The sequence below is a fragment of the Ochotona princeps genome, chromosome 13 (genome assembly GCF_030435755.1).
Source record: "Ochotona princeps isolate mOchPri1 chromosome 13, mOchPri1.hap1, whole genome shotgun sequence".
In the NCBI taxonomy this organism is placed as follows: Eukaryota; Metazoa; Chordata; class Mammalia; order Lagomorpha; family Ochotonidae; genus Ochotona; species Ochotona princeps.
Genome location: NC_080844.1, coordinates 12,394,785 through 12,466,873, shown reverse-complemented (window position 1 = coordinate 12,466,873; position 72,089 = coordinate 12,394,785). Strand labels below are relative to the sequence as shown.

The following is a 72,089-nucleotide window of genomic DNA, read 5'->3' as shown; positions in this document are numbered from 1 at the left end:
AGTGATGTGTAGGAATGCAGTACTTGGATACTCAAGCAAGAAATTGGAAAAATACTTTTACATTCAGAAAAAAAAAGCATAACTGGGAAAGTGGATAATATGACCATGAAGCTTTTTACAGCAACTCACATCTTTGTATCCTCTAGTCTGCAACATATTTCCCAAGTTATTTTAGAACAAATGATTGTCTAGCTAAACCATGTGTTGACAACTAATCTTGAAGGAAAGCTGTGTAGACTATCTCAAGCAGGAAACTGAAATTGATTTCTGGTGTAGGTACGTATATGAGAACTAGGGATGAGGCCAGAGGCCTAGCAGGAATACATCAAAAGATAGAAGGAGTGCAAGCAGAATGCAGTGTGCTAAGCTGGGGGAGTCGGGAAGTCTAAGGAAGAAGAATGGAAACTAAGTTAGAACTTTGCACAGATCAAAGAGAGGATAGAAAACAAATCATAGCATTCGGTCTAAAGGGGCTTTTTTGGGCCAAGTGAAGAGTCAGTGATTTTAGAGAAAAAGAGTGAACGCAGCATCGCAAGGGAGTTGGAGAAACAAATGAATTCTGAGGATTCAGAGACTGCCAGCAAGAAGCTTCCTCAATTAAGTCTCGGAGTGAAAGAAAAAGATGGAAAGGTTGGTAGCTCCAAACCTTATGTGGATTTCAGGGAAAACATGAATGAAATCAGAGTAGATTTCAAGCTCCCAGGAGAAAGAAAAGAGATTAGCTCTTTTAAGACTTCTTTCCGTTCTTGAGTTTATTTAGAATTATAGATTTGCTGCCGTATTGTGCTGCATGCCCCATTATATTTCCAGCATCAGTTATTAAATCACTTTCAAGCACACAATGGTCTGTGCAGGGACTGTCTTTATTCTAACTCATTACTGACCCTGTAATCTCCTTGAAGTGTAAAACTGATTCACTCTATTTCCATGCAACGGATTGTCCTGGAAGAAGAGATATTGAGTTGTTAAAGAAAGAGAAAGACCTGGAAAAGTGACGAGCAAATACATTTTTTGTTTGTTTATTGTTTGTTTTCCACCCAGCAATATCCTGTTAGCTGTGACCCATGCTTGTTATTCCAGTAGATCATTGAAATCCTACCTTATGAACCTTAATGGGTCTAGTGGAATTGGTAAGCATTGTTAATGCCTTATTTACGGTGATTTAGAAAGCAAGAAGTACAATGAGAAAATTCCAGACACTTGACAAATGACATTTTATTTACTTGTATGTGTACATGTATGTATCTAACCAAAGCATTTTCAAAAGTGTAGAAAGAACATTTCAAAACTGTTTTTACCTTACTCATTGCAACTCCTATACTCCAAAGAAAATACTAGACCACTGCTGAACTACTTGGCTGATGTTCACAATTTTCCCCCTAGTATTTAAGTCCCTTGATTAAATGGGCCAAAAATTTTTTTAGAAGTAGGCAAATGTCAATTTCTGCTTTTTGTTGTTGTTCTTTTTGTTGGAAAGTCAGATATACAGAGAGGAGGAGAGACAGAGAAGAAGCTGTTCCATCCACTGTTTCACTGCCTAAGCAGTAGCAACAGCTAAAGCTGAGCTGATCTGAAGTCAAAGCCAGGAGCTTCTTCCGGGTCTCCAATGCAGGTGCAGGGTCCCAAGGCTTTGGGCCGTCCTCCACTGCTTTCCCAGGCCACAAGCAGGGAGCTGGATGGGAAGCAGGGCTGCTGGGATACAAACTGGTGCCTGTATGGGATGCTGGTGCAGGCAAAGCCAGGACTCTAGCCACTAGGCTACCACTCTGAACCCTCAATTTCTGTTTTAAGACTGAGGTTCCCATATAAGATTGAATAAATTAGGAAGCAATATTTAAGACAAAGCAGGCTGGCATTGTTGCAGCTGCTGACCCTCTGTTTGGGACGCCCACATTCCATACTGAGCCAGTCCCAAATGTTGCAAGCCTTTAAAGAGAGAACCGGTCTATTGAAGATCACACTCTCTCTCTCTCTCTCTCTCTCTCTCTCTCTCTCTCTCTCTCTTTCTCTCTCTCTCTCTGTTGCTTTCAGTCTTTCAAGTACATTAGATAACCAACTTTTAAAAAAATTTACAAATCTTCTTGAATGACATACACAAGATGCCCACATCTCATATTGGAATGTCTTGGCTCAGGTCTCGGCTCCTCAGCCTCTGATCCAGCTTCCTGCTGATGCTCCTCCTCTAGGCAGCAGACAGTGGTTTAAGTGCTTGGTCCCTGCCACACACCTGGGAGATTCAGATTTAGCTTCAGGCTCCTAGCCTCAGCCCAGGAAAGCCCTGGCTGTCGCGAGCATTTAGAAAGGGAGCCGATGAATGGAATTTTCTCTTTTTCTCTGTCTCCTTCTAGTTTTCTGCTTTTCAAATAAGAAATGAAACCAAATACATTAAAATGTTAAATATATTTAAATTAAAAGATATGTTTAAATGTGCCGATAACAATAATCCTAACAAAATAACTTGCAATGTAAAAATAATTTATATAGGGTGCGACAAGATAGGCTAGTGACTAAATCCTCGTCTTGCATGCACTGCAATCCCATGTAGGTGCCAGTTCGTATCCCGTCTGCTCCACTTCCCATCCAGCTCCCTGTTTGTGGCCTGGGAAAGCAGTGGAGGATGTCACAGGTCCTTGGGACCCTGTACCTGCATGGGAGAATTTGGAAGAAGCTCTTGGCTTATGGCTTCAGATCGGCTCAACTCCAGCTATTGTGTGGCCACTTGGGGAGTAAGCCAGTGGACAGAAAATCTTTCTCTTTGTCTCTCTTTCTCTTTATAAATCTGCCTTCCCAACATAAATAACTAAGTCTTAAAGAAAGCTGACTTGAAACTGTTCTGCTCATATTCCATACTTGTGTGACAAACCTCTGCTCAACACTAATAATTTTACAGTGAGCTGCTGTTCTGACATTTACATACAAACCTATAGAAGGGGGATTATTTTGACCTTTTGAACATGGGAAGCAGAGACTCAGAAGGAGTCACATGACATTCCCATCGAATGGTCACAGTGATGATGTATTTGCCAAAAGGAAGTTTGGCTGCTGTGTCAAAGAGCCTTAGGACAGTTTATTCAGGGGCAGAGAAGTTGTCAGTGAAACAACCTCAATCATGAACGCAAATCCTGCTCTTCAAATGCCCCCTATCCGGGAAAGGACACACAATGACATCTCCATGACTAACGAGCAGGAGCAGCCACTGCTACTTCTATCCCTGTCCTGATCCTTATCTCAGATTACTGAGATAAGGCAAATCAGGAACAAGACAGTGTGCATGGAGGAGAGGGTGTGTAGGTGTGAGGTGTGTTTCTGTGTTTGTGTGAGTTTCAACATGATGCCTGACACATAGAAAGCAGTCTATAAATAGTATTATTATGGCTGCTACCACTATTATTACAACACCACTCAACAGAGAAAGCATCAGCATGTTTTATTCAAAGATCGTCATCAGGCTAGAGAAGATTCCTTTGATACCCGGGGACCATGCTGAGCAGAGGAATGGCCTTTGGTTTCATTTAGCACTGAGTTTCCTTTGCTAGGTAGAATGAACCAGGAGTGACAAGATAAAGAAGCAACCCCAATACTTTAAAAGGCTGAATGAAGCTGTTGGTGGGCAAATGAGTTGACTGTGAGTTCCAGAATGCAGTAGGAATAATAACAATGAGTACTAGTACAGAATTGTCTTGTGAGACAGACATGAAGATTGTTCCCTGTGTGCATTGACTCATTGGGCTCTTGCAGAAACGCCCAAAACTTGGCTTGGTCAATGAGGTGGTGAAGAAACCAAGCACAGAGCTAGCAAGCTGTTGAGTTTGGTTATAAACTCAGGTAGTTCTGATTACTGTAAAAGCTGTTCTCCTTCCCCAAAATGCTACTGAAGTTAAGACTGAGTGTGGCTGTGGTGTATGAGGAAGAATATTTAATGGATCCTCTTGCACATTTTGCTTGTGCAGCAAGTTGAGTTTAGAGAAAAACAATGGAAGTGGTTAGTAAGTATTGCTTTGACACACAGCAGTGAGGATAATGAGGCTACTTTAACACTTAAGAACATTTGCAGGCATAGTGCAGTAGCCAAGTTGCTAAAGTCCTCACCTTGCATGCACCAGGATCCCAAATGCACCAGTTCATATCCCAGCTGCTCCAATTCTCATCCAGCTCCCTGCTCGTGGCCTAGGAAAACAGTCAAGGATGGCTCAAAACCTTGGGACCCTGCACCCACTTGGAAGACTCAGAAGAAGCTCCTGGCTTCAGATCAGCTCAGCTCCATTCCAGCCACTTGGGGAGTGAACCAGTAAATGGAAGATCTTTCTCTCTGTTTCTCCTTCTCTCTGTAGATCTCCTTTCCAACAAAAATGAACAAATCTTTTTTTTTTTCCAAAAGACCATTTGCAATGAAAATTAGGCAGTCTCAGAGTATGAGTAAGTGATCTCCAAACATCTAAGTATTTATCAGAAAAGAGATTAAGAACACAACTGGGGGAAAAAAAACTTATTTGAAAGAGAGAGCGGGAGAAAAAGTGTGTCCCTGGCTGGGTCTGTCGCAGGGTTGCTGGGAGCTCTATCCAGGTCTCCTAGGTAGGTGTTAGGAACCCACTCACCTGAACTGTCACTGATGCATCAGCAGGAATCTCAAGTCAGGGGCAGAGCCAGGCGTCAAACCCATGCACTCCAACAGGATGCAGGCCTTCAGATCAGCGTCTTCGCTGCAAGACCAGATGCCCACCCCAAATGCACATTCTTAAGGAAGACTTTCAGGATTGTTGGGTAGTGGTTATGTGAATAGGAGCTCTTATCAGAAGTGACAGGTTCTGCAGAGGAGACTAAAGGGATAATGCAGCTATTTACATCAAGTCCTATGTTGTGAGTGTTATTTGATGATCAATTTTCTTACCTGGTAAATGGTAACACCCGCTTAGATATGCAATGAGGATCTAACTTGATGATGCTTATTTCTATTTATAAATTTAGTTTTTCAATTTTAAAATTTAACAGTTTTTAATTTTATTTTTCCATTTCCAGCCTCCTCCTCTCACCACCCTCCACTGTCTTCCCATTTATCATTACAATTGTGTATCCTTCAGCAACACTCACAACCTTTTACCACATTCACTTCAGATATAGACATTATATCCATACACATATATCCCATTTTTCTTGAAAACAGGGACACTAATATTACAAAATGAAAGACTCATGATAATGAGTGTTATGTGGAGAAAGCTTGATATCTTGTCACGTGCACAGTATAATTTGCAAAAGAATATTTATAATTGTATGTGAATTATATGACATCCACACAATTTTTATGCATTCTGTATATTAACTTCCATAATTAAATGTCATATTTGTCTTTCTGGGTCTGGTTTATTTCACTTAGTGTAATGATAACTGGATGACTTCCAGTTCTCTTCCAAACTAAGTTTCTAAGGTTTTTGAGAAAAGGCAAGGCTGGTGACTTCTGACAGTCTGTGCGAAGGACTGGGAAGCATAAACAGGATGTATGCAACTGCAGATTTCCCTCACTCCACAAGTCAGTGAAAAGCCCGTCATGTCAGAGGGGACCTATTGCTGCCCCATTTCTGCCTTCCTCAAGGGCCAGGATGTGACTTCCTACCAGAGTGCGCAATCTCACGTGCCCGAGAGCAGAGGAAGCAACCCAGGTGCACTCAATAATGCACACACGCATTTCTGTTTGCAATGAATGGAACAAGACCATCTGAGAAGGTAACACTGGAAATTGTTTCCTAAGAGTCTCTATAGCCAAGCTTGATTCCAGAAACTCTTCTGATAGCTTTTGGGAAACAAAGCAAATAAATGGAGGGTTCTTTCAATATATATATTTTTTTCTGGTAAATCATGTTTCTTCAAAATAATACTTTCTAGATCATCTTGTTCTGTTTGTTTTGTTGGGTCATGCTTCAGAGAGCTACCGAGCAGAATGTAGGTTTTCAGCTCCTGGATGCAGCCATTCCCGGCATGAAAGCTTTGATGCCTGTGAATGTAATCCAAGGTTCCGACCTGATGCCAAGCTCTAGCAATAGTAGAAGGGATTGTTCTTCTGTTTCTGCGGACCGCTCAGGGCTTCTGGTTGTCTTTCCGATGACGTTGGTTTCTGCGCGGTAGTGTTTGGACTTCTTCCATTCCCTGCGGAAGCTCCGGTTGGGGGTGGGTGACCTCAGAGTACTCGGCCTCCGAGGGCATCCAGTTCCCTGTGGCCTCCTTGGCAGTTGGGATATAGTCCTTGTTGCTCGTATTAATAGTTTGTGGTGAAGGTCTGGGAGTCTTCATGGTTGGGATCCAAGCTTCCTCCTTACCACCTGCTCCACTCTGGAGTGCCCCCGTGCTCCACGCACATGACCTCCTGTTAAGAGGTTGTCAGGATCGCACCCGATTCCCCCCTCATGCATTGGTATAGTAGTTTTATTGTTGTTTAGTGCCGCTTTGAGTCTGTTGTCTATGAATTACCAGAGGAGAGCTTTCTCTGGTCCGAGCCTGGCTCCACCTCTGGACCCCCGCCCTCCCTCGCAATGACCATCGGGATTGCTTCGAAAACCCCTCACAGCAAACAAACAATCATACAAACTAAAAGAAACCTAAAATAAATAGACAAACAACAGAAAGTAGAGTTTGAAATCTGACAGGAAAGAGCTGGCGTGGATTGGCTCATGCCTCTCTGGGTGGGACACAAAGATTAGTTACTCCTCACCATGGTGTTGAGGATTTTCCTGCACACCCCCCCCAAAAAAAATGTGTTCTGCACCTTAAATGTCGACAAATATCTTGTTAGAGTTACAAGCCAGTCTAGATTATCCTAAAATCTGCCAAGATCAGCAAAATTATGCTTCAACACAACAAATGACTAAATACTAAAATGAAATAGACACGAGACAGCTGAATGGTACCTTATAGCCATTTTAAGGTATATAGCAGCCGGTCCTGAATATAAACTAAAATTGAAATGTCAATGAGCTAATCATAGGTTGTGGTTAGGACTTGCTTTTTTTTTTTTTTTCTTTAACATACTGGTTACTCAAAACTATGTCAATTCCATAATATTGCAAATTGCTGTTGATGTTATATTGGGACTCTTAATTGACTGGGATGATATTCTACCAGCTCTAACTTCGGACCAGAAATGGTCTCCCCAGGAAACTGTTCAACCCATCTGGACAATAAGTAGCTGGACTCTATGCTTGGTATATGTTTGCAAGGAAAGAATCTTGATTGAATTTGAACTGTAATACTGCATCAAGGTGGAGGAATCCACCAGGGGGGAGGGGAGGGGTTGGGGTGGGGGGATTCCCAGAGCCTATGAAACTGTCACATAATGCAAAATAACTAATAAAAAAATAGTAGAAGGGATGAGGCAGATTAAAACCAGAGATTATCTAAGTATGTGGAGTTCTTGAGAGGATGAGAACTGGTAAGATCTTAGAAGGCGCCCTACTCCATCATAACATTTTTGTAAAAGGTTTTATTTATTTGTATCAGAAAGTCAGATTTACAGAGAGAAAGAGAAACAAAGATCTTCCATCCATTTGTTGGCTCACTCCCCTAGTGACTACAATGGCTGAAGCTGAGCAAATCTGCAGCCAGGAGCCAGGAGCCAGAAGTCTACTGTGGACTTCCAAACATGTTTGGAGTTAAATTCATGTTGCTGAAAAATATTTTTAAATTCATGCATGGAATTTTATTCATCACCTAAATTTCTTATGAACTTTCTGAAGACAAATTCATCAAATGTATTGATTGGAAGGGCTCTTCTATGTTAATCCCACAATTCAAGTGGATCCAGAGTCTGAGCCCAAGTTTATTTGTTTCTAAGGACAGAATTTCTCAAGATTAAGGTCAAGGTGTTGCTCAGATTGAAGCTTTCCTTTGTTAAGGGAAAACATCCTTTTCCAGACTCAAATATGGGTGAATTTCAGATTTTTGTGATTGAAGAATTTGTGCATGCTTGATTATATAAAGCTGACTTCGGAGGGTGAAACTGTGATCCTTGGAAACTCTTTACTCCATGGAAGGGTTTGTTTGATTAGATCAGGAACATCTCAAATAAGTTCTTTCAATCAGCTTAAAGTCAACAAATCTGGAACCTCAAGTGTATGTGCAAAATCTTTTCATCTCTGCCATAGCATGTATAACCATGGATGTGCCAGCCCATACCACTGCCATGTCATATGACTTGGAAATAATGCACAAAAGGAGATGGTGATACAATGGTGTGACTTGTCAGTGGTCACCCTTGGGTATGTCTAGCATTTTGAGACTTTTCGCACTCAGAAGAGCACCACAATATTTCCTCCCATGAAACAGTCCCATGCCTAGGGTAAATGATGATACAGGGAATAGAATATAGGCATGAATAATGACAATCAAATTTGAGAGGTTGTAGAAAACCAGTTAACTATGAGTCACTTCGTAAGAAACATCACCAAGAGGCCATCTCTGATTTAGGGTGTGTAAATAGGTTTCTTCATCCTGACCAGAGGTTGACAGATTACTCAGAGTCATAATCATGACCAGCTCGAAAATAACCCCCTCTAACATGCACGGGACTGGACAGACACACCTGCTCATGTATTCATTTACACCTAGGGGCCCCAAGAAGGAGGGAAAATTGTGATTACATTCTCAGCATTGGCTAGGAGGGACATCTAGTGGCAGCCAGAAACTGGAGGGCTGTCATCTGAAAAACATTCATCTTCCACAAGTTCATGTACAGAGATTTCAAGTGGGGGGTTTTAATGTGTTCCCCAAGACACCAGCCATCCACCAATTTCATGTTTGGAGCAAAGGTCCTATACCTGATAGGATCATCAAAGAAATCTAAGATTGGCATGCATTTCTATAAGAAAAGTATGATCCCATCCCGAAAATAATTGAAAATCATAGGAGTCACATCAAGTTTTGGACTGTATATGTGTGGGAGAGAAGTGAGGGTAGGGGGTAGAGAGCACAAAAATTGACAAGGATGACATTATTACATGGTAGAAACACATACAGATGGGCAGAGGAAGACCGGAGAGGAATCTCAGGGCTCTGGTCCCCTCACGCTTGCCTCACCTACTTGAGACAATGTTCTTTTGGCTTTCTTTACCTTCCAATGTGCGTGGCTTCCTGAAAAAAAAATGTGTTTCAGGAATTGAAGATAATGACAAATGAGAAGGGGTGATTAGACTTGAGAAATAGAAAAACAATGAAAGGCAAAGGAGATGGGGTTACTCTGCATGATGCAACTCTGAGATGGGTGAGGGTGGAGGTGGCGAGAGAGCAACATGTGATGCCAAGGAGCAGCAGGGGCTGCCAGGATGGGTGACAATGGGTGGCACTCTTGCACACAGCATTCTGTCAGGGGAAGCTGTGGAGGAAAGATGAGCTCGGAGTGGTTCTGAGGAATTTTTTAAAACATTAAGATTTTTGACAGGTGCAAGTTAACTATTAAAACTATTCTTAAAAAGATTTATTTGGTTTTATTGGAGAGTCAGATAAACAGAGAGGAGAGTCAGAGAGGAAGATCTTTCATCTGCTGATTCACTCCCCAAGCGCCCGCAATGGTTGGCTGGAGCTGAGTCACTCTGAAACCAGGAGCCAGGAGCCTCTTCCAGATCACCCACATGGGTGAAGGGTCCCAAGGCTTTGAGCAGTCCTTGACTGCTTTCCTAGGTCATAACAGGGAGCTGGATAGAAAGTGGTGCCTTCGGGATTAGAATGGGCACCCATATGATTTCCTGGTGTGTGCAAAGCAAGGACTTTAGCCATTAGGTTATCATACCAGGCCCTAGAACTATTTTGTTTAAATTTATTTATTTTTATTAGAAAGGCAGATTTACAAAGAAGAGATTCAGAGAGAAAGATATTTCATCCACTGGTTCTCTCCCTAAATGACTGCAATGGTTAGAATTGAGCTAATGCAGAGCCACCAGTACCAAGAGCCAGGAGCTTCTTCCAGGTTTCTCACATGGGTCCCAAGGACTTAGACCACCTTTCACTGCTTTCCCAGACCATAAACAGGGAGCCAGATTAGAAGTGGAGCACCTGGGCCCGGCGCGATAGCATAGCGGTTAAATCCTCACCTTGAATGCACCGGGATCCCATATGGGTGCCAATTCTAATCCCAGCAGCCCTGCTTCCCAACCAGCTCCCTGCCTCAGGCCTGGGAAAGCGGTTGAGAACAACCCAAAGCTTTGGGACCCTACACCCTCATGGGAGACATGGAAGAGGTTCCTGGCTGCTAGCTTTGGAATGGCTCAGCTCCAGCCATGTTGGCCACTGGGAGAGTGAACCATTGGACGCAAGATCTACCTCTCTGTCTCTCCTCCTCTCTGTATATCTGCCGTTCCAATAAAAATAAAAAGAAGTGGAGCATCCAGGACATGAACTGATGCCCATATGGAATGCTGGTAATTGAGGGTAGGGGATTAGCTGGCTGAGCCACCGTGTCTGCCCTTGGAATTTTTTTAATTGTTGTTTTAACTGGTTTTATCCCAGCAAGTTTTCATGCCCGCCACATGGTGGATATCCAAGTATTACTTCTGAACGAATACTTTCAATTGCCATCATAAACGCAAGGATTGGGTCAATTGATAGACAGCCAATAGAAGCCATCTGTAGAATGGGGTGATAGCTAATGCCGCAATGATGTTTAATAGGACCAACTGTCTGGCAAGACTATAATGCCAGACATGAGAATCTCACAACACGGCGTCAGCACACTTTTCAGAACTGGTCCAACGGTGGTATACTTTGTTTAGCTCACTGACATTGTTCATGCTATATCACAAAGATGAATAGGAGATACATGAAGCTTCCAAAGTCAAGGTGTTTGAGTATAATTGGTAGTTACTATATGAGCAGGAGTGGGCAATTTCATTTAATTTAATTTGAGCCCAGCACAATGGCTCAGAGGCTTAGTTCTTGTCTTGCATGCACCAGGATCCCATGTGGGTGCCCATTCAATCAGAGCTGTTCAATTTCCCATTCATTTTGCTTCTTGTGGCCTGGGAAAGCAGTAGAGGACAGTTCAAAGCCTTGGAACCCTGCACCAACATGGGAGTCCCAGAGGAAGCTCCTGACTTCTGGCTTCATATTGCCTCAACTCTGGTCATTGTGGGCATCTGGGGAATAAACTAGCGAATGGAAACTCTTTGTCTCTCATTCTCTCTGCAAATCTGCTTTTTCAATAAAAATAAATCTTTAAAAAAATTTTTTTACAAATTTAATTAAACATTTGTGTGCCTGCTCCAGTAGGTTCTGCCCCTTCAAAATTTAAAAATCCTCAGTAATACTTTCTCTAGTTCTTTATGTTTGAATTTGTTTGCTTATTTGAAATAAATTCCTCTTCCCTCCTTTTCAATTCTCCACATCTCCAAGGCCATTCCAAATCTTTTTCTCATCTATAAAATGAGAATTTTTGAGTGCCACAAGATTCTAAAGTTCTTTCTCGCTGTTTCCTAAAACTTGCCCTGACACTCGCACACTCAGCGTAAAGTGTGGCTAAAATGAAGCATTTGCTGTGCAAATACAGTGAGTCCCACCGGGCTCCATGCACTCCATCTGTTCCACATTCGTAGCAGCTGTGTTTCTCAAGCTTTTGTTACCTGGTGATATGTTTGTGTGCAGTTTCGTTTATTTTCTTTCTGGACTACAAGCTGTTTGGAGGAATTATCCTATGTGCGTCTTCCTGAGCATTTACTTGTAAAGATTGATTTTGTCTACTGGAAAAGGAGAGCAATAGAGACATAAGGAGAGGCTGAATAAAAGGTGAGCCATCTGCTGGTTCATTCTCCAAATGGCCTTGAAAACTGGGACAGGTTCAGGCTTAAACTGGAAACCCTGGACTCCATCAAGTTCTCACAGTTAGATGTTAGGGACCCAGGTGCTTGAGCTGTCTGCTGTTGCTTTCCCAGGCACGTGAACAGGGAGCTGGATGAGGAGCAGAGCAGCCAGGACTGGAGCTGTGGAAACCTGGTTAATCTGCCATGCTACAATGCAAGTCCCCTTCCTGAGAATCTTAAACAAGTATTTAAATATGAAGAAACTTTAATTACTAAATCAGGACTATGGAGAAGTCAATGTGGCAGCAGTTTACCAGTGGTTTATGTTACTGAAAGTATTTGGGATGATAAAACTGAATATTTTGGAAGTTGTCCATTATCTATAAAGTTTTCAAATTTGATGAAATGGAATCTCAGTCATGCTCAATGAGTGATGCATGTTTGCATGTCTCTGCTATATACAGATACATTGCAATTGACCACAATATATATGCGGTCTTGTCATTGTTTTCATGTCACAAAATTGTGTTATACAAAACAATAATGCTTCCTGCATCTGATCTGAAGGGAAATACCTGCCTGCATGATTCTTTTATTCAAAAGAAAAGAGGGTCTTTGAACTTAACCAGACGAAATCACATGAATGTTATACTTTCTCACCCCTTTATTCTCTAAGCTAATGAGCTCTCTTTGTTTACATGTTGTCTGATAGTGTTTAGGATACTCATATTAGAATCTGCTTGCATATTTGATATGTAAAGTCAATGTTGTATTGTTTATTCCTTACTTCTAAAAAATAAAACTGGGAAGTATGCAAGATAAAAAATAGCTGTTAAAACAAGGGTAAAGGACCAAGAATCAAATAATGTAATTTTTTAAATTATTGTTTCATTTTATTTTTATTGGGAAATCAGAGAGGAGGAGAGACAGAGGGGAAGATCTTCCATCTGATGATACACTCCCCAACTGACCACAATGGCAGAGCCAATCCGAAACCAGGAGACTCTTCCAGGTCTCCCACGTGGGTGCAGGGTCCCAAGCTTTGGGCCGTCCTCAAGTGCCTTCCCAGGCCACAAGCAGGGAGCTGGATGAGAAGCAGGACTGCCAGGGTTAGAACCCGCATCCATATGGGATCCTGGAACATGCAAGGTGAAGACTTTAGCCACTAGGCTATCATGCCGGGCTCCTAATATTATAATTTCATGCCCAGCCTGGATACAAACCCTCCAGCAGGTGACGTTGCTTCCAGAGGTGAGAATTGAAATAAACAGGAGGCATGAAAAAAAAAATGTCAAGAGTGGCGCAAAATCAAACAACAGCAACCAAAGGAGAGAGAACGTCCAAGTGTGAATCTATACAAAAGTAACGAAACACAGAGGATCCTGATTGGGTGAACTTAGATCGCAGCAGAAACAAGAGGTGGAAGAGGGAAGAGCACTGAAACCGTTGTCTCCAATGAAACCGGAGGATTCCAACTTACCCGTTCTCAACGCTGACTTGTGGGGCGTCCCGGGATCATCTGGCTTCATGGCCCAAGTCAGCATGCATAATAGAAAGTTATGAATTTCAGGAAATGAAGGCAATGTGAAGCTTGTCTGAAACTGAAGACAGGATTTGTCTATAATTATTAGAAGTCAGGGAGAAGAAGAACGCAGAGTGAATTCCAAATTTTAAACCCAGTATCGTAACACAGCGCCTTGTGCCACCTGTAATGCCGGCATCCCATTTGAGCTCCTATTCCAGTCTCAGCTGCTCCGCTTCTGATTCAGCTCCTTGCAAGGCAGAAGAAGATGGTCCAAGTGCTTGGACGCTTGCCAAACATGAGAAACTTGTATGGAGTTCTAGGTTCCCAGCCTTGGCCTGCCCAGCTCCAGCCATTTCAGCACAGGTAATAGGAGATCTCCCAATCTCTTCCCCTCTCTGTCACTCTGACTTCTAAATAAAAAGGCAAAAACCTTTACAAATTCTATTCATTCTAATTTCTATAGCAAAAAGAGGAGAGGAAACTAATACATATATATTATTCCTAATCAATAGTTTCCACAAATCTCCCATCAGCCTTTTCTCCTACTCTATAAAGGAAACTGAAGAAACCATGGCTACCTCTCTTTAACAAAGAACGATTGTTCATGCCTAAACAGAAAATGCTCTTGCTGCAGTAAGGTTGCAAAGAAACGTCATGAAACTCAAGTGATAATGAGCCCCTTCAGCAGGGCTGAACACCTTGCATAGGTACTGGGAGAACCTGAATACTAAACGTTGCTCACTCCCGTGTCCAAATGAGAGCTGGCTTTCGTGTATTTACCAAGAGGGCTGGGTGTCTTCAATTGAACTGGAGGTAGATGAGGGTCAAGCTAGCCAGAGGTCATCCAAAACAAAACACTTGGAGATGGGAAGGGGCCGAACTGGGAACTCCTTGATGTGTAACCCTACATTATTTCCATTACAAATGTCGCATGGATGATGGGCAAGGACTCCTGTAGAGTTGGATTGCTTGAAAATGGAGCTGCTTTCCTCTGTTCTTGAAAGGAGGCAGTGCATCTTCGGTGCCTGGATCGGAAGGTCCACTTCATTTAAGGTGGCTCATATCCATGCATATGCATGTTCATAAAAATTTATAATGGAGCTACACTTTGAAAAGAGAGAGGGTGGTCTTTTTTTTTCCCAATGTTATTGTGATCCTGTCTAGTCCCACTCCAGGAGAACTCACCTAAAGTACATTGGTTACAAACATTTTCTTTCTACCACTGCTGGTGTGGCATTTCATTTTCATAAAATATGCCAGAGGTCATGCCAGATCTACATGTGTTGTGACATTTTGTCTTTCCAGTAAGAATATGAGAAAAATACATGATCCTCCTTCTCAAGCGAGCTAGTAAAGCTCACACACTCACAGTACTTCTTTCACCGCTTCACACTGCATTCAAGATTCAAGCTCACTCTTTTGTTTGGAGTTATTTCCAACAGACCTTTCTGACTCTCTCAGACAGGCATTTATATTCAAGACAAACCAAAACATAGCATTTGGCTTATACTGAATCATTTATCTTCATCTTTCGGCACTGAGATTATGTAGCCTTTATGAACTCCCTGTCCAGTCAGGCAAATACTTACACTTCTGTGCTTTGATTTAGTGCACTGCGTCCCACTGTGGAAGTTACTAGGCTTCCAAATAGTCATAATCTGAATCTAGATTTCCAGGCTTAGGCTTCTAAATCATTTGGCAGATAACTGAGTTGATGTTAGGAAAGAAAATCACAGGTACAGAGGCCTGAGCTGCAAGCACATTTTAATCACAAATAAAGCTGAATGTAATACGGATTATAAACAAACCATACAGAGAGACAGGGTTAAGATGGGATGGAACTGATCTAAAAAGGTAACTTACACCATCGTGACTGTGATATAGACAATGGACATTCTTGACACATTATAGCATTCTCTTTTAGCAAAAATAAATAAATGAACTATAATTTTAATCCTCAGAAGCATGACTTACCAAGTATAACAGGCTTAAAGTTGCCTCCGTTTCCTATAAGCAGAATACCGCTTAAGCCACTAAAAAACGTTTTTCGATCAGAAGAAAATGTTTGGTTTTAGTTTTGCTTTCCATGTGGCTCGGGTTACACCTGATAAGAAATTGTTCTGTTCTTCAAGTATTTTTCCACAGTATAACATGGATGTAGAGGTTGGGGAGGAGTTGCACGTAGCTTACTTTACTCCTGAAACCTCTAAATCTGAGAAGTTGAAGGCAAATCTTTTCCTACTGAAGTATATTTGTTTCCCATCATGTTAAGTTGTATTTGATTTATACTGAGAGAAAATTTTACTTAGATCTTGGGTATCTGTAAAGGCAGTGGTTATGTTCAGAAATCCTTGTTCCTCTCTTTTTCAAGAGATGCATTTTGGAGTATAAGAATAGTAACAAATATAAAGAAAGAGATAAGACAATATTTTGGAACTTTGTTTCTTCTTGCTATTATCTTACATGCAAAACTATTTATCCAATGGCCTACTGTGCTATTCCTTTGGCTTTTCTGGTGCAGTGTGCCTGAAACCAAGTTCAATCTTGGTTTCCTTCTAGTCTCTATTTTCTCAGGGACAGCACCATTCAGTTAGTTAAACCAGAAACCAGTCGTCATCCTTAATGTTTCACTTCCTTTTATCCCCAATATGTATGTGCTTGGAATGCTTTTTGTCCTTCAGGGATCACAGAGAAGATCTGGGGTTCCTCCCCAAAGTTGCCTCCTATTGGAGGAAGCTTGCTACATTTATGTAGTAGTGGAAGATCGCATTTTAAACACATCTTAAAATAACACAATTTAATATAGAGCTAAGATCTTAACTTATGCATAAATATGAACTAATGTAAACCTAATACAATTTAAAATTCTTTGGAAATCACGTAAATATAAGCTTAGAAAACTGAGTGAACCCTAAATTGTATTTACCCCACTGAAACACGGCAGTGCGATCTTAGTTGCGAGAGAGATTTACTTACCACTTTTGTTGGAATTATCCTTAAATGATATGACTCTTGAAGAAAAGGAAATCAGGAAAACATTTTTTCCTTTAGAATAAGGCAACCCAGTAATTGTGTGTTTATGAGAAAGATCTTTCCCTCAGGGTGGCAAAACTTCCCATAAAATTCTCTTCCATTGTGAGGTATTCCTTATGAGCCAGATCTTTGCCATTAAAATAAGTAAACAACACAACAGAGAGAAATGGAAAGAAAATAGTGACGTCACAAGGCTGGTGATTCTGTATAAATCGGTTATTTGTGAATTGGTGTGGATGGGGCTTTCCTGTGCATTTAAAATGGCATTTCGATACTGTGTCTGGCTGTGAGTTAAAATTTATTCTTAGCACTCAGTTACTGCAGTTTCACACAAAGGGGATCTGGCAATCAGCTGCTCTGAATAGACTTGTTATTGGGCATTTTAATCAGATTTTGAATGTTAAAACAGTCTCCATTTGGCCTGATAAGATACCCAGGAAAAAAGACCTATTTTCACTTACTAGTCACTATGACAGAGCTTATTTGCAATAGGTGTGATATGTGTATGGCTTCCCTTTGCATGTGGGATGCATTCATTGATTCTTACTAAAAATTGATTACATTTGGCTTCACAGACAGCTTCACAAGTTCAGGTTTCTGTATTATATCCCTTATCCCCACCCACCCCCCAAAAATCACCCAGTTGTCTGGTTATTCCAGCTTTCCTCCCATCCTCCAACAGCAACTCATAGGTTCACTAATAAATTCTCCAAGGACAACGACCCAGTGCCAATCCCTTAGGCTGCAGTGGTCTTTCTGACCCAACTTAGCATTATCGATGTTGCAAGCTGCATCAATAAGTCATTGCTGGGTCTGTCACAGGTGTCACCTGCCTTATGAATCTTGGTCCTTAATGTTCTCTGTGGCTTCTTCTCATTCATAGCCGAGACTTAGGCACAGCAAGACTACAGCAGGTTGCAGAGTATCCAACGATTGCAGTTGAAGCATCCACATCCCCTTCTGAAACAGAGGATTTGTGAGAATAAAAGTAAGCTACATTAAAGTACTTAGTGAAATGCATACCGCCGTCATCAGGGAGCAAAATCGTTTGTGATAAACAGTAATAACATTTTCGACCAATCAGCTCAAGTTCACGATATATAGAATATTAAACAGAGTAGCTTTTTTTTTCCTAGAAAGATTACAGCATCTCCATAAACACATCACATGTTTTGTTTATTTTAATAGCCACCATATAAAACAGAAATCATTTTTATCTCCATGTTACAGTCAAGGCCCCTGAATCAGAGAGGCTACCATAAATGCCATTGATTATGGAGTTAGAAGTCATAGATTTAGGAAGTTCTAACCATGCAACTAGGAGCCAGGATCTTCTCTTAAATCAGTGTGGGCCAAGCATGATGTACTATGCTGAGCTGGTGTAAGGTGCTAATAAAAATATGGAGCCTCGTGCAGGCTATGAGGTTATGAGATGCTGGGGAAGACAACATACGCTCTCTCAGTCCATATTATCTCATGTGTGAACGACAAGGGATGCATTTTTCTCAGTGCTAAAGATTCTTTGTAACTTCAATGTTTTGCATTTTCTGCAGCTTCTCTCCTTCAAAAGCATTGCTTCTCTTTCTCACAGTCAAGTGTTAGAATCAGAGTTCAGCCAGTCCAGACTTGGTGGCACCTCCTGGGATGACTCGTTAGAGAGTGAGGAAAAGTTCAAATACAACAGAGAAAACCCCAAATGATGAAGTGTGATCTGGATAAAAAGTTCCACAGAACCAGTGGCTCCAAGCAGCTTGCACAGGGAGTGCAGGTCAGGGCCTGAGCAGAGGGGACTGAGGTTTCCTCATTCTCACCGCTCAGGCAAGCGTCGAGTGCTCTTCCAGTAGAGATGGCATCTCCCAGATAGTTCTGGTTTTGCTCATCTTTGGTCACGAAGGCACTAACAGCCAAAGCATAGCACCCCTTAAGAAAAATGACAATGAACACCCCGGAAAGCAAAAGTGCTTGAGCCCACAGGTGAGTCCTCTGAAGGAATCTGGGCAGAAAAGCACAGACAATTGAAGCAAAAATACAGACTGGATTACACGGAGCTTCTTCAAAGCAGAGGAAGCAGCGAGTCAACAGAGTGGAAGAAGATATCTGCACACCATGCACCTGACAAAGGATTAATGTCTAGAATCTATAAGGAGCCCAAGAAATTCAATCACAGCAAAAACAAGCAATCCTGACAAGAAACTAGCAAAGAATTTGAATGGATGTTTTTTCCAAAGAAAAACAAAAGGCCAATGAACACATAAATAAATAAATGATCAATATTTCTAGTCATCGGGGAAATGCAAATAAAAACCACAATGTGGTATCATCTCTCTCTCCAATTAGAATGGCTATTATCAAAAAGAAAAAAGTGCAGGCAAGGATGTGGAGACAAGAGAACCCTAATACGTTGTTGATGGGAACGTAAATCAGTACAGCCATTTTGGAAAACAGAATGGAGACTCCTCAAAAAACTGAAAGTAGAACTACTATGTAACCTAGCTATCACACTTCTGGGAATATATCCAAAGGAAATGAAGTCAGCCTATGAAACAGATATCTGTACTTCCATATTTATTACAGCTCAATTCACAATAGTGAAGAGACGCAATCAGGCTAGATTTTCATCAATGGATGCCTGGATAAAGAAAATGTGGCATATATACAATGGAATGGAATTCAGCCACAAAAGGACGAAATTCTGACATTGGTAACGAGGTCGATGGAATTAAGGATCATTATGCTAACAGCAACAGGTAGATACAAATACCACATGTTTTCTCTCATATTTGGAAGTTAATATATGTGTAGATAGTGAAAAATAGATGGATGCCATATTGTATGGTATCTAGATACTTATAAATGCTCTTTTCATTAAACTATTCTCTGTATATATCAATGTGCCCGTATTTCTTCATTTTATGACCTATATATCATCAGACCCATGTTATATGATATTGACACATGCACTTTTGTTTTTAAAACTAGTATTTTATGTATATATGCAATGTTTACATATGAAGCCCATAGGATAAAATGTTTAACTTGCAATTCTATGTGTGCTCACTGAACTCTATATTTTTTGTATTATTTAAGTATTTAAAATTGAAAAGATGAAAATTAGGTTTACCTTTGATGCAAAAAATTGAAATATATTCAGTTTTTTTTCTTAGCATGGATTTTTGTATTAACTTTTTGAAGACCCTTTTTCTAGCGGACCTGTGTGCTGTAAGATACACCTAGTAATGGAGATCTGGGAATGAATTTATTTAAAACCACCACCAAATGCAGCTACAAACTCCTAGTTTAGGTTTTCTCCTTGACTAGTATGTTTCTGTGAAGGAAAACACATTGACGGGGCACTTGGGCATGGATAAGTAACTGAGCAAAGTGAAAAAAAAAAGGGTGGAGTTGCTCTAAATAATAAAATGGACACTAGCTTTTTCCATGAGCAACTTGGTAAGACAGGAAGTGAGCTCCCTGCTTAGACCAGAGGAATAGTCTAACAGTACACAGGAACTGCAGAGAAGGGAAACAGCAGGTAAAGCTATGGCCTGTGCAGCTGGCATCTCATATGGGCACCAGTCCATGTCCTGCTGTCTCCCTTCCAATCCAGCTCCCTGCTAATGGCCTGGGAAAGGCAGTGAAAGATAAGTGTTTGGGTTCCTGCCACCCACTTGGGAGACCCAGAAGAAGCTTTGAGCTTAAGGATGCATTGAGATTTCATATGCTAAGCTTCTAAACCCCATTTTGTTGTTCAAATACCACTTTGGTCAAAAAACATATTTTGTATGATTTCATTTTTGAAAATTAATTTTATTTGGAAGACAAAGAAAGACAGACTGGAGAGAGGGACTAGGAGAGAATGCATACTCTCACCTGCTGGTTCATTCTCCAAATGCCTGCCATTGAGCTGTGGCTGCGAGCTCAAGGCAGATTCCCCACATGGGTGGCTGGAACCCAATCGCTGAGCCATCATCACTGACTCCTGGGGCCTGTGTTAACAGAGTTGGATGTCAAGCCCCATCACTGCAATTCAGGCTGCGGAGACTTACCCTTAGACCAAACACCTTCAGGTCTGAAGGGCAATTTTAGTAGAAATTGAATTCCTGGTTGACAGTCTCTTAAAGTTCTTTAAATAAGACATCCTGTTATCTTCTGGTCTTAATGGCCTTTATGACCATTAGAAGAAATCAGCTATAGCTTTAAAAAGAATAAGAACTTCAGGAAGTTTCTGGCCATTATTACTTTGGTATTCTTTTCATCGTTTTTGCTGTCTATTTTCTAACACTCCAACTATGCTAACGTCAACAGGCTTGGTGTTGTCTCCCAGCTTCATTTTTCTCTTTCACAGACTGGATTGTTTCAGTCAGTTTATCTTCAATTGTGCTCATATTTTTCCTTATACTTTTCCAGCCTTCTATAAAGCCCGATCAATACATCTTCCCTTTCATCTTTTGGACTTTGTAGCTCAAGAATAGTTTTGGGTGCTTGCTTGTCATTTATAAACCTTTACTAATAATATCCACTCGGTGAATTCACCTAGGTGTTGGTTCTTTAGAAACAATTTTCTGGGCCCAGAACGATAGCGTAGTGGTTAAGTCCTTGCCTTGCACGCCCGGGATCCCATATGGGTGCCGGTTCTGATCCAGGAAGCCCTGCTTCCCATCCAGCTCCCTCCTGTTGCCTGGGAAAGCAGTTGAGGATGGCCCAAAGCTTTGGAACCCTGCATCAGCATGGGAGACCCTGAAGAAGCTCCTGGCTCCTGGCTTCAGATTGGCTCAGCTCCAGCCATTGTGGCCGCTTAGGGAGTGAACCATCGGATGGAAGATCTTCCTCTCTGTCTCTCCTTCTTTCTGTATATCGCCTTTATAATAAAAATAAATAATTCTCTTTTTTTCAAAAAAAAAGAAAGAAACAATTTTCTTTTTCAATTGTTATTTGAAAGTCAGAATGACAGAGAGGCGGGGAGATCTTCCATCTGCTGGTTCATGCCCCATTGGCTGCAATGACTAGGGCTGGCTTAGGCGGGTATCATAAGCCAAGGACTTCATCCAGGTTTCCCACATGTGTTGCAGGGGTTGAGACACTTGGGCCATCTTGCCACTGCTTTTCCAAGACCATTATCGGGTCCTGGAATGGAATTAGAGCAGCCGGGACCAGAACTGGCACCTGTATGGAATACTGGCACCGCAAGCACCAGCTTTACCCCTATATCACAATGCCGTCCCCTTCTTTGTGTCTTTGTTTCTTTCTACTTCCATCTTTGTCTAACAAGTCCAATCAAGAAGTAGCTGCTTTGGATTTTTTCCTATTCGATAGAGGTTGGTCATGCGGTGTTGTTTGGTACAGCTCATATATTTTTTCAGGGAAATGGATATTTTATATAATATAATGTGATGATTCTGAAGATCAAGTTCTTCACCCCCTCATATGGATTCCTTGTTACTGTTGTTTGTTGTTATTTGCATGATGGTTTTCCCGAACTCAAAATATATAACCTAAATTCTTTGTCAAATGTGCCAAATGGAAGCTTTTGCTCAGTGAACTCAGTGCTTAAATGTTAATGAAAAATCCTTAAACTCTTGGGACCCCCATGTTTCTTGGTCTTTGCTAAGTGGTTCTGGGTGCAGGGGCCATTTATTTCTGTCTTGCCCTTCACTCCCTTGAACTTACAGAGCGTCTCAAGGTCAGCCCAAACTGACAGTTTAGTCCCTGCTGAGGTCTCTGCGGGCTTAAGCACTGTCCCATGTGTATATGTGACTGACTGTATTCTCTATTGGAGCTGCTCATGGCTCCTGTGATCTTTTGTCTCTCAGCTTTTCCTTTTAAGTCCGTTGGTTAGATTTTTTTGTGCTCTTTCATCTTGGGCTTCAGGTGGTCACAAAGTTTAAGAATTGCCTGTAAATCTTCGTCAGAGTCTCCTGGGGAGAAAACTTTTCCTAGTAGTGAGTCACTTCAAGTGAAGCTAGTCTTATGATTGGCTCTTTTAGAGAACCGCTAGATGGGTCACATAGTCACAATTCTTTGGAAATGAGGCTTGGAAAGATTTCCTGACCTGTTCAGCCTCTCCCAGTTGGCTGGTTTTCACTGGTGGCTGCACACCATGATTTTCAAGGCTACTATGGAACTGCAGAAGGAGCAGGGAAAATAGAGAGAGGAAGGGAGGGAAGTGGAACAGAGAGAGAGGGCGAGAGAGAAGAAGGGAGGAGAAGGAACGTGGGAGGAAGAGAGAGATTGAGGTTGAGAGACCAATCTTCAGTCTACTGGCTAACTTCCAAAATGTCCAGAATACCTACCAAGCTAAAGTCAGGAGTTAGGAACTTCATCCAGCAGGGACCAAAGTACTTGAACTATCACCACAGGACGCTGGATGGCGGCAGAGGTGGAATCAGACCCCAGGCACTGCAACATGGGATGAAGGAGTCTCAAGATGTGGTTTAATGCGTTGTGCTAAAAGGTCCACTCCATGATCTTTATTTTCATTGGAAAAGAAAAAAAGCTACTCTGATGACTTCTCTGGTTAATTTCCAGAGTTCTAAAAACGTTGTTGTTTCTGATAATATTTTGTTTTTCCTGGCTTTTATGGAGGAGAGACTTCGTAGGGATTTTTACTCCACCATTTCTCTGGCATCATTCCTCATATTCTTCTTCACTGAAAACAACCTATTTTTAGGTTGACTACTTCACAACTTGTCTTATTTTGGAGATTCCTAACATAAGAGTTCTCTTACTTACATTGCTTGAATCTATCAGTAACGTAAGAGTGACAATCACCCTGAAGTGTCCATCTGACTAAAAACCCCGTCAAGCTTGCACAGGACCCACTTATTTATCAGGGTTTCTGCTTCTTCAGTCCAGTGGACCTGGCCATTACTAATAATAGAATGGATAACATGGCTAAAAAAAACATGTGATTCTTAGATTCCCTGGCTTCAGCAACATTGGGAAGGAGTAGAAAGAATGAAATGAAAGATCCAAAATAAAAGTTGCCAGATGGAGGCCGTGAAGAAAAAGATGGCTCCAAATTATCACTGACATCATCACCCTAACCACATAAGATAGAAAGCAGAGCAAACACAGCCTTCTCTTGGTCATCAACTTGCCCAAGATAGTGCCTTTGAAGGAATGGCATAACTTAGACCCTTGGGCAGGTGTGCCCTAGCGAACATTTATTTACTTGCAGAATAGAGATATACCAGTTTAAAAAAAGAACTCTGGCATATAAAATTAGCATTTTCAAAAATTATTCTTTCCATATTCCAATTTAAATTCACAAATCTTTCATAATACCATCCAGTATCAAGTTACGATTGTTCTAATTGCGAACACTAGATTTTCATTAATCATATTCATTGGTCATGATTGAATTTTTAAAATTATGTGTACAATGCTTTAAAACTTGAAAAAATTTTTATTTTTGTATGGATACTTGCCCTGGTGGTTGAAGGACCTAGGTTCGAGTCCAGTCTCTGCTCCTAGTCTCAACTTTTTGCTCATCCTGCAAGGCAATGGTGATGGCTCAAGAGATTGAGCTCCTGTCACCTCCATGGCATGGGAAACATGAATTGATTTCTTGTTTCCTAGCCAGGCCTCAATTAGCCTAGGCCATCATATTGCGTGAACCAGTGGATAAAAACTCTGTCTATATATCTTTGTGTGTGCGCGTGTGTCCCATTCATTCTCTATCTCAATGTATCTCCAATAACGTTTTTTTAAAAAAGTTTAATCTCTTACTTCTACTCAAAATTGATGTAAAGAGTAAAATTGGTAAAATACCATGGCACTAACTCTTTTTTTTAAGATTTATTTATTTTTATTGCAAAGTCAGATATACAGAGAGGACGAGAGACAGAGGAAGATCTTCCATCTGATGGTTCACTCCCCAAGTGACCGCAATGACTGGAACTGAGCCAATACGAAGCCAGGAGCTAGGAACCTCCTCCAAATCTCCCATGTGGGTGCAGGGTCCCAAGGCTTTGGGCCATCCTCGACTGCTTTCCCAGGCCCCAAGCAGAGAGTTGAATGATAAATGGAGCTGCCAGGATTAGAACTAGAACCCATATGTGATCCCGGCACGTTCAAGGCAAGAACTTTAGCCGCTAGGCCACGGTGCCAGGCCCTAATTCAGTCTTTTTAATATAATATTTCTGATGTTGGATACTGGCTCACATTTCATGGCTAATATAACTGAGACCCAGACACTTTCTTAAAAGTATCAAAGAAAGCATGATTCAAGCTCAGGGTTCCTGATTGTTCAGCACACTCTCTATTGTCTGTATTTTTAATCATATCCTGGAATCAAGAACTTATTTGTCAAAGCGTCAACTCTCCTTACTGCTTTATGGACACAAAGCTTCTAAATCCATCAAGTATTTGAGACCTGTGTTTTTCAGAAATGATATGTGACCTTTGGCTTAGCATAATCAAAGCATTGGCAACCCAATTTTAAAGCTCCTTTGAGAGAAGAGTGAGACAGGACAACTTTGATGTTTAGAATTGTCTTTGTTCAGAAAGACACTTCTGACACTATGCCCAGAGACCAAAGATAGAATGATCCCATGGTGTTCCATCTCACACTTACTCCCCGCCAAAAATTAAAAATTCAAAAATAGAAAGAAGAAATTGTCATTTTTTTCTGCAGGGAAAGAGAAGTGCTTGGAGAATTTGAATGATGCAAGTTGTTCTGAAAACTTTAAAGATGAAAGGTATTACATTTTAGCCATTAGCCCCAGAGAGAGATGAGACCCTCAGTGTGTCTTGCTACTTCAAAGCTGTGTAGCTTCCCCGAAAGATGTCCTGAGAGGGATTCGTGTGTGTATGTATGAAGCAGTGTAGTTCCCTCTAGGGCTCTCCTTCAGCCCACTTATAAATCGCTATGACTGCTCCCCAAGCTTATTGCTAGAACTTCTAAATCTTTAGATTTCTAATGTCCTGCTGTAAATTCCCATTTGGGACATCAGGTATCTTCTGCCTTGCTCCAAATTTCAATGGGATTTCTAGTGGTTGGATCAGCATTTCCTTCCCCTGGCTTGCAGATGGCTGCTTCTCATGTCCATGATCAAAAAGCAAAAGCCAATTTGGGGTTCAAATTCTGAAAATCAATCATGCCTTGTCTAAGAGCCATTGAGTTGTTCAGGCAATTGCCCAAGAAGTCATATGTGTGTCCTGGAGATACAGTTAAATTTGTAATTGTGAGTTAATGTCTTTAAGTCTCCCAGAGAGACAGAAAGGACAATAGAAGTATGTGGGCGGTGGTAAATAATATTTGCCAAATCTGCCTTAAGGCAGAGATCACCAACATTTCCTATTAGTTTTATTTACCATGGGAGTCCATCTCAGCTAATTGGATATTTCCCAAGGAGATGATTTTTAGCATTATGTCATTCCCCAATTGATGGTTCTGATATTTGTATTTAATGTTTTTTTTTGAAATATTTAAGGCATTAACCATAAATAGTACTGTTTGGGTTTTTTAGTCTCATTCAATGTACTTGAGAATAAATGGTGGGGAGCGGTCAGCACTCTTATTCCTGTCCCTGGTGGAGAGATTTTCATATAAGGAACCATTAGTAGTAGAGTTGGCCACCATTCCCACCTGCTCTTGTCTGGCCCTGAAGCAGTTGGCTTCCTTCCTAAAACACAACGGGAGCCTGTTGGCCTGGCTGGTCTCTCCGGGGAATCAACTTTACATTTCCCAACTTTGTGAAGTGCCTTCGGAAGTAAGCCCACAGTTTTGTGTTTTCACTTTCTCTTGCTTGTGTTTTGAATCTAATCACTGTTTAGTATATAGTTTTTGCCGATTCGTGCATATAATTACACTCTTTTCCATCTTGTTCCCAAGATACTTACTGCAAAAACAGTTTTCATCACCTTCTTAATTCTCTATCTATAGCTGTACACACAGGCACACACATATTCACACTCTAACACACGTACAGATACACTTGCGCAAGCATGCACAAACACAATTATTTGCTAAATATGTTAGTCAAATATCCCAGGAAACCTATTCCCCCCCAAAAAAGACACTCTCACATTTTTAGATTCTCATTTTAATTAAAACAATGATATTTTGAACTTTCAAACTGAAAGATACTCATCTTACACAAACTCTCAGAAAGAAGATAGAAACCTTGACATGGTTTGTATGTTATATGAATTATATAGGGTTATAATCATGATTTTTAAAGGATTAACTGGGATACAGTTTTGTGTCTTCTAAATTCTAAAATATCTTCTATTAAAATAACCAGAACACAGTAAGTATTTTTTCCAATTCAGATGTACTTTTTGTCTAGTCACTGTGAAAATCTTTTGCCCTTTTATTGTTTTTCTTGGATATTAAGGAATCGGGAGTGGGTAATTTTCTTCATGTTTTCGACATAAAGAAAAAGGAGGTAAAGACCAAAAGAGCATGTTACTATTCTTACTTGTATGTTAGTGGTGTTAGTATCACACACATTCTCTTTAACAATATAAAAAAAAGGTATTTGTAAATAAAAAAGACATTTGTGAGAGAAAGAGGGAGGGAGAAGGAAGGAGAGGTAGAGAGAGAGAGAAAGAGATAAAGAAAGAGAGAGAGAGAGAGAGATCCCCATTCCTTTGATTTGCTCCAGAAATGTTTGTAGCAGCATTGGTTGGATCAGGCCAAAGGCTGGAGCCTAGAACCCAATTCAGGTCTCCTAAGTTGGTGGCAGGGACTTAGCTTGTTGAGCCACCACTTGCTGCCTTTAAGGGTATGCACTGCCAGGAAGCTGGGTCATCAGGGACTCCGCTAATTGTATCACCTGCTACCTTGAAGGATGTGCATTGGCGAGAAGCTGGATAAGCAGCAGAGCTAGGACTGGATCCTGGTGTTTTGGATACGGGATTAGAACATCCTATGTGGCATCCAAACTTCTGTACCAAATGTAAGCTCCACACACAGATTCTCATAACTCTTAAAAAAGAAAGAACCTTAAATTTATGTTAGTATCAGTGACAAGTTGTACCTGAACCCTGTGCTCCTAGTGTGTAGTAATGTTCAAGAAATCTATTCTCACTGTTCTGGACTTCAGAAAGCCCTCACTCATCTGTGTTCTAGGAAGTAGCGTCCCACCAAAAACCACCTGCCCGGGATGACTGAGTTGAGACTCAAACCCTGAGTTGAGATGCAAACCCTGCAACTTTCAGTTTCTATTTCATGAACGAGTAGCTAAAACTCAAACTGTTGAGAGATAAACACATCCCGATCAGCTCACCGACTGAGAAAATACCTCATTGAAATACAAGCCAAACTGTCAAATGGCCTATGTGCCTCTCCAGGAGGCCATCACTGAAAGATATTGTGAGCTTTGGACCTGGGGTGTTCTCACTGCAACCACCTGACTTGTTTGCCCTCCTTTTGTCTGTGTCTTCAGTGATGCACAAGAAAACAATGAAGAAAACTTTAGGAAATGACTCAGATAATACTGAGCTGAACTCTGGAGCCCTTACAGCTCAGCCTAACCAGCCCTTGAGTAACTTCCCCCTTTCTGTGTGTGTTTGTCCTCAGAGTGGGACAAAGGCATATTTACATACACTGATGTGTTTAAAGCAGAGGAGCAGGGACCTGCTTTGGGGCATACTGGGTCAGAAGTTGCCATCTCAGACAGAGGCATCCCATATCAGAGATCTGGTTTCAGTTATAGCTACTCTACTTCCTATGTAGCTCCTGGGAATGTACCTGAGAGAGCAACAGAAGGTGGCACGGATACTGGGGTCCCTCCCGCCCATGTGAGAGACCTGGATGGGGGGTTCAGGCTCCTGGTTTCAGCATGACTCAACCCTGGCCCTCGTGAACCAGTAGCTGGCCAGCTGGGGAGTAAACAGCAGATAGAGTATCTCCCTCCATTTGTCTGTTTCTCCCTCTTGCGATGGAATTCTGTCTTTCAAACACACAAGTTAATTTAGAAAGATATAAAGCAGGCCACCATCGTGCAGCAGACTGTAAGTTTCTCAAAGACTGAGCAAAGAGCAGATTTTCTAGGTCCACAGAACTTCTTAGTGTATCTTCCCCACACATCATTTGCCTTCCTGGCTTCTGTTGGTATTTGCTTTTCCATAAACTAGAATGTGTTGCTTCCTTTCTTAATTTAAAAACAAGGAGCAAGTTTTGTCCTCTAGAAGATTTATTTATTTTTATTGGAAGGGCAGCTTTACAGAGAGAAGGAGACACAGAAAGAAAGATCTTCCATGCACTGGTACACTTTGCAAATGGTCACAATGGCCATAGTTTTCCGCAGGTCTCCCACATGAGTGCAGGGTCCCAAGGCTTTGAACCATCCTCTACTGCTTTCCAAGGCCCCAAGCAGAGAGCTGGATGGGAAATGGAGCAGCTGGGGTACAAACCTGCATCCGTATGGATGCTGGTGCTTGAAGGCGAAGGATTAGCCAGTTGAATAATTGTACTATGCCCCAGAAATACATTGGCTTGGAGATAACAGATGGGTTGAATCTGCCATGAGTGATTAACACTTACTCCTCTGTCCTTTTGTGGACTTCCTTCGGGAAAGCGATGGTGGAGATGACACACAAGTGACAGAGGGAACACTGTGACTCTGAACTTAGTCCTCCACAGTGGCCCTGTGCTGGTCCAAAACTCATGCACTTCGCCAAGACCCAGTGTGTTAATAACAGCAATGCAGTGTCAAAGCCTGTTAGAAACAGAGGGCTCCTCAGCTAAAGCTGCACAAGATGATTTGTATTTTCATTAAATTACAATAGTTGCTGCTTCTTCTGAGTTGCCCACCAGGCATGCACATGACTGGCATTTACAACACTGGATACATCACTCATGATAGCGTTTGTGTCTTAAATATTTATTTGAAAGGCTGAGTAAGAGATAGAGAGGAAGAGAGAGATTAACAGAATCTGTTGTTTCACTCCCCAAATAACTTTAACAACCAGGGGTGGGCCTAGCTAAAGCCAGGAGCTTCATCCAGATCTCCCATGTGGGGGTAGGGTCCCAAGATACTTGATCTATCTTTGCTGCTTTCCTTGGAGCATTAGCTGGGAGCTGGATTGGAAACAGAGCAGCCCCCACGCCAGCATCTCAGGCAGCAGCAGTGTAACCCCCTGCACCACAGCACCAGCTCCAGATATTACAGTGTTCAACAGCACAATAATCTAGTAAATGTCAGATTCAAGTCTGGTGCCACTCTCTCTGCTGTTTCTCCTTTAATGAAGATTGATCCATGTTAATAATATATGCTTAGATCTGATATACAAAGCAAGAGGTAGATTGGGAAGCAGCTGAAAATATGCATAGGCTAGTCCTCAGAAAAACCTGAGATGGAGGAGTGGCCACTCTAAACTCATCCTTTCATGTTTAATCTCCTAGCAGATGACGCAAGAGGGTTGGGCCACATTGGACGTGTCAGCGTCTGGGGGACCAAGGGCTCAGGGAGCTGGTATCAAGGCCAACTGCAGTCATGGTTCTCAGGGTAGCTTAGCAGGAATTCTCCATGGTGTAGACATACGATAGTGAAACAGTGCAGAAGTTTGTAGAATCATCTGTTTGTTTTCTCCCAGGGAGCATTCTGAAGGTTTCAGCTCCAAATCTCCAAAAGTAGAATGTAGATTTCTAGAAAGCACAGGTGAGATGAAGCCAGAGTATTACTTAATACAAACATGAAATCACATCAACTCTCTGAATGCGGCCGTAATACTCTCAGCTTCTTAAGAATAACAAAGCTTGAGACAAAGGTTTTTTTTTTTTTTTTCCGGGTTTAACAGAGCATGTCAGAGAGCTGACATGGCATCCTTTCTCCACCTGCAGCTTCTCTCACACTCACCCCATCATCAAATGGAATTCAGCCTGCGGTTTGGAGGGAGGAGCAGCCAAAGGGAACCCATCGTCTTTGTTTCTAACGTTGCTGAGAAGACATTTCCTTGGGCCTTTCCTAAGCACTGGTTCCTGGGAAGGTCAGCAGATCGCTTTAGTCTGTCTAGATCTCCACTTTTAGATAATACAAACATGTTTCAAAATAATACAATTGTACAGCACTGTCATCTGAGACAGAAAAAAAATGGACTTACTCATGTTTGAACAGGAGGCCATGGTCAGAAAGACAAAAATGTAGAAAAGGAGACCAATCATTAGAGTGGCATACACCATGGCAACTTTGAGTAGCAAGAATAAAGCGCCCTAAAGTACATGCTGTTTGCAATTGATGCAAAAGGAATTACATAAACATCTACCTACATCATTCACAGATCCTTTAACACAGAGGCTGTAGCTCACTTCTGCTCCTCTGTATTTACACGACACTTCAAGTGGATTCTTTTCTTAATGAAAGATTTAATTGCATTTATTTGAAAGGCATAGCTACAGAAGGAGAGGGGAGGAAAGGAGAGACAGAGAATTCCCTCATCCACTGGTTCACTCCCCACATGGCTGCATTGGTTGGGACTGGGGCAGGCTGAGGGCAGGAACCAGGAATTTCTTCCAGGTCTCCCGCAGGAATGCAGGGGCCCCAGTACTTGGGGGTCATCCTCTGTTGCTTTCGCAGACACATCAGCAGGAAGCTGGAACTGGTGTCCATATGGGATGCTGCCAGTGAAGGTGGCGAGTTAACTCCTTAGGTCACAGCCCTGGCCCTTCTGGAGGGATTTTAGCCGCATGCAATGGCTTTATGCTTCTGGCGATTGGCAAATGGATAGAGTGTCTTTCTGCTGTCACAGTCCACTTTATCAGCTCCTCACTCAGGATTTCTGAGGCTTGTGTGTCTATTTCAAATCCAATGATACTGGCCTGAACGCCAGGGGTCCCATGTAAGCTCTCCAGGACCTCCTTGGCAGCTCCTCTTTACCTCAAGTACAAAGGCTGTGTACTTGCATCCCTTGCCTGTGGCACTCAGAGCGCAGCTTCTGCTCAAGAAATCCGCTTCACAAAAATCCTCCCTCCATCTCCAGCTGTCACTTTCTCAGTTCTCAGCCTATTTGGAAAATCGGGTTATGTCTTCTGGCGACACCCACTAAAATTTCACATCTATTTTTTTTTCTTAGACAATCACTCAAAATTCTTCATGCCATGTCTTATTATGCCATACTCAGTATTTCCCAATGTAGAGCAGTGTAATTAGGTGACACTCAATGCTTCAAGTCTGCCAATGTTGTTGCAATCATCTTTCGTGATTAAGACAGAACTGCAGTCCCTTGCCTTCCCACTTTTTTTCTTGGCATAATTTATGCTTTATTGTTTATTCCATTATATTACTGTTTCTGTATTTATTATGTATTGGAGAGGCAGTGGGTAGAGGAGAACACACACAGTGTCATTCACTGGTTCACTCCCCAAATGCCTGCATGTCAGAAACTCAATCCAGGTCTCTCATGTGGTGGATAGGAATTCAATTGTTTGAGCCATTACCACGAACAGGAAGCTGGAAGCATGATCTACAGCCATTTAATTTATGATGTTGGCTTGTAATACAATATCATTGGAATCAGGAAGTTATGAACAGCGCAGGCCTGATTGGCTTCTAAATTGACTACACCACTTACAAAAGCCACAATAAATAAAGCAGCATCTTGCTATTCCATGGCTATGACTATCAAGTTCTCATCGGCTTCAGGTGATAGTAAAGAGATTGGGGACCTTGAGTTTGAAGAGATGTGCTGTGAATTGACACAGACAGGGCATGTTCTTCGTGATCTGAAATTGCACTTCCCATTTCCTCGTAAATAACAAAATTATGCTTTTTTGTGTGTCTTCTTCTTGTCAGTCTCTCCCACTGAAAGACAAGCTTCATGCCAGTAGCAGCATTTGTTTTGACCCGAGGTGCCTGACTTCTAGTTCATGGAAGCTCTGTTAGCTGGTGTTCCTAGAATAAGGGCTGCACGTAATGGAAGCAGATGTTTGTGTCAGCACCAAGGATGTTCCAATTATGCCTGCTGCCGACAGGTTGGGTGGCTTTCCCTGGGAGCTGGCACCTTCTCCAGACCTCCAGCTGCAAGTAGATGACCGTTGGCCGGACATAGTTTGTGGCGTGCCACATTTGGGATGTTAAGCAGTGAGGATCACTTTTAGCCTGTGTTCCAAAGAGGGGCTTTAATCAAACATTTTTTTCCGTGGTGGCAGATGACACTGAGCCTCTTGGCTTGGGGACTTTGGAGCCATTGAAAGGAAGGCTGAATTTCAATCAGTACACCTCTGTACTGTCTACCACTCCTCCTTGACTCCACTGTTGGCAGCACCCCCAGGTCCCAGTCCTAGTGCTTACCCGCCTATCAGGGTGCCTCACAGGAAAGCTGCAAGTTCATGAGAGAGACACCAGCCAAATCTTCATGGAACAACTCTTTCCCAATGGAAGATTATCCAAACAGTGAGTGCTTGGCATTTATGTTTCTTTCTCCCAGTGATGATGGTCATGATGGGTGGGAGCAGTTAGAGAGCAGGTGGGCCAGTACAGTGGTTTGGGATCTGCCAGAGAAGGAACTCGGTCAGGAACCACACAGAAGCTCCTTGAAAGTCAAGTGGAAACGAGAAGAGGGAGTTTACAAAGATGGAAGAAGATGAGCCTGAGCATACTGAGACAGCCTGGAAGGAACACACTGGGAAAGGGAGGACTCACCCTGGCTGCAGCTGCGGCTGCGGCTGCCGCATTCCGTTCTCCTTTTACAACGGCAACTTCGGGCGTCCAACCATGCACGAGTGTTTCTTTGGACAAGTCACTTTCTGTCTCAGAGAGCAAGCTGTGGTCCTTGCTATCATTTCAGTGACCTGTGGGGGAAAGCTTTGCTTTGCTTTGCAAGAAAGATTGGGCGGTAGACACACAGCACTCACACAAGGCACACATCACTGAGCAGCACTGTGCCTTTCTCTGGGAACGGGGTGGGTTTTCATTTAAAATTTGTAGAACTAATTCAGCTCTATTGGACTAAAGCATGTTCTATCACGCTAAAAATCAAATGCTTTCTTCCTATGGGGAAAGTTCCCGTGTTACAACCGAAAGAGGTGACAGTCTCATTACTGCCATCAAAAGTAATCCATTAACTTTGGCTCTGGCACCCTGGTAGGCACCGAATCCCAGGGAGCTTTCCAATTCGATGCATTCTCCGCAGAGCACCGCTGGGCTCACCAGCTCTGAATAACATGGTTCCCTTAAAAACTTCCTCTTTGCACAGGCAATAAAAGAAGGCTGGCTCTGTCGCCGGTACCAGTCAGCCGGCGCTAGGGAGGTGGGTTAGCAGGTTTTCATCTCCATCTCCCATTCTGGGAGCCTCGAGGAAAAAACAGCTCGTTTTTGGTTTCCCCTTTACACCGGAGAATCTGGGTAGTTGGCAAGCTAGGTTTTTGTACCATCAGCAAAGATTATGCTAATCTGGCGCCACACCCCTGGCTTCCTCTCTATGCAGCCGGGGACTCCAGGCAGGTACTACTCAGCACCTGAGATGCAAGCTACACACAGGTGCTTCCCAGTCCAAGAGAAGAAACAGGGAGCGAGATGTGGGCTACCAACCTTGGTTGTCTAACATTTTGCCTCTCGCTAACGCTTGCCGTGTGACGTGTGTGCCTGTAGGCGCACGGATAACTAGTGGCAATACTGCTTTTTTTTTTTTTTTTTGGCGGGGGAGGGGGAGGAGGTAAGGCAAGTTATAAACGGCATGGAGGTGTGTGGCAGGTCTGACCGCATAAAGGTCCTTGGCTTCCAAAGCACCTCTTTTAGGACCTGGGTGGTTCTCCCTTCATCTGACACCTATGCCAGGCATAGGCGCGCACAAGCACCAGCCCGCCTGCCCGCACACCCCCACCCAGCTCCCTAGCCCCGCAGCGTCAGTCTCCGACCCCAAGGACCCAGAATTAGTCCGGAGCCGCTTTGGACACACAAAGCTCTATAGGGGAAGGAGGGTAGGTGGTGGTGGTGAGGGTTGTTGCTTGGATCATTTATTTATCTTGTGCGCATTAAGAACCCACCATTAGGTGCTGGTGGGAGGCGCTACTCCGCCCGAATCGCAGCCCGCGCGCCGCGGTTCCGCACACACCCGCACCCGCCTGGAGCCGCCTGCGGCCCGGCATCCGCGTGGCTCGGCAGCCCCGACGCGGTCACCAGCTTCTTCCTTCCCACGCTCCGCCAGGCCTGTGGAGCCGGAGCATCCTTCGCAATCCTCTGCCCGCCTGTTTTGGGGAGAGGAGGTTCCTCGGCGGCGGCTCCAAAGGCGCCCTGCTGCGGGCACCCCCGCGCCCCACAGTTCCCGGTTAGTGGCGGCGGCGACGTCGCTCTCCGGAGTTTGACTCTCGGGCGGCGGCGGCGGCGGCGGCGCGGGGCCGCGGGCGGCGGGAGCGAGGCGAGCCGGCCGCTCGCCCTCCGCGCTGCGCTCGGATTGGTCTCTCCCGGCAAGTGCTGGCCGAGGGTTGGCTGCGGGCCGGCTGAAGAACAGGTGCACCTCAGCGCCGGGGCTTCGCCGAGAGCAGCCGCTGAGGAACGCGGTGCGCCGGGCGAGCGGCAGCCGGGCCGGGGCCCCCTGTGTCGGAATGCGGCTCGCTGGCGCCCGGGGTCCCGCGGCCGGCCGGGTCGGCCCCTGAGGCCCGAAGGCGGCGGCGGCAGCAGCAGCGGCGGCGGCGCGGGCGGGCGCCCTAGGGAGCGGGCCGGGCGCGGCGCCCCGAGGATGCGGGCGCGGCTGGAGCGCACGCAGGCGGCGGGCAGCGGTGGCAGCAGGGGCGGCAGCGGCAGCAGCAGCGGCGGGCGCGGGGCCCCGGTGCGCAGGAGGCCGCTCAGCGGGCTGCAGACGCGCCCCGCCGCTCCCTGACCGGGCCGGCGGCGCGCCGAGCCAGGGGTGTGGGGGTGGCCCGTCTCGCCCCTCTCGCGCGCTCCTCGCCGCCTGCCCCCCTCCCCGGCTCGCGTCCCCTCCCCCGCCCCTCTCCTCCCCGCCCGTCGCCCGCCTCTCGGGGGGAGGGGCGTGGGGGGCAGGGAGCCGATTTGCATGCGGCCGCGGCGGCCGCTGCCTGCGCCCTAGCCCGCCGCCGGAGCCCGCGCCCGCGCCCGCGCCCGCGCCCGGCCCGCGCGGCCCCATGCCTCTGGCGCGGCCCTCGGGGGGCGAAGGTGAAGACCGGCTCCTAGGATGAGTGAAGGCGCGGCCGCTGCCTCGCCACCTGGTGCCGCTTCGGCAGCCGCCGCCTCAGCCGAGGAGGGCACCGCAGCAGCGGCAGCAGCAGCGGCGGCGGCGGCGGCAGCGGCGGGCGGGGGCCCGGACGGCGGCGGCGGCGGCGAAGGGGCGGCCGAGCCCCCCCGGGAGTTACGCTGTAGCGACTGCATCGTGTGGAACCGGCAGCAGACGTGGCTGTGTGTGGTGCCTCTGTTCATCGGCTTCATCGGCCTGGGGCTCAGCCTCATGCTCCTCAAATGGATCGTGGTGGGCTCCGTCCAGGAGTACGTGCCCACAGACCTGGTGGACTCCAAGGGGATGGGCCAGGACCCCTTCTTCCTCTCCAAGCCCAGCTCTTTTCCCAAGGCTATGGAGACCACCACAGCCACCACGGCCACCACGTCCCCCGCCACCCCCTCCGCCTCCTCCAGGACGCCCAACCGGATTAGCACGCGCCTGACCACCGTCACGCGGGCACCCACTCGCTTCCCGGGACACCGCGTGCCTATCCGGGCCAGCCCGCGCTCCACCACGGCACGGAACACCGCGGGCCCCCCGACGGCCCTGTCCACCACGGCCCCTTTCTTCAGTAGCAGCGCGCCTGGCTCCCGACCGCCGGGGCCTGGCGTCCCCAGTACCCAGGCTATGCCCTCCTGGCCCACTGCGGCATATGCTACCTCCTCCTACCTTCACGACTCCACTCCCGCCTGGACTCTGTCTCCGTTTCAGGATGCTGTATCCTCCTCCTCCTCCTCTTCCTCTTCTACCACCATCACCGCCGCCACCACCACCACCACCGCACCAGAAACTACCACCAGCCCCAAATTTCGTAAGTAAACGCTGAGCGGTACAACTGAGCCTCGTCTGCGCCTTCCTGCTGTCTGACCACCCCTCCCCCTTGGCAGGGTTTTGGTTTTTTTTTGGGGGGGGGGGTTCTCCCGGCCACGCAAGAGGCAACGTTCGCCACGCAGGTTGCCAGCCCGTGTTGGGTCGCTGTGTGTGTGTGTGGGGGGGCGGGGATGGGGACACTGGCCAGGGAAGAGTCCTCCTTCGCTGAGTCCCCACTGAGGGAGAGAGAGAAACCGCCGAAGTCTCTCTAATGCCTTGAGGCGACCCAGCCTGCTGACTGCAGACCTTCGGGGTCAGCGCGGCGCCAAGCTTCCATTTCTGCCCCGGGGGCTGGCGCCCTGGCGGGACCGGCACACTGGCTGGGAGGCTAGGTGGAAAGGCCCTCTCCCAGAGGCTCCGTGCTCTTCGGGCCGCCCCAAGACAAGCACGTGCAGATGGACTATCCCCAAGCCACCAAGGGAAGTTAGGGCCAGGTGCGGGTGACCATTCATGGAGATGCTGGCAGGAAGGGGAGGATGCTAGCCGGAGATGCAGCCTGCAAAGCAACCCTGACTGTGGCTGTGACGGGAAGGGTTCAGTAGAAGCCCAGGGGACAGGGTGGGGGCGAGGGGATAGGGAGAGAGCTCAGGGTCCCCTGCCCCTGCAGCGTGGCCATGGACGTTTCAAGGCGTGGGCAAGGCATCCGTGGCTGCCGAGAGTGAGTTGAACTCGGAGGAAATAAAGGAGCAGCCCTGCAGAACAGCTAGGATTCTGAGGATAGAGGAGGATTTTTTTTTTCTTTCTGCTAAGTGGTTGCTTTTGTTCCCGTCCTAAAGGTGGTGGGGTGTACATCTCGTCCCGTGTTCCCTCTGTGTCTGAAAGAAACCTGAGGCGGGCTGGGTCAGAGCCCTCGGAGGTGGGAGCTGGCCTGCCCTACTGTGGAGAGAACATGTCAGCCTGCGCTCAGTCAGTGGGTGCAAGTCCCTGACCAGTCAGGTTCCCCCTGACTGACAGCTCCCTCGTCACCTTGTTGCAAGTGTGTAGTCCTTTCTCAGCATTCTGCATGGAGGGGACTGTTGGCAGCCCATCTAGTTTTCTAATGTTCTGCAAGTCACGGGGACCTCGTACCTCTAGGAATCAGGATAGGGGACCAGCCTGTGTGGCTGAAGGTTATTTAGGACAAACCCCCGGCGTGTTAGTTCAAGTTCTGTGCCAGGCAGTTTTGCAAAGCCTGGCTGTCTGTGCTGGGGGCTTCTGCCCGCAGCCCTGACCTGGCCAGGAGAGGCAGAAAGCGCCTCTTTAACTCTTTAGTGCTGGGAGGATACCCTGCTGGCTCTCAGGCATCTGCTCATTTTTCATTGCCCTCACCCTGTGGTCTTCCCTTCTCCCCTGCGACAGAATTGAATGTATTTGTAAGTAAGATTGGGGATGGAAAGTCCTTGTTTTCCTGCATACACTGCTTTGGGTGGTGGGGTGGGGTGAGGTGGGGGTGGCTAGAGGGTACAGTGGGACACTGGAAGGAAAGGCGGAAGGCACGGGCCACCAAGCAGAATGGCAGAAGAGCCGGTAACTTGCCGGTTCCGCCTGGTGAGGGTGAGGCAGTGCTTTCTGCACATTTCCCAGGAGGTGCTGAGGGGCTTCTCTCTGCTGATCCAGCTGGAGTTCTGTGGAGGGATGTGGGAACGCAGTCAGTGGATTAAAAATAGGTGTTTGTCCTGAGCATCCCAGATTTTTTAAAATTCTCCTCTGAAGCATTTTATATGAATAATGGAGTGTGGGTGTACTTCCCAACCGTGTGTGTGTGCGTGTGTGTGGTGTGTGTGTGTGTGTGTGTGTGTTGTGTGGTTAAGGGGAGGCATGGCACATGGAGGGGACATTTCATGTTCTTTGCAATTGATTCTCTCGTGTTCCATTTTGGAGGTCTTTAAAGCAAGCCCAGGGTAATTCTTTCTGCCCCTCCGTGCTCTGCTCCCACGTTGCGTGGAAGGGAATGACAGCCTGTTTAATAAGTAATGATCATTGACAGGGCTCTCAGCACCAAGGAAAGAAGACTGGGAGTAAATCTGTAAATGATGTCAATATTCCTGTGGACATATAAGCAGTATTTGGTTGATTTGTGTGTGAAGTTTCTTTTTCTTTCTTTCCTTTGTAAATGCCCTTATCCAGGAATTGAATCAAGGAGTAAAATGCAAGTATGCTAATCTGCCAGAAAGTGACCTGGTTTGCCTGTATCAACAAGGGAAATTGTGCTGAAAGATAGATCAGGTCCTTTCCACGGAGGGGGAGTTTAAATGGAGAAGCTGTACGATGATTTAAAGAAAAAGCCTAGTTTATTTCTTTTCACCAGGATGGTGGGATGATTAACAAAAGGAAATGAAGCTTGCATCCGAAGGGATTCTCAGAGTTGCTACTGTTGGCTGAATAATGGTTTGCATAGCTGGCATTCATATTTTTGCTTGTTTGGATCACATCAGTAAAGTTCCCAGGAGACAAATTCCTTTCCCTGCAGCTGCTACCTCCATACTGTAGGAGGGTTTTTCTGTCTTTTTTTTTTCCTTTTAAAATAAAAGTGGTGGATTCCTTCTCCAGGGCTGAAGAGGCTGAAGGATGCTGCTCTGTTTTTTTTGGAGGCTAACCTTCAGATTCTTTCCTGGCCAGGGTCTTTGCTCTTGAATAGAACATCTCAAGGCTTAGAGAGTGGATGCCTTTGTGTTCCTCTTGGAGCAAGCAGAAGGCAGCGCAGCTCTTAGGAGAATCAATGCTCTAATGGATACTCGCATGCTCGCAAGTGGAATTCTTTTTTTTTTTTTTTTTTTTGCTATGGGGAGAATTCATTTTAGAGGGCTATTTCTGATTTTCTGTAGAGTGAAAAAAAAGAGTAAATTGGAAGGACGAGAAGAGGAGGAGAACGTGGCATTTGGCCCTTCTCTTCTTGTCCTCTATCATTTGGGTCATGAGTTGGACCCAAAGTTTCCTCCGAAGTGCCTAATACCTCTCGGTGTGTCAGTGATCAAGCCTTTGCAACACGTTCCGAGTCCCTGCAAGCAAAGTTTCCCATGCATGTTGCTACCAAGGAGTGGCTTCACCAAAAACATCCTTGAAGCATTTTGCATCTGCACATGCAAGTTTTCAAATTTCTCAAGCCAAAAATAGTAGAGGAATAGTGATTTTGGTCCCTGTCTAAGCACACTTTTCCTTTTATTGCATATCGAATTGTGTTTTCAGATTTTGAACGTGTGTAGAATGTTGTCAGTGGGAGCATGAGTTGTTTGAGAGACTTGGAATTCTTTTATTGAGCTGAAAGCACCGTTTTTGTAGATTGGTGATCAGGGCCACAGACAAAGCCTGTCGTTGGGTTCTCTTTGGGTTGTATTTCAAAGACATTTTAAATTTAAATTAAATTAGGTCACTAAAACTAAATAGTTTATTTAGGGGAGAAATGAATGTGAAGTTTGTCATTGGTGTTTAGGCATGGTAAGCAGGCACTTTTAGTTGGAAATGTCCATTTAGCCAAAGTTTGCCTAGTCATGCTTGTGATAAATTTTAAGAAAGCCATCGACAAAGTGAACTATTTTTCTAAGACTGCTTTTCAGTATCTTCATTCCCTCACTGAGTATCCTGGGCTCCTGCCTAATTAGCTTCAGATGTCATTTGTTTAAATGAAGTTACTCCCCTTCACTCTGCTTTGTCTGCCGTGAGTCCATGCCTTCAAAGGAATTCCAGCCTAGGAGTTACTGACCCCGGTCATGCGGTCACACGGTCGCGCATGGTGGCTCAGGTGAATGGAGTCAGAGCTGAAGGTCAATATTTCTTAGGAACTCCAATCAAGAGCTTTTATACATAAATGTATAAGCACAAACTATAAACTTGAGTATGGTTTGATTTCCTCTGTCCTCATATAGGATTATGAGAGTTTACTGCTTTACTCAAATATACTTTGCCGTTTTCTTCTTTAGACATTTAGGTCGCACTTCACGGTCCTAACACAAAAGGAGAAGTAAGAGGAGCCTAGATTGGGAAGACTATTCGTAGGGTCTTCTTTGGTGGGGTCCCCCCAGTGCATGAGAACAGCATGGCCTGTGCGTCCCTTTTCAGTTCTTCATGAGTGAGACAAGGGTTTGAAGGTGGTGGGGCTGATTGCCAGCCCCCTTTGCAGGTTTGGTTAGGAATCCCGCCACGTTGGGGATTGTGTTGTTTTCCAGATCCACAATGCTGATGCACCAGCTTGTGGAAGATTAAAAGATAAACACAACTCGTAATGACCTGCTTTGCAGTAATTTTCTCTTACTAAGTGGACATCTCTTCCACATCCACGCTGGGTCATAAGCGGATGTGTTGGGGCAGGTTTGAATCTGGGAGATCCAGTGTGTGGCAGAGTAAGGTCTCTCTCCCAGGCTGCCTTCACACTACTCCTTCTTTATATTACCACGAGAGAAGAGCTAATTTTCAGCTGCTGCGTTTGTAGAGATGCTACCCTTTTAACGTTTCACATTCCCTGGCAAGCATATCTCAATATTCTTTCTGGGATCTTGACAATGGAACATGAAAGTTGCCCCCAAAATGTGTAAGAGCAAGGGGCAAGCCATACAGCTACGTCCTCAAGATGCATCCGGATTGCTTCTGAATAGAACTGAAATGCGGTTTTCTTCCTCTCGGTCTGCTTGTCTCTGCACATCTGTGTGTGGGGTAAGGCACACACCTTGACAAGTAGGAGCTGCTGAAACGTTTGGAGATCCTAGAGGCTTTATGTGTCTACTCTGGGAAAGTGTACCACCCCCCCAACCCCAGAGCCATGTGCATGTGAGGGAGTTCCAAAACGTTTGTGGAAAAATAGAGTTTAGAATCAAGAGGTAAGTTCATTTAGTGCAAAAGATTTTGAAATCCCACATGTACGGGTGGTGACGGAAAGACAGGGGAGCAGACCCAGGTTCATGTTCTGTAGTGTCAGTGTGAGAATGTGCCTGAGAAAGTGTGTGTCCCTCTTCATGTAATTATTGCTGAGAATCATAGGACATGTGTTGGTTTTCCATTTTCACTGTTGTTGTGGGAAGAGTTTGTGCAGGTCTTCCTGCATCCTGAATCATGCTTTCTGCCAGGCTGGCTAGCTTTCTCTGTACTTCTCTTGCCTTCTTCTCTTCAATCTTTCTTCCCTCCTACCTTTGTTACTGCTTTGTCTTACCCTCTAGTACCACTGCTCTTTGTTACAGGACATTTTCTTAAAACTTGTTCATAGATTCATGTTATTTCAAGCTGTTTCAAAGGCTCATCCTTTCTGGGAAGACACGTTGGATTGGTTGAATTGCTGTAGAAAGATACAGGGAAAAAATTCTACCCATTGAGACAATCAGTCATTGAAACCGTCATGGTGGTTTTCTAAGAAAAATTTTCTCTGAACATTTGGGAGGGAGGACGATGCATGCCTATTTATTTTTCCCACATAGGTTGATGTACAAATTGTGTTAAATTTGACTAATCATTTATTATCTGGTCCTAAAGCACAGTGACACCATTGAACATTGGCTACCATATCCCTTCATGTAATCCTTCCCTTCCTATATGTCATGTATTTTAGCTTATAAAACCCATTTGTTAAACACATATTTACACAAAATGTAACATTTCTAGTAACATAAATAATAAACTTTGTAAAAATACTGATTTGAAAATCAGAAGATTGAAGTAATTGAAAATTTACATCGTGAGCATTCTCAAAAATTGTGTTGTAGGATCAAGACTTCTTCCTGAGTATGGGTTTAATCATTGGTTCTTTTTCCTTTCTTCTCCTTTTCTCACCAAAATTCTAAATAACTTATTTGGTTCATGAAAATACTAGTGAAGGGATAATGTGCATTTTCCTCAAAGAGTTACCTTCTACTTGGGAATGTTTTATAGTTTCTTGTTCCTATAATTTGAAGTAATTTATTTCTATTACACAACTTAGAGAGTTTTTTTTTCTTTTTCCAGTCCAGTCAACTTCATTTTACTAAAATATATGTTTTTTTTTATTTCTACCATTATGTGTCATCAACTCACTTTATGTTTAACTGAATGACGTAATTGCCATCAGCTGACATCAGGAAGAAATGTGCCAGTTTGTTGGTAAATTCACCACTCAGCTGTGGCTGCAGTGACGTGCCGGTTTCCCTGAACTTGACCTGCTGACTGTGTCCTCCTTGTATAGTGGACTGCGTTACTGTGTTCTTTGCAGGTGGAGTACAGACAGGCTGAGGTCCTAGAGTTGTCTAAGGGGACGTGGTTAAGTGAAGCAGTTACTTTGGTAGTGAACAGCATTGAAAATGTGAGTGATAAGCGTATTTTCTAGGGGCTCTTGGGGCAGAGCGACAATCATCTGTATGAACTTCAGTCCTTTGAAAGCTGGGCAACCTTTGGGGACTGAGGCACTCTCTTTGAACCTTGGCTTCCTCCTCTGGGCAAATGGGAATGATGACCGTGGCCTAGTGTGTATTCCACTCTGTAGGTAATTTATAAACTGGAAAACACTCTTCTTCGATGTTAAGGGATAGGAGAAGTGGAGACGCTGGTTATTTGCATCCAAGAACATATCAAGGAATTGAGCGTTGTTGAAATATTGGAGCTGGTTGGCTCCCTAGTTTGAGGGAACTTTCATCATAATGAAAGATGGTTCTGCTGCTGTGCCCTGGGATCCTCCCTATGTTTCTCCAGGATACCCAGAAAGGTACAAAAATATGATGTGCAAATGTACCTCCAGTTGGCTTGGAAGTTTAGTCACAAACTGGAGCCCAACATTCCTCATCCTTTGCTTGATAACTGTTATTTAAAGACAAGTTCAGATCTATGTCAGTGAGTGAACCAGAAAGCAGGGGAAAGAGAGTGTTGCTGCATAAGCTAGAAATCTGAATATTCTGGATAAAAGAGTTTTTTAAGGCCTCCCTTTGTACTGCTATTAAACTGTGTTAATGCCATTGGCTTTTTAAAATTTTGAGAAAATTTAAGTAAAAATAGGCCATCTCTGCATTGCTTCCTATTTTCCTCCTAATTGTACAATTCCTGTGGTGTAGATTGCTCACGTTTAGCAGGTTGATTGCAACCGGCAAAGAGCTCTGCTAAATTTCTGTGTTTATATTTTAGGGAACTTTAATATTTGCGTTTTGAAAGCATCTATCTTCCAGTCTGTGTTTATTGTAAACTTCATCCGGAATTATATTTCAGAGCATTCCTTCTAGTTGTTGTTGTAACGGTGTTTATTTTTAAAGACAGGTTGGTGATTGTACATAAATCATAGATTGCTGTTTCTGGGCATAAAATGAGGCTGGTGAGAAACAGACCTGCAAAGTGAATTCAGAATGCAGTTTTAATCATGCAGGTTTGGAAACCTCCAGTGCTGCTGAGGCTCTTCCTAGAAGTGATGGTGTGCAGCAAATAAACACACACACACACACGCACACACACACACACACACACACACACTCATACATGCACATGGTACTAGTACATGTGCATCACAGGCAGGGTTTTCAGGGTAGATTTCTTTTGCTTCAAAATCGGTGAAGGATGATTTTCCTTTCAAAGATTTATTTACTTACTTAAAAGACAAGTGAGGGATGTGAGGAAGAGAGAGCTCCTTCATTCACCGGCTCACTCCATACATGCGCGCAAGTAGGACTTGGCAGGCAGAGGCCAAGTCCCAGGATGTCCAACCACGGCTCCTGGATGAGCAGCTGGAAGCCAGGAACTAGGTGCATAATCTGCTGCCTCCAGTGGCATGTGCAGGATGCCCAGTTGGAAGCAGGGAGTAGATGGGATTTGAGCCAAGCACTCAGGTGTGTGATGCAGGGGTTACAGGCTGCAGATGATACCACAGCCTCTTGGAACTATCCATCTGCCTTCTAAAATGATGCTTTCCATGACCACGTGAAGTCATATGTGGTGTGAACTTCCTGTTGGTTACCTGGAAGCTAGAATCTCACAAAGAAGAAGGCACACGTTTCTTGCAAGTTTGGGTTCAGATTCTTTCCATTTCTGTGTGACGAATGTTCTTTTGAGAAATGCGGAAGCATTGTCCATAGAATCTCAATCTTGGAAGGAGCCAGAGCATTGAGGTAATGGTCATGTCAGAGCTGCTCTGTGTGTTGTATTGTGAGTTTTGTGTTTGACATCTTTCTTTGAATTATCTTTTCAATCAGACTTTGATTCTGTGATCTCAGTCTTAGGTGTCATGGAGCTGGACATAGAGTAGGTTTGTAATCCGCTTAGGTGTGTGCCCCTTGCATAGGTTGGAAGATAGGGGCATTGTTTTGCGGTTATGTCTCCCTGCCCCAGTCTGTTTGTAAACATGCAGTGTCCAGAACCTGTGTGCATTGCCTCTGTCAAGGGCCTATCACATAGATAATGACATTTGCCATTGTCAGTTCTGTCAATGACACATCTGCTGTGTCTTTGGTAAATGGCACACCTTACGATCAGATGCATTGCCTTGGTTTTCAGTTGAAGAAGACATTCAGAAGATATTGCAGCAAAGGATAAGGAACTTATTCCTCTGCTTTTTTAAAGCTAAATTGGGACATAATTGATATGCTAAAATACACTTATTCAGTATGAGTATTCATGAATTTCAGTTTTGCAACATAATACATTTTATTCCCATCTCTCACAAACTTTTTGCAGCACACTTGTATACATTTTGATGAATTTGAATATAAGCCCACCTGTGATGCTGTCACCTTAAGCAAAGTTCTGAACTTCCAAAAATTTCCTTTATATATAATACTTATATATATATAAAAGAAATGCATATATACATAATAAATTTGTATATATACATATATATAACATATAAAACTGTCTAGAACTTAATCATCTTGCTTAACTGAATCTTTGTGCATGGTACGACATTTTCCTACTTCTAAACTTTTTGGTCCTTGATCTTTTTTACCTCTTACTTACCTATTTTTTTCTGATGGGTGTTCCATTATAAGAAGGGCAGAAGACAATTTATTTCACTGCTTCCAATGATCCAATCAAAATGGCCTTTTTTGCTCATTCCAAGCTTCCCTTGAATATTGGTGCTAAATATATTGTATGATGATGGCAATGGGAATGTGTCCGGCAAGCTTTGGAGTGATGGCCTTTCAGTCCAAGAGATACTGACAAACCATGGCTGTGAAATAAGTGGCAGGTGTGGCGTCACGTGCAGTGTGTCCTGTGTAGTAGCATCCTACTTGGAGCACAGTACACACCGGTGACTATCCGGCAGTTCTAAGAAGAGGGATATTGGTGAGACCAGTCTGTTCTGCAAAGGATGCCTATGAACTACCCTGCTCATTACTCACTCTCTCTGACATTTTTGTATGCCAAGGATCCTTTTTAGTGAAAAGTCGAAATTATTCGGGTTGTAGTGAAAGAATTGTTAACTTTTTGCAAATTCAAAAGGAAATGAAAGTAGGTCAACGCGTGAGAACCAGGCTAAAGGACAGGGATACTGTTTATTGGCAGGGAGGCTGGAATGCCCTGTTCCCATGGGACTGTGAGTGACTTCTAGGCTACAATGACAATTGTACTTACCGGAAAGAGGCTGTTTGTGAGTGCTTACCTACATTTATTATTTTTTTTTAAAGATTTACTTATTTTTATTACAGAGTCAGATATACAGAGAGGAGAGACAGAGAGGAAGATCTTCCATCTGATGATTCACTCCCCAAGTGACCGCAGCGGCCGGTGTCGCACCGATCCGAAGCTGGGAACCTGGAACCCCTTCCGGGTCTCCCACGCGGGTGCAGGGTCCCAAAGTTTTGGGCCGTCCTCGACTGATTTCCCAGGCCACAAGCAGGGAGCTGGATGGGAAGTGGAGCTGCCGGGATTAGAACCGGCGCCCATATGGGATCCGGGGGCTTTCAAGGCGAGGACTTTAGCTGCTAGGCCATGGCACTTGGCCCACCTATTATTGTTAAACAAAAGCTTTTGTCACTGTCATTGCAATAACTACAGAGACTCTAGGCATCTTTTAAAGAAAACAAGATGCAGAAATATTTCTGTTAATGCTGTCTTGAGTAATTCTACTTACTTTCTGTGTTTTAAAGTGACAGAAGCCCTCCCCACACTGAATAATCAGAGTTTGTAGAATTTCTCCTTGCAGGAAATGAGAGCTGGAGTTTATTGAGGGTTGATTGAATTCATTCCCCGGTCAGTTTATGCTACCTCTTCTTATAACTGAACTTAGAGGAAGTACTTAGGTATTTTTTAGTCCTATGGGTTAATCGTGGTTCCTATTAAGTTCATTACATTGGATATTACCCATAAAGATAACTTACATAGAAATTATCTGGAAGAAGTTTGGAACAAGTTTTAAGGGAGAATATAATCCATAAAAAAACTCTGTGCTTGGATTGCCTCGCCTGTGCCTTTGTGCTGTCACTGCACAATCCAAAAACTAAGGCAGAAAAATCACACCATATTTCATGTATGTAATTCTTCTCAGCACAACAGATATTTACTCAGAGAAAAGCTTTCAACTCTGGAATCAAGTATTATAAATGAATTTGCATGTATGTTTTAGGTTCAAATAAAAGAAGCAATATAAGAATTAAATTTCATGTACTGATGCTAGATGCTATAAAGCGTTTGTATTATTGGCTGAATAATTTTAAGAATATTTTAAAATGTCATTACATCATATTTGTACTATAAAATAAGATGTCAAGTAATATTAAAATATATAAAATAATAGATTTAACATATGCATATAGAAAGTATGTTGAAAGGGATTTACTAATTGATAGTTGTTATCTCTTAATTGTAGAATAGGAAGGCTTAAAATTTATTATTCTTTGCATTTTCTAAGTTTTAGTTAATTGTGATGAAATGTTTCTAATCAGAAGTTGTTGAACTTTTGAAATACAGGATAGGGTCGGTTGCAATGGCTCAGTGGATAAATTCTTGCCTTACATGTGCCGGTATCTCATACGGGCACTGGTTCATGTCCCGGCTGCTCTACTTCCCTTCTAGCTCCCTGCTTGTGGCCTGGGAAAGCAGTCGAGGACGACCCAAAGCCTTGGGACCCTGCACCTGCATGGGAGATCCAGAAGAGCCTCTGTCTCCTGGCTTCGGATCAGCTCAGCTCCACCGTTGTGGCCACTTAAAGAGTGATCTAGCAGATGGATCTTTTTCTCTGTATATCCTTCTCTCTGTCAAGTTGCCTTTCCCATAAAAATGAATAAATCTTTACCCCCCAAAAAAAGAAGAAAAGAAAAGAATAAACTCCATGAATCAGTTCAATTATTGGTCTTAGTTCTGGTGATTTTTTTTCTTGAAGTCTAAGAATTTGTTTTTTAATTGGTGTCAGAATTCAAATGTTGACTGAGTTGGGTTCCTGCTGTGCAACGCAGATGTGTAAAAGTGCAGTCGTAATTCCATTTGCTCATGGGAAATAATGCCTTATTGAAGGCAGATTGTCTTAGCATGGGCCTTTGATTATTAGCCTTGGCCTTGTAAGGCCATGGAGAAACCTACTGAGTTACTTAATGGCTCTCCCCGTCTTTAAATGTTGGTCAGTCTTCAGTAGTGATCCTAAGGGTGAATACAGATAACAGAAATCAAACAGTGTTTTGGTGCATCATTCTCTTACCTGATCTGCTTTAAAGATGAAAAAGGAAAAAAACTAGATGGACAGGATGACCAATCTGCTTGATTTGCTGTGTGTTTTAAGCCTTTCACGTAATCACAAGGCAGCTGTTTTCTGTTGTGATAATGTAGGTGGCTGCATGGTAGAGGGAAAAAAACCACACTGGCGATTGGCAAACAGTCATCTGTAGGGCATCTGGATTTTTAATTTGGGGATGAGTTGTGCTCAGATACCTCCAGAATAGCTCATAAGCCTAAAACTGGGCAACACAAGTGCGTTCTTTTAATAATTACAAGTCAAGATAGCAATTATTTTTGCGGTGGAGGATGGAGTGAGTGAAAGGAGACCCAAAGTGTGAGTTTAGGAGTATTGATAATCTGTAGATTAATGTGAAAGCCAAGTACATGATGGCATCGGCTCATCTAAATGTGTACTCTTTTTTTTTTTTTTTGTATCTACCAATACAACCATAAAACCACGGGAGGAAGTCTTTGAAAACATCCCTTTGGCCTTTCCCACTGTATGTTATCAGTTGGATTGCCCGATTTTGTGGATTTTTCCATTTATACACAGTGCCCCACAGTAGCTTTGGGTGTTTGCTTCCGTGCCTTGCCGTCAAACAGATGTCAGGGGTCTTCTTGGCTTCAGCAGCCTCCTTTATTCTCAGGATCTCAGCCTAATGAGACTCCGCACAGAAACTCCTGTTTTCCTCTGACTTGAGCGCTCTGTGAGGATACCTTGTATTTATACTTAGTACAGCTTTCCTGAACATCAGCATTGTTTCTGTTACTGAATGGATTGACACGTTCTTCACACTCTCTTACATGTGTCAAATCGTACTTGTATCCTGAAAGTGACTTTATCACATCTCTATAAACACTTGAAGTGCATGATAGATAAGCAAGATGTGTTAACATCTATCTGCATGTCTGACTTTTGTTGAGAAGTTTGGAGCATGTATCCAGAATAAAGGAGTGCTTAAGTGAATGATCATGACATCAAAAGGATATTAAGGAGTGTAAGGAGGGACACAAGTAGAAATTTGCACGCAGCTTATTCACATGGGAGTTGGCGTGAAGACTGGTCTGGTGGGCAAGGATTAGTTCCCCTCGGGGGAACCAGGAGGCAGCCTCACCTTGTCTCTGTGGCCTGATCTAGGAGGGCCTGGCGAGGCTGCTATGTTAAGCCACATGTAGCATCAACACAAGGCGAAACCTACTTATGCAGTTAATTCCCACATCACCTTTCTGATGTTTCGCGAGGTCTTGTTTCCAAAAGCTTCCCACCACCTTTTGGGATGGAACACCAACATTACTCTGTTGATTCCCTGTCTGCAGTCCTAACGTTGTGGGGAGAGGAAGACGCTTGGGGTGTCCTGGTGGATGTGGCTCTTATGCCTTGCCAGAGGGCTTCTGTCCTGTTTCGTGAACCACATTTGTGTGCTTACACACCGACAGCGAACCTCAGATGTGTCACCCACTGTGATTATCATGAAGATTGGAATCCAGTTCGTCACTCTTTCTGGTTTGCATGGCTGCTAGTGGTTGCTGCCAGATAGAGGGGCTGTAGCACGGTTAAGTGTGAATCCTGAATTAACATTAACGGCCAACAGGGCTGCTCCTAATATTTCTCATTAATCCGATTATTTACACTGATAGCTACATTTATCACACACAAGGTGAAATGTATTCGTGCTGTTCGCTTAGAATATTTTTATCTTATCTGTAGTATTGACTTAGATAAGGTAGTTTTAAAAAAGAGTTCTTTGTATTTGATCAGAAGGAAGATTTGAGGAAGGCAGCAAACCTGCAGACTGGGGTCTCAGCAAGGCACGTATCAGATTGTACTTGCCCTTCCATTACTTGGTTTTCCAGTTTCTTAATGACCTTCTGTATGCCTAGTGAATGCTCATCTTTCATCATGAGTAGCTCTGAGTAATTTATGATAAATAATGAAATGCTATTTCCTACAGTGCACTGCAAATGGCTGAGGGTTGTAAAACCCAAAGGAGCTCTCTTACTTCTAAATGACTAGATAACGCAAAAAATGTTAACCCTAATGAGAAAGGGTCACGCAGGCCGGGCTGCTTGCAAAGCACAGTCCTCCTACCTGGCGCCTTCCTGTAGGCATTCTGAGCTGAGCTCTGCTGGACTGGCTCAGGAGTGATTGCTAGAATGACAGGGAAGGGCTTAAGCCTTTCAGCCAGCTGGATTGGCCAGAACCAGTGGAGATTCATTTGCTTGGACTGCGGCGAGGGAAAAACTTGCAAAATTAATTTAAATTTTGAAACTAAGTTTAGTCTTTAAGAAATCTGTGTTAACAGTGGATGGTAAGGTCTTCGTGATGTTAGGACACAACAATGTAACTCTTTTGTGGAGCACAGACCTTGAAAAAATAAGAACATGAGAGCAATTTGAAAGAGCTGTTCGAAGTAGCTGCTTTTTTTCTTTTTTTGAAAATTAGCTGTTGCCACGATGTTCATAATCTCTACATATGCATAGGTGTTTATGTATTTGTAACCTCATATGCGTTAATAGATATAAATCGCACATTGAACATGTGATGCTCAGATCCTTGGTATTCCGATGTGTGTTGGGATAATTGCAGAATGCCGTTCACATTGAGTATGTGTGTTCTCTTCTGAGTTGCATAAAATAACTGCCTGTCTTAAGTGTTAGGGTTTGAAGACTTTAATTGCTAGCTACCGGGTGTCTTTATGTCCTGTACTCCCATTGTGAAAATTGAATTAAATTGCTGGTCAGTGAGCTCTTTATACTGAAAGGAGAGCCCCTGTGTGAGTAAACCATTGAGAAGGGTGATCTTTGGCCCGGGTTACTTTTAAACACAAATACTTTGCTGAAGTTTGCCACTGAATCTTCTCACATTTTCCCAGATGTAATTACTTTGCCAAATGAAATCATCTGCTCCTCCTGGTAGAACTGCTTGCTTGCCTCCAGACACTGGCAGCAAGGTACCAAATGAATTGTGTAAAAATAAATCACCCAGGCTGTGCTTGGGGAAGTGAGTGCTCCTTGTTCCATCCATTTCTTTCTTTTTTTACTGCTGTGTTGGGAAGTCCACTTTAATCCTCAATTAACAGTTACATGCCATCAGCGAACCTTTTGATGCTGGGAAAATAGGACTGTTTGGTTCCGCTAGAAAAGATCTGCATATTTGATAAGGATGCATTGTTGTCCTGCAGCATGGTAAAGAGGTTTGAAAAAGGAAGCATTAGCTTTGACTTAATGCCTAGGTGACATGGCGTGCTTCCTGGCTGGTTTGGCATGGGTAGTAGTTAGCATTAGTAATGTAGACCACCATCAGCGGTATCTGGATTCTACAAGTTTGTTACCTCCTCTCCATATGCCTGGTCTACCATGTCCTCGTTGATGCTCTTCTGTTTCACAAATCAGGAACAAAAGATCCTGATGACTATGAGGAAGTTGTGACAGCAGTTCTGGGAGGTGTTCCCCAGAGGACCTTCTTTTATATCATCTTTGTCACATTGGTTTCATTTATTGTGTCTGTGGCAAATTGGAAATAAGATCACTTGAAGATGGATGGGGGTTTGACACAGCAACGGAAGTAGTGCTGCAGCTCCTCACATCCCACGTTAACAGGTCTTTGGTCCACTCCCGATTCCCAGCCTCCCGCTGCTGTGTTCCCTGGGAGGCAGCAGGGGGTGGCTGAAGTGGTTTCGTCCCTGCCGCTCACATGGCAAACCAGACTTGGGTTCCTGCCTTCGAACTGAGTAGTCCTGGCTATGATGGGCATTTGGGGGAAGTGAACCAGCAGAGGAAAAATCTGTCTCATCTCTTTGTCTGCCTTCGTCTCTGGAATAAGTTAAAGACAAAGAGACAAGATAATTGGAAGAATGGGTTTGAGAGGAAGAAAAGCAGTTAAGGCGCAGTGGGAAGGTCTGATTGACTGTGGGGAAAGTAGGCCTGCCTCTGCTGCCCTGAGAGGGAGGTAAGCTGCTTGATGCCTGGAATCTCACTTGCTTCTTTGGGTTAGGTTATTAAACAAGGTGTACTCAGAGTCTGCTTCTCATGAAGATTCCGTGATACCAGGGTTCTGAATCTGAGATGATGCTGTTGTTGGAGTCTTAATTACTGAGTCTCCTCCGTCTCGCTCTTCATGTACACACACACACACACACACAGAGTCAAATGACACAGACACTTTGGCAGCTCAGCATTTAGAATAACTCTGTTTAGAGTGTTATATCCTCAAGTTAAATGACCTGTTGCATCTTTGAAAAAGAAATTTATCCAGGGCACAGTACGCTGGCATAGTAGACTAGGTCTGGGCCAGCATTCCGTATGGGTACTGGCTCATGTCCTGGCTGCTCCATTTCTGGTCCAGCTCCCTACTTGTGACCTGGGAAAGCAGCAGAGGATGGCTCAAGTCCTTGGGCCCCTGTACCTGTGTGGAAGACCCAGAGGAAACTTCTGGCTCCTGGCTTTATCCTGACTTGGCTCTGGCTGTATAGCAAATTCGGATGTGAATCAGCATATGGAAAAATCTCTGTCTACCTTGGAAATAAATAATACTACTAATAAAAAGTTCTTAGGGCCCAGTGCAATTGCCTAGTGGCTAAATCCTCACCTTGTATGCACTAAAATCCTTTATGGACCCTGATTTATATCCTGGCTGTTCCGCTTCCCATCCAGCTCCCTGTTTGTGGCCTGGGGAAGCAGTTAAGGACGGCCCAAAGGCTTGGGACCCTGCACCCGTGTGAGAGACCTGGAAGACACTCCTGGCTCCAGATCAGCTCAGCTCTGGACAGTGCAACCATTTGTGGAGTAAACCAGTGGAGGAATTTTTTATTTTTTTTCCTCCTTATCTCCTTCTCTCTGTATAGCTGATTTTCTAATCAAGAATAATATATATTTAAAAATAATTCCTAATTCTGAAGACAGATGTAGAGCTTGGTAGCTAGCTGTTACGCAGTGTAATTTAGTGATACACAGCCCTGCACAATTTACTACCACACATAAAATACTTTATTTGGAGGTATAAATAAATTCATCCAGTCTTAAATTTAATCACAGTATCTTATGCTTTTAATTAGAATTCTTCATTGCCGAGTTTAACAGTATCATAGGCAGAACAAAAGACTAAGAAATGATATTTCTATTCATTATGAATGTGTCTTTATTAAGTTGGGTAGTTTTATGGAACACTTGTTATCAGAACTCCGTTCCATCTGTTGGATCAGAACACAGCCCTTGGGTGTGACAAAGTCAGCATGCACATTTAATTCAAACTCAAGATATCTAGTGAATACTTTATTAAGTTTCATGTTATTATTAAACAGTATATGTTTACAATGGAAAATTCAAATATTTAGTCAAGAAGAAGAAAGTAGAACTCCATGCTATTTCTCCCAGCCAGATTGAGTTATTTTTTGTTGAATATTAGCCTGTATCTTTTTGATACATTTTGTTTGCAAAAATGAAATTGTAGTTTAAACATTTAGCAAGTTTTATGTAATTTATCTCCCCAGCAGAGTAGGAGCATTCGGGTCAGAATACAGATTAGAACTCTGTCATGCTGAAGTATGGAAGGACACTTGATATGAGCGTAAAAGCCTACAGTGCACGTGAGAGTCCGGCGGTTCAGACAGCTGGATCCCACGCCTGAGTGCTGGGATGCAGGGCCGGCCTCCAGCCCCTGATGACTGCAGCCTTCCAGAGCAGAGGCAGCAGTGATGGCTCCAATCTTGGTGTCCATGTGGAATTCCTGGATTGCATTCTCATCTCCAGCCGGATCCAGCCATGAGTTTCAGGTATTTGAGGAATAGAACTCAAAAGGGAACTCTGTTTTTCTTCCTCTGTGTTTTTCAGTTGGAAAAAATAAAAAAGTAAGAAGCTTATTTTAGTGCAGAAAGACTGCATTTTTAAAAAATGCTCATTTCCATGAACTTTCTGAAAGGGTCACATTATCATGCCGCACTATAATGAGTGCGTAATATTCATAATATCTAAACATATATGATTGAATTATGATGGCTCCAGGGCAGTCATTATGATATAAAATTCTGCCTTGACCATCCATGCTACTTAGTGAGAATTGCTGGGCCAAGGGCATACAAAACACTTACATTTTTTAATATGAAATTTCTGAACTCTCATCCAGGACAAGTGATCAGTGTATATCCTCACAGCTGGAGTCAGAAGGTTGTGTTCTGTCTGCGTGAGCTGTGTGGCCAGGTTGAGGCCTCATGTATTAGCAGGTCTTCATCACAGCCAGAGGAAAGACAGAGAAGCCCCAAAACTGCCCACTTTAATTTAGTAACAAGGAATTTCCCCCCTGAAATCCAGCAAGAGTGTTGCACATGGTGGCTGGGGTCAACAGATTATGTATAGGTGCACCTGTTCACTAAGTGGCCTTAGAGACTGTGTTTGTTAGCTAAGGTTACCACTGCTACAGTGGGCTTTGGCTGCTGCTTGAGCTCTGGCTGCACCACTTCCATCAAGTTCCTGCTAATGCACTAGGGATGGAAGGCCACAAAGATGGCCCAAATGATGGGGGCCCATGCCATCCATGTAGGGAACCCTGAGGGAGCTCCAGGTTCCTGGGTTCAACTTCCTGGACTCGCTTCAGCCACTTGGGCATCTGAAGAGTAAACTGATGGATAGCATCTCCCTTTCTATCTGCTACTGTGCCATTCAAGTAAATAACTAGATATTTAAAAATATACCCCAGTCTTGATTATTTAAACAGAAAATGGAAGGTCGAGGTTCCTGAGACAGGGCTGCGTTCCTGCAAGGCCTCTGTCTCTGGCTTGCACATGCCCACCCCTGGCCTTGCCTGGCCTTCTGCTTTGTGCCCATGCATCTCTGGGATCTCTTTGTCTATAATTTTCTTCATATGAAGACCTCAGATTGGATTAGTCATCTCCTCTCTCCAGCATAAGATTTCAACTGAAATTAGTTGCAACTGGAACTCAAAAAAAAGGAAAATTCAGTTACTTTCTGAGGTGCTGGGAATTAGGATTTAGAGTAGAAAGGGATTATGTAATTCAGTTCACAGAGGAGGCTGAAACACATTTACATATGAGTGGACCATAGTCACTTTAAAGGGTGGCTGCTTGCCCTGGCAGTTAGAGCTTATATTCCATGTCAGGGTGCATTCCTTGGATCCCAGCCTGTGGCTCTAGATTCCAGCTTCCTGCTAATGCAGACCTTGGGACGCAGTGGGTGATAGGCTCATGTGTATAGCTTCCTACCCAGCATGGTTTGAGTTCTTGGGTGCAAGTTGGCCCCTGACCAAGTCTCAGCCCTTGTGAGCCTTTGCAAGTCAATCCGTGGATGGGAGGGAGGTCTCTGCACTGTTTTTTTTTTCTTCCTGCCACTGCAATAAATAGAAAAATAATAATAATAAAAAATTTTAAATGGTCCGAAGGTATTAATATTGCGGTTTTATCTGAGTGTGAACAGAGCTTGAGCACAGTCCACGTGTCTTCCCTGTGTTGGTAATACACTCCCTTCATGTGGCTCTCTGATGGTCTGTTCTTCATTCTGCACTATGCTGTGGGTATGGCACTGGTGATGGGCTCAGCTTGGAGCTGCTCTGCACCTGGGCCTGGAGACGGCCACTGCCTCTTGTATCCCCGAGTCTACTGCTGTTCCCTCTAATAAGTACCATGGAAACCTGGTGAGCTCCCAGGGTGGTGGAGAGGTGGGGGCAGCATCAAGTCACCAAGCGACACTGGCTTTTCAGATGTCACAATTATAAAAATAGAACCACTTGAGAAAGAGTGGGGCCATGCCAGCAGCCTGGAGCTCACTGAATTTTGGCATCCTCTTCCCTTTGTCTCGCTGTTTTCTCCATGAGGAGTCAGGGAGACAGTGGACATGGATGGGACAGGTTGAGATGCCCCTTCTGTAGCATTAATTAATAAACCATAAATTAATTAATAACCATAAATTAATTTGGTGTGGTTTAAGAAATTGGCAGTTAAACCTTTGCTGGTCATTGACAAATCTGTTCTTTGAGGATGACAGTTTGAAGAGGAAGGGCTGTTGTTTTAACAAACTTGTTTTTTGCAATTGAAAATGTTGTATTGCAGATAGCTACAGTGTACTTGCATCCCCAGGTTGATAGATCTGTATGTTCTGTATTGGCCTAAATACCCTCTGCTGTCTTAAATGTGGATGCCAAGCAGACATCCTAGCAGTTTAATTTGGTCAGCTATTTGTTGGATTTCATGTAATGTGGCTGTTATGTTTTTTTTTTTTAGTTTAGTTTTGTTTTCCGTGATATGATGCTGTTTCCTTCTAATTAGGTTGAAAATCAGCAATTAGAATTGGAATGCATGAAACAGTCATTTTTTCCCCTTTTGATCATATTTTAATGATGTGATTACCAATCAGTCCGTGTGTGTGTGTGTGTGTGTGTGTGTGTGTGTGTACTGTAGTAATAGCAGCAGGTATTAAGTCAGGAATAGAAGGTAAGTGCCAGGTTTTTGCTTCTTAGATACTTAGAGTTGGTGAAGTCAGATTCCTTAAACCTTAACTCCCTCATTTGCATGGCTTCTTCTTGCCAGATGAGTCTGCTGTGAGAAGTTTCTTGGTATCAAAGCACTAAAAGATGAATACCTTACACCTTGGAGGCGAGTCCATGAGGGATTAGGGCAAGTAGAAATCATTGTGGGAGATGGATGCTATTGATGTCATGAGCTAGTTCTAAAATTTAAATCGAAGAGGTACATTTAATCTTTAATGTTCAGTCCTGTATGTAAAACTGATTTTTTAAAAAGTCATTCCAAAAAGCACCATTGAAATAAAGAGAATAATTCTGTGAAAATTTAAATCCCAATTGTTGTACACTAAAAGAGTCCACCTGCAGGCAATGGGAAATGTGGTTGTCAGCCTTTGAAATAGCAGACTTAACCAGCATGCCCTTTCTGTGTGGTTGCCCTGGAAGAGTGGGATGACTGGTTTGTACAGACCTTCCTGTCAGTCTCCAATATCTCAGTTTCTGACATGCTAAACACCAGCAGCATCTGATGAAATGTGTCGAAGGACCGGGCCTGGTGCAGTAGCCTACCAGCTAAAGTCCTTGTTTGAAAGTGCCAGGACCCCATACAGGCAGCGATTCTTACCCTGATGACACCACTTCCCATCCAGTTCCCTGCTTGTGGCCTGGGAAAGCAGTCGAGGACAGCCCAAAGTCTTGGGACCCTGTATCTGTGTAGGAGACCCGGAAGAGGCTTTGGGTTTTTGGCTTCAGATCAACTCAGCTCCTGCCATTGCGACAGCTTGGGATGTGAATCATCAGACGAAAGATCTTGCTCTGTGTCTCGCCTCCTCTCTGCATATCTGCCTTTCCAATAAAAATAAATAATAAAAAGAGAGAGAAGGACCTATGCTCGCTTCCCCAGCATCTTCTCTGCTTGCCAGGGCTCTGCAGGTTGGCTGTTCTGAGATGCTGGTGTTCAGTGCTGAAGAATAAAGACTTTATGAAGCATTTCTTCCAAAATGCATCTTGATAGGTTGTACAGATTATTAAAGATTTCATGTGCCCAGATAAAGTAAGATGATTTATATTTCTGGTGAAAGCTAAAATTCATCTTATTGACTTTTTCCAATCTCTACTTATTTTCCTCTTTTTCATATGAACATTTTTTAAAAATCCAACTATAGTTGATTTAATTTCCAGAAGATGAGAGTTTAGAGCCATGTTTTTGGTTGGAAATAAAAAATTTGTTGCCAAGTATTTTTGACGCTGTGGAAGTCTTCACACCAAATTCCCAGGTTGAGCTAATCATTCTGAATATGATGCTATTGGAAAGCTGGGCCTTGCAGATAAAATTCGGCCAGGAGGGTGGAATCTTCATGATAAGTGCTAGGAAAGAGCTTCCCTTCTCTGACTCTCTGGTTCAGTACTGAAGCATGCAGGGAGTAGGTGCTGGTTGTCTTGTTAGTCAGGAAGGTACCCTCACAGGACACAGACACACATCTGCCAGCACCTTAACCTGGGTCTTTTCAGCCTCCGGATGTATGAGAAATAGTGGTTTGTGGTTTTAATGCCCAGCTGATAGCGTGTTTGTTGCAGTAGTCTTAGCTGCCAAGCTAAGACACCTGACTTGCAAAGTAAGGCACCTGGTATGAAGGTAGACCAGCTGGTGCAGATGTGGGCACAGGGTGCAGAGGGCATTTTGAAGTCAAATGGTAGCAACCACTGCCTGAAGCTTTAGAATCTTGAGCCCTAGCATGAATTTTACCTCCCAGTGTCTAAAGGTGTCTAAAGGTGGGAAGTACTACAGATGTTGACAGTTAATCACCCCATTTGTGCATTTCCGAAGTAGTTGTCATGGATTAGAAACAACAACTTACTTTGGTTGTGGTGAGAGGACAGATCTCTGTTTCATTGAAAAAGGTGGAGAATAGAAGTAGGAACGGGCCCAGATTCTACTCTGGTCATGGTAAGGAGGGTCTATTTTTGCAAGATAAGTTATAATTTTAAAATCTCTTTATCATTGGTTTCTGTGAGCTCTTTATTTAATAAAAAACAACTTTATAAAATCTCTAAAGATGTTTGCACTAAGAGTTCAAGGAAAACGTGTATTATCAAGAACTGTACATAAATTAAAAAACACATTATAACCAAATAAATGTTTAATTCTAGCTTTCATGAACTTTTGGAGTCATCTTCACATAGCCTTGCACACAAAAAAATGAGTTAGTGTTTTTTGTTTGTTTTTATTTTCTTACACATTCAGAGCTCTTAGCCTTGCCACCTGCCCCACAGGTGCCTGGCATGTAATTGTATCTAACAATCATTTGCAGATATGCTAGGAACAGGGACAAGACCAGCTGTGTTTCTCATAAAAGATTAGGCACAAGTCATGGATGAGGTTTTTGTCTACTCTAAGTTGTGAATGTAGAAGCAGTGGTTCACGTGATAAAGGAAAACAAAATTAGATAAGCTTGGGGTAAACAAGGCACAACTGACTCCCAGAAGGGAGATAAATGTTGCATGCAGGTTTCCATCCCGCCAAGCTGCTGTCTGTGGTGTTTCTGTTGGACTAATAGTGCTTCATATTGGTTGAAAGAAGAAGTACTCTTACAACCCGTTTATCATATGGTCAGCATGGCATGGATTCAAACACTCCAGTGATCCCATCTGCAGAGTTTTAGCCACCAGGGCTCTGTGGCCTCATTAGCTCTCTGCAAAAGGTCTCGCCCAAGCAACTGTACAAATCACCGTTGTTTCAGGGCAGTGATGCAGAAGGGGAAAAAACAAACACGTTCCACTGTTTGGTATTTTCATGTTAGAATCTGAAGATGGCTGCAGAATATTCAGTGCTTCCAACCAAGCCCTGAGCCCTCACTCTAAAAGTCACATCATTTACCACAGCTGCTTAGGAGATACACAGGAAAGAGCATGTTTAGTCCAAGGTGATAATCATGAATATATCTACCTTCAAGACTTCAGTATAATAAGTCTTATTCTGGCACAATGGATTCCGGTGTTACCTGCTTCAAGGGCATCCCCTATGGGTGGCTGGCTGCTCTGCTTCTGATCTAAGTCTTACTAATGCACCTGGGAAAAGAGTGGAAGATAGCCCAAGTCCTTGGGCCCCTGACACCCATGTGGGAGCTCTAGATGGACCTTCAGTTCCTGGCTTTGACCCACATACTGTGGCCATTTGGAGAGTGAGCCAGATGAAAGGTCTCTCTCTCTGTTTATCTCTCGTTCTCTGTAACTGTTTTTCAGGTAGGATACAAGGGAATAGAACAGACTAGAACAAAATAGTTTTGATCACAAATTTACATCCCCTTTTCACCTGGGTATAGAGGAAATCTCACAGCCTGCTGGGCAGATGCTTCCAATTTCTTGTTTAAATTTCTTGTCTGTTCCGTAACTGGAATGACCATCCAATCTGTGGCTGACTTCAGTAACACAGCTTGGAGAATTTCCATTCGATGACTACATGGTGCTAAACGTTTAAACCGCTTGTTCTTCATCCAATGCTGCTTGACCCCATATGCCTGATTATATCTAATAAAGCCAAAGAACAGTTCTGTCCTGTTTCCTCAGACTTTCACATGGGTGAGGACTGTCATCAATAAGATCTACATCTCTTAGAGAAATCAGTCCTTTCCCAGGGCTGGAAGCCCCTGCAGCATCCTGTTGATCCCAAGCTCTCAAGTCCCCTCCCTTGTAAATCACTGTATTATTATTATTTTTTTCTTGGCACACCATCTTCTGGAGAAGTCTCTTCGTCTGTAGGATCAGGCTAGCACGCACCTGCCTCAGAGGATTCCTGTGAAAACAAAAAGACATGCTGTGTGTTGAAGTGCGACCCCTAGCAAATAGAAAGGGCTGAAGAGATGATGGCTCGTGTTGTCCTCGACATTTCTCTTGCTTAAGTCCAGCACTGACGACTGGGTCTCGGCTCCGGGGACCATCTAGAGTGTATTTCGGTGGGTTGAGCTGTCCCTCCCAGCTGTGCAGAATTCACAGGCTTAACTTCATGTCAGGATCCAACTGCATCAGATCAGGAAAAAACATTCATTTTATTTGACTCATTCTTCTTGTGTCTACCTGGGTCTGAAGTGATCGCTTTTCATCTTGAAATCAGAAACCCACTCTTGATCGCTTTCCTAGGCTATGGATCCCATTATCTTTCCTTTGTTGAAAAATCACAAACTCATTCCTTGTTCTCCAGAACTCCCCCATCTTGTTTGTGGGACCAGCTGTCATTTGCATGTGGTCTGGCTATCCAGAGGTCCGATTTTTCGGACCACAGATCTGAGTTACAGATTTGAGATGTGAAGTTCTCTCTCTCTCTTCTTTAACCAGACTTCCTGTGGTCATCCTACAGATTGTAGAATTGGAGATGAGTTGATAAACAATATTCTCTTCACATTTGCTGGTGTAATTTTTGTAGCCCATTTAGTAGACATAACTTACAGAACCTCTTTAGATCCTTCTCCTTTTATCACAATTTCAGCTCCATCTGGAAGTTACTGCAATTCTCCTACTTGGTAGTTATAAGCCATTACTGCTAATCAGCAGTTACCCTTTGCCAATTTTCATATTTTTGTCATGTCTTTTTAAAAAAAAATCATCCCTCATGTTGACTAGGTTGGCGCTTGGAATATATTCTGTCTCCTTTGACATGGGATTGTATGTTCGTGATTGCCTAATCGGAATTTGCCTTTTTTAAAGTCTTCCAGGGTCTGGCGTGATAACCTAGTGGCTAAAGTCCTCACCTTGAACGTGCCAGGATCCCATATGGGCACTGGTTCCAATCCCGGCAGTCCTGCTTCCCATCCAGCTCCCTGCTTGTGACCTGGGAAAGCAGTTAAGGATGGCCCAGAAGCCTTGGGACCCTGCACCCATGTGGGAGACCCGGAAGAGACTCCGAGCTCCTGGCTTCAGATCAGATCAGCTCAACTCTGGCTGTTGCGGCCACTTGAGGAGTGAATCAGCCGATGGAAGATCTTTCTCTCTGTCTCTCCTCCTCTCTGTATATCTGACTTTGCAATAAAAATAAATAATAAATCTTTTTTTTAAAAAGTCTTCCAAATATTTGGGGTTGCCTTCCTTCTTCAGACATGGTGGTCTGTAAAGATGAATAGACTGTGTTTGTATAGCCCTATATTGTATTATGGAGTTATTTGACATGTACAAAGGATGACTTTTAAAAACATACCTACCTCATGAGATGGTTGAGAGAATTAAGTGGATCTTTTAATTCATCTGAAATTGAGTGTTTTGAAGCACGCAAAACAATCCTCTATCTTTAGTGAGTGTGTACTGCTGTTACTATCATCACCATCATCATCATCATGGTCATGATTTTCATTGAAAAAGAATTTTCTGCTGTATGAAAATTTCTTTTCATTTTATACTAAACTGCAATCCTTGTTTCATTGAAGAATTCATCCTTCATTCACCTGCTATTGTTGGGGAAGCTACCATAAGCAGAGTAGCTTGGGAAACTCTCTTTAAGGAGATAACATTTGAGGTTTCTTTTTTTTGGGGGGGGGGATGTATTCATTTGTTTGAAAAGCAGAGTTGGAAGTGAGGGTAAGGAGAGACAGAATCTGTCATCCAGTGGCTTATTCCTTAAGTGGTTGTAATGTCCAGGGCTGAGCGAGGCTGAAGCCAGAAGCCACAGGCCCCATTCAGGCTCCCCTATGGGTGGCAGGGACCAGGTCCTTGGGCTACCCTTTGCTATTCTCCTGAGCCACCAGCAGGGCGCTGGGTTAGAAATGGAGCAGCTGGGACATGAACTGGCATTCACTTGGGCTGCTGGCATGGCAGCTGCGGCCCAGCCCTGCAACATCGCAGTGCCAGGTCCTTGAGAACATTTTGAAGAAGCCAAGAATATAACTGCAGGAAACATAGTCCAAAGGGGAGAAGGAGATGGACTGACCTGGGAGTGGGCGTGTCTTTTGCAGAAACAGGGTGACTTGGTGTAGAGTGAAGCAGGGCCAGGAGACAGTGGTGGCACGCGAGACCTGGGTTAGGGCGTCAACTTTCCATTTCTTCTGTGGGAGTTGGGAAGCTGCCGAGCTGGGCTGTGGCTGGTGTGTGTAGAAAATAGATGACTTGGGGGCTGGGGAAAGCAAGGGGAACACTGAAAAGGCTGTCACAGTGATCTGTGCGGAAGATGCTGTTGATGTGGGCTGGCCCAGAAGCAGAGCGTGGCTGCTCTGATTTGAGTGCTGTGATATCTAGAGTGAACATTTGCATGGTGCAGGCCAAAGCAAGGGGCTTCAGTAAGGAGAGGAGTAAAGGGTGAGTGGAGGACATGTGATATGTTTTCCTTGACTTGTGCAACTGGGGCACATGGTGTTAACACAGAGGACGATGGTGGGAGAGATTTGAAGGAGGGGAACCTGCAGTCTGGCTTGGGACTTGTTAAATTTGAGATGCCTGTTAGACCTCCAGCAGGATCTGTGTTCTTAAGATAGGCATTTTTCTACATTTTCTAGTTTCCATTTCCTATCTGTGTCATTCCTGACCCATTTTTAGGAAGGAATCAGTTATTTAGCAGGCAGGGTGGGGTGTGGAAACACAAAATAAAAATTTCAACAAAGCAAGTAGTAGACTTGCTTTCTGAATTCTTATTTGTGTATATACGCACACACACATAGATGCCACTATATATGATCTCTGTATCTAATTAGCATATGTATTTATGTTAATTGGAAGATGAAAATTATTTTTACTCCTTTCAGGAAAAATTTATCAAGAATATTATAGTGGTGATAGTGGCAGAGACTTAAATAGTAGATTATGATGGCAGCTTCTGATTATAAATGCTTAGTGATTCAAAAGCTTGGAAAATAATAGTGGCACACAACTTTACTGATTGATTACGTGTTAAGATATTTGTAAACAGTTATTTAGTTCATGTATGGATGTTTAAATGATCTAAGTAACATCTTAAATATAATATCAACTTGGTAAAAAGAAGAAAGGAAATCTCTAATAAAATCCTCCCGAAAGAAAGTGATAGTAAGGAAATAGGATTTCTTGTGTTTTTAGCTGGGAGTATTTTATATTTACTGGGTAACTCCATAAATCACCTCTTTTTGGCTGTAAATATGAAGCTAGATTTCACAGAATTGTTTCTCCTGGCAGGAAACTAATCTTACAGTTCATTCATTTTTGTTTTTAAAAAGGATCTATTTTTCTCTTTGAAAGGCAGAGTTACAGAGAGAGCAGAAGAAACAGAGAGATGAAGAGATCTTCTATCTGTTGGTTCACTTCCCAAGCGGTTGCAATGGCCAAAGCTCGGCTGGTCTGAACCTGTGAGCCAGGAACTTCCTCTGGATCTCCCACATGGGTGCAGGGGCCCAAGCACCGGGCCATCCTCCGTTGTTTTCCTGGCCCGTAAAAGCGAGCTAGATCAGAAGTGCGGCAGCTGGATTCAAACCAGTGACCCTAAGAGATGCTAGCATCTCAGACGGAGGCTTTGCAAGCTGGCTTCCATTGATTTTTTTTTTCTTTTACAGCTTCCCAGTGTGTTCATCAAAATTGTGTATTAGAGGCTCTTCAGTATTTTCTGTCAACATTTTTAGAAGGTTAGAAGGTAGAGCTAAAGTCTGATTTTGATATTAGAAGTTGTATCCTCAGGCAGTGTGATTTGAAGGCAAGTATAGATGACTTTCAGAAAACAAAAGGAATCCGTATACCTGACTGTGTTTATCTTCTTCTTTTTCTTTCTTTTTTTTTTTTTTCCTTTACCGTGGAACATGGAGGCCCGCTGTAATTGGTGGGTACTTAGATGCATGATGTAATCTTCATTACCGTACTTACTCATCAGTGCCCCAATAAGGTCACGGTTCCTTCCTGATTGCTTGTTAAGATTCCACCTTGGATATGCGTTTTGAGAATGCCAAGCTATTTCCATTTTAGCCAAGTGCATAGAATTAATAGTGGGGACCTGCTTCTCCGTATGGAATCACTTTCAATTACAGACTGCTAGTATTAGAAAACGTTTTTTTAAAATGGTGTTTGATGCTGCCACTGATCACATAGTGGAAATGGAAGTCAATTTAATTGTGGGTCCAGTCTACACATTTTTTTTTTCTGGTTTGGTTAAATGAGACTTAAATGAGCCAATGCAGTGAGTCTGTGAGTTGGTAGCAGGGTGAGAATTTTTCACAAGTTGCCTCATAACATTGTTTTCCTTAAATGTATTAGAGGAAGAGAGGGCGAGGGAAGGTGAGAAAGAGACAGAAACAGAGACGACTTATAGTTTACTCTTCAAATGCTCACAGTGACCAACACCATGGCAGCTGAAGTCAGAAGCCAAGAACTCAAGCCAGATTTTTCACATTTTCCACATGGGTGGCAGGGACCCAACCACGAGAGCCGTCTGCTGCTGCTTTCTGCAGTCTGCACTGGCAGGGCGCTGGAGACAGGAGCCAAAGCCAAGGATTGAAACCAGAACATCAGAAATGGGACTTTTGTCAGCTATTAGGCCAAATGTCTGCCTCTCCTTCATAATATTTCTGAAAAGGTAGAATATATAGTGCATCCATTTTTGCAGCAAGTGGTCTTATGATTGATTCAGGAACTCTGGAAGTTCTGGATCGGATGCTTCTGTAACTTGATTCTCTGGATGGGTACACGCGACTTCACCTTTTCAGAGAGCAGTTTACACAGCTTTGTGATTATGTGGCCAAGTGGTTGATCATGGAAGATTGCTCTGTTGCTCTCTGTGGGTGGAAAAAAGAAGGCACATCAGCCTCAAAATAGAAATTTGGCAATGAAAACTGAGAGGTACTAAGACTGTACCTCAAAAGCAGGGCTCAAACTCACATGGGTAGGCTACTTCCGTGAGTGTGTCTGCTTATTGATGGCTTCTGAAACCCATTCCCAGCGTTGCCTGCGTTGACTGCGTCTATGATGTTCTCACAGTAGTCGGAAGGAAGGAGTTTGTGGTGATGGTGATCAGAATGGTGGGATTGGGTCTGATGAGAGTTCTGTTAGTTTTTTTTGTGGTGATTGTAATGAAATAGCATAAACAAGATAAAATAGCAAAATTTAGTTTTCTCAGAGTTCTGGGGCTCAGTTGTTCAAAATTAAGAAGTTGGCATGTTCATGCTTCTCCTGAAGTCTATAGGGGACAGATTTCTCTCCAACTCTTCCAGCTTCTGATGATTTCAGCAGTCCTGGGCACAGCTTAGTAAACAGCCATCTCTCAGGTCCCTCCTCCCCTCTTCATATGGCTCATCTCCTTGTGTGTCTACCTTTCTGTATCTCTGGGGCTGGGGCTGGGGCTGGGATGATGGTCCTGATGGTCCCGATGGTAACTACTGATGGTGTTGGTGTCCATGGTGGTGATACTATGGGGCTAGTACCATGGCAAGGTGACCAGCTGAGAGTTAGGCATGGTAGATTCCTGGGTTGATTGACTGCAAGAAAATGTTCTCCTCCAATGCGACCCCCCACCTCCCACCATGGGTCCTAATGTCTCGGGGTGAGGCAGTTTGTAACACAGTGTCATGGAGCACAGATCTGTGACAACTCATGTACTAACTGGCTTAGTAGTTTTCAGTTTGAATACTTAGGGATATTTGCACATACTGGAAAATTTGGGGGAGTGAATTTAAAGGAGGTAAATTAAGTAAGAGATAATTCCAAGTGGTTGTGATTATGCTCTAAAGGAGTGCCTTCAGGGGTTCATACAGCGCCTTGCAGATTTCCATTCACTTAGTTGAAACTTGTTACCTTGCTTACTACCATGGAGACGCACAAGGCCGGTACCCAAGGAGAACAGGGCTTTGGCTGAATGTATCCACACATCTGTAGGAAGGGTCTTGTACCTACTCCTTTGGAGCCTCCTGGCCCAGGGCTCCATCTCACAAAACATGCACTTGGTTGTAGCAGAAATGTTTTATTGCACATTGATCCTAATTTGGCTGAAACCTTATGAATGGTTCTTGGCACTTGAGTCACTGTGCCGTAATGAAGAATGGCTTACCGGCAATGACTTAAAAGCTCTTAGAGAGGTGAGAGGAGGGAGAGTTGGTTGTATCCACAGGATGCCACTGCAGTTGCTTCTGTTTTAAGGATGGGAGGCAAGGCTTATATCTCCAAAGCACCATTACGTTCTGAGAGGGCAATAAAATATTTAAGTCCAAGGCACTTGTAATCAAATTAGCAAAGAGGCAATAAAATCCTTAAAGAAAAGATGCAGAAGTCTTTTGTAAACTGTGCACAAATTCTCTTCTCCTTAAATCTTACATGAAATCTTGCATGATTTTAGTGGTGCTGTTGAGTGGGCCTGACTACAAATGCATTCAAAAGATGACCTCTGTGCTATGTATACTGAGAAACCCCTGTTCTGAAATGTCTTAAAATAGCCGAAGCTCCTCCTTAGTGGGCTAAATGTTCCATGAGCATTCTAGAGGTCAAAATTTACTTTGGACTTATGCAGGAGGATTTTGAGACAGGTTATAATCTGTGGGCCACTTACATGTAGTTGGTCCTTCTTGCATGTTCTCCCATAGACTCCATGTGAGATGTGCCTTTTCTGTTCCCAGTTCTGGCTCTCAGTGATGAAGAAGCAGAAAGCACCCTGGGTGGGAAGGTGTTTGGAAAATGGCACAAAAACCTGATCCCTTCGATAGTGATGACCTCATCTCGGATCCTGGTAGGCTGAGTCCTGAGGACCCAGCAAAGGGCTTCCAAAAACTGGATCACCTTTCATTTTAAGCTGAATAACGTGCATTAAAGATAATCTATAAAGGGGCTGCCACTAAGGCATAGTGCTGGAATCCCCTAGGCACATCAGGTCTAGTCCCAGATGCTCCACTTCCGATCTAGCTCCTTTATTGATGTGCTTGGGAAAGCAGAGGAGGATAGCCCTGGTTTTTGGGCCCCTGCCACCTATGAGGGAGACTTGGGTGAAGCTGTTAGCTCAGGCCTATCCCAGCTCTGGACATTGCTACCGTTTGGAAAGTGAACCACCAGATGGAGGATCTCACTGTCTCTTACTCGTAACTCTGTTGCCTTTCAAATAAATAAAATAAAACTTTCAATAAGGTTTATTTCTTTTTCTGGGAATGGCAGATTTACAGAGAGAAGGAGAGACAGAGAGAAAGGTCTTCCTTCTGCTGGCTCACTCCCCAAGTGGCCGCAATGACCAGAGCTGAGCTGATCTGAAGCCGAGAGGCAAACACTTCTTCCACAAGGGTACAGGATCCTAGGGCTTTGGACCATCCTCCTCTGCTTTGCCAGGCCACATACAGGGAACTGGATAGGAAGTGGAGGAGCCAGAATATGAACCAGCATCCCTGTGGAATCCCGGTTCCAAGATGAGGATTTAGCCACTGAGCCATCGCATCAGGTCCTAATGAAATAATTCGTTAAAGATCATCTGTGGGAATATTCTGTTTTGAATTATTAAGTAATTCAGTGATGAAAATGATTAGACCAGAGGAGAACCCTGCAGTCTCACATGTCTGTAAAAGCAGCCTTTCTTCTGCTTGGCTGGTGCTGACCTGCAATGCTGTGCTCGTGTGAACTCCACATACACTGGGTTCCCTGAGGGAGGAGAACAGGTGCGCACAGTCAAGCTTTTGCTTCACACTCTGCGTTTTCCCTGTAAAGTTTCTTTTTCAAATACAGCCATACTACTTGGTAGAAACTATCCTTAAAATACATGGAAGTTTGTTCCAGCAAGTATTTAAAAATAAAGTCTTTCTTGTTAAAAATGGGTTGCCAGAGTTATATCTGCTTCTTTTTGTCAGTTTGGTTCAGGCCAAATGTCTTATTTCTGAGCCTTATTTCAACATCTTTATCAGCGAAGCCTCTGAGCGATTTCGTCATTTGGCCAAATAATTGCGAATTGTCCCAGTTTGCCAACTGCAGAAGGCACTTATTTTGATTCAATAATAAATGTTTAAAATGGCATTTCCAGGTAAAGAATCACTTGTAGATTTGCAGCTTGCTGGGGTGCAATTCCAAGGAGTCAACCACGAGCCACCTGTCCCTTTGTCTCTGTCCCTTGGATATCATAGTAGGCCCAGGAAACTCACCTTTCAGCAGCGATTGACCCCCAGAGTAGCAGTGCGCTTTCCGTAGCATTGCTCTTGGGTGATTTGGGACCTGAGGTGGCTGAGAGCTGAGAAGGCTGCTATATTCCATATGGGCACTTGCTCCTGTCCCAGCTGCTCCACTTTCCACCTGCTTCCCTGCTAATGGCTGGAGAAGAGAATCGGGATAGATCGCTCAAGCATTTGGGCCCTGCCACACATGTGGTGGTCCTGAAAGAAACTTCTGTATTTTTCTGACTTAATCCTGGCTTTTGTAGCCAATCTGGAGAGTAAGCCACTGGATGGAAGACCTCTCTCTCTCTCTCTCTCTCTTTCTCTGCATCACACATTAAGGGTTTGGGTTGGTTCCTAAATCAACATTTCTACTAATGGCGGACCCTGGCATGAGATAGTGACTGTCTGAGTAATTGGGTCTTTGTCACCACAGAGGAGAAAACCATTACATCTCTGTTTTCAGTTTCAGAATAAGTCTTATTCTTTCTGTTGCTCAGCCTTTAAATGTGTTCATCAGAAAAGAAAAATGTTGGCATTTTCTTTCATTTTTCTTTTGTTTTCTTTCTTTCTCTGTTTTGTTCTGGGCTCTTGGTGGAAGTATATGTGCTCGTGAGTATATTTGGTGCTGCCTAAGTATGTGTTTACATGTAGAGTATTGTTACGTACTAATTGCTCCCAAATAGCTTTATTCCTTCATGTTCTAAAAAGGAAAGCAAAATGCTGTGAGAATGTACAAGACTGGATGACTCAGAAATGCTTTTGATCAGTGACATTTATGGTGAGCTACTGAGATTGAAACCTATGGTCCTCATCAGAGTGGGGAGACAGAGCCTCAAACGGAGGGACTCACAGGTACAAAGACTCGAGGAGGAAGGAGATCTCAGCTCTGTCCATGGGGTTAAAGAACCATGGGGCCGAGGCATGGAGGAGACCAGCTGACAGGATAGGAGCTTGGCAGGACCCAGGCCACTGAAGTGTCTGGGAACTGCCATTCTCCCATTAGCATGAAGAGCTGGGCCACTGCAGCGGAGAGACCTGTTGTATACACTTGGGCAAGCGAATGAATGTGTCTAAGTCTTCATTCCCAAATACTTACAATGGAGATGATTGCTGGTGATGTCTGAGGAGGTTGCAGATCAGACAACATGGGCCAAGCAGTGAGAAGACTCAAGCCAACCGTGATCAGTTTCATGGTTGAATTTGCTCCAGGTACATGGAGATAGTAACCAAGGGCTTGTTCTAGAAAGGTTATTTAGCAGAGTCTGCAGTAGAGCTACCAGTAGCTAAGCAGTGAAACCTGAGGTTTACCTCGTCACCAGCTTGGAATAATGAACCAAGGGCTCTGTGTTTTCAAGTGGAGCCAAGTGCCAGAATTTATCTATCTATCTATCTATCTATCTGTCTGTCTGTCTGTCTATCTATCTATCTATCTATCTATCTGTCTGTCTTAGGATCCTAATATCCTGAGGCTTTCTCATGCCTCCTCACCTTGCACCCCACTCTCAGCACTTTTGCAGCAAAGCTGACTAGAATGGATTGTATGATAAACACTCACAGCAAATATGAACTTCAGCTTTTCTTTTTCCAGAAGGGAGACCATGCTTATTCTCTAGTGAAGGTTTTATGCGAAGAGAAACATTGGTATGAGGTTTAAAAGATGCTGAAAATCTATTGCCCATTTGGCAAAGGAGGCTGAAAATCTGCAAACTGGTACAGTTATTAAGAACATGATGTGGAGAACAAGGGGGAAAGGGAGAGCGGGAGGAGAAACCCCAGTGCCTATTAAACTGTGTCAGAAAATAAAATTAAAAAAAAACATGATGTGCCACCACAGCAGCATTGGCACCTGTTCCAGTTGCTTCAGACATGGAGATGCGTAAGGACCAACTCCTGATTCTCGTCCAAAGCCTTGGGATCCTGCACCCACATGGGAGACGCAGAAGAAACTCCAGACTCCTGGCTTCAGATCGGCACAGCACTAGCCATTGTGGTCACTTGGGGAGTGAACCATTGGACTGAAGATCTTCCTCTCTGTATATCTGCCTTTCCAATAAAAATAAATAAATCTTTAAAAAAAAAAAGAACTAAAATCTCTGCTGATGCAGAAGGCATCAGAATCCCCAGGGGTTATTTCAAACTGTAATTTGTTTTCGAGACACTCTTGAATTTTGATTCTTACTTTGGTCACTTACTAGGAATCAGTTGGTTTCAGTCATCTAAAACAGTGGCTTCCTTAACTCATATATGAAGTATGTGATGATTCAAGTTAGACATAGAAGTATTTTTAATATCAAAACTAACACCAGTTCCCATTTTGGTTGTGTTCTAGGAAGGCCTCAGCTTCAGTTTTCCATTTTTTTTTAATTGAAGGTCATGTGGATATATTTGTTACAGGGAGCAAATTTATAACTTATTAAAATGATTTCCTCTTGATCAATGGACTATGCTGTTTGGAAATGAGGCAATAAAATTTATGATTTTTGTGGCCACACAGGGGTGTGTATCGTCTTCAAAAGCTCTTGCTTCTATTTTATGCCTTAATCAGAATTTGGGGAGCTGTGTTTTCCATCCTGTAGCTGTCGGGTGCTAGTCCGAGGTACAGCTGTGCCTGATACTCAGAGCTGGGCGTAGCTTTGTGCTCTCTGCACATGATGAGCCGTGATGGAGAGGCTGGATGCTGCTCCATAACCCGGGGATGCTTGGAGTGTCTGAGAGGAGTTGCAGTATCAAGCAGTTACAACTTTATTCTTTCTAATAATGAAACAAAATACGACACAAAGAGCGAGTCTCATCCACTGGTTCCCTCCTCACTTGTCCGTATCTACCAGGGCTGAAGCTGGGAGCTGGGAACATAATCCACAATTTCCCAGGAGTGACAGGAACTCAGTTCCCTGAGTCGTTCATTTCTGCCTCTCCGATTGTGCCTTGACACAAAGCTGGAGTCAGAAGCCAGACGTAGTGTAGAGCACACGTATTCTGATGCGGTGTATAGATGCCTCCGTAGCCAGGCTGAATATTTGCCCAGAACTTTATTTTGTGAAAATTCTCTTGAAATTGATAAGGGTAGCCGGTCTCCAAATATGTGGTAGTTTGGTCTCGTTATTAAAATGTACAGCAGCCTATGAGGGGAACGGGAAGGTTTTTAAAAAATTATTATTATTAATTTTTATTTTGGATCTTTGATTAGTACAGAGTTACTTGTCATCATTGCATGTGGAATATTAGTTTATCCCCATAGTCAATGAATGAGTCAGGAGAGGATCCTGGGTTAGTTTGCTGTTGAGGCATGGGTGCGCAGGCAATCTGGAGTTAGAGCCTGCCCACTAGAAGAAAGATTTCTTCCTATTGCCTGTTCAGATGGGAAAGTAACACTGTCTTCCCACTTGTGTCTCGGACAGCTTGGGATTGTCAAGGGAGCCTTGGGACTCCAGTGTCTCTTCTTTGCTCTGGTCTAAGGACTTCCTCCAGTTCAGTGGTGCTCCATTGAAATACAGTATGAGCCGCACATATAATTGGCTCCTTCAGTAGCAATATTGAAAATGTACAAAGGGAAACAGGCACATTCATTTTTTAACATAACATCGAATGATGCTAACGGAAGGATACTGCAGAAACTATGTGGAAAAAATGTGATGAAAAGCTGTGCATAAACTTTGGGATTTTATTGCATCCAAATAAGCTTATTTTTTAAT

At 43.6% G+C, this 72,089-nt stretch overlaps 1 protein-coding gene across 1 annotated transcript; it reads left to right on the top strand.

The window, feature by feature from the left end:
- Positions 1–35,327: 35,327 nt before the first annotated feature.
- On the top strand, positions 35,328–37,249 carry LOC131481774 (pro-neuregulin-3, membrane-bound isoform-like). Its single transcript, XM_058671905.1, has 2 exons — positions 35,328–36,262; positions 37,098–37,249. The coding sequence occupies exons 1-2, from the start codon at positions 35,410–35,412 to the stop codon at positions 37,247–37,249; spliced, it is 1,005 nt and encodes a 334-aa protein (XP_058527888.1). The 5' UTR covers positions 35,328–35,409.
- The last annotated feature ends 34,840 nt before the right edge of the window (positions 37,250–72,089 follow it).

What these genes read in the sequence shown, in the direction of transcription:
- LOC131481774 (XM_058671905.1), top strand. Translation starts at nt 35,410, where the DNA reads ATGAGTGAAGGCGCGGCCGCTGCCTCGCCACCTGGTGCCGCTTCGGCA. An exon ending in TACCACCAGCCCCAAATTTC is followed by an intron (nt 36,263 to 37,097) that starts GTAAGTAAACGC and finishes CCCGTCCTAAAG; the next exon opens with GTGGTGGGGTGTACATCTCG.